Source organism: Astatotilapia calliptera, chromosome 4 (assembly GCF_900246225.1).
Source record: "Astatotilapia calliptera chromosome 4, fAstCal1.2, whole genome shotgun sequence".
NCBI classification, from domain to species: Eukaryota; Metazoa; Chordata; class Actinopteri; order Cichliformes; family Cichlidae; genus Astatotilapia; species Astatotilapia calliptera.
In genome coordinates this window covers 14,849,947-14,917,604 of record NC_039305.1, presented here as the reverse complement: position 1 = coordinate 14,917,604, position 67,658 = coordinate 14,849,947, and the positions used below count along the sequence as shown (strand labels likewise).

Genomic DNA, 67,658 nt, shown 5'->3' with positions numbered 1-67,658 from the left:
TTGCACTGTTTGCCATAAGCAGGGCATTGGCGTGATGCATGCTTAGTTCCACATCGTTTGCAATTAAACGTGCTTGCTTGGTCTTTGTCGTTCGGTTTCATCTTACTTTGTCTTTTTTGCTTGTCTGCTTATGTCTCACTGCATCTACGTCTTTACTTTCATGTGCAGAGACTTGAGCATTGCGATCCTCCTCATGCATTTGCTTGATTTGAGCTTTTGTGGTCTCAGCTGCAATGCAAAGCTGAACTACTTTTTCGAGAGTAATATCATCTTCTCTTAACAGCCTTTCTCTCATTGCATCCGATGTAATTCCACACACTACGCGATCTCTGATGAGGGATTCTTGCAGTTGTCCAAATTCACATGACTTGGCCCTTAGCTTTAGCTCCGTGATGTACTGGCTAATTGGCATATCCCCTTGCACACACGTGAAAAACTTGTACCTTTCATAGGTTATGTTCTTCTTTGGGCTACAGTATTCCTCAAATTTCTCCATTATTTTCGTCAGCTTATGCTCATCACCATTTTCCGCAAACGTGAAGGTATTGTACACTTCAACCGCTTCCTCTCCAGCAACGTGAAGAAATAGTGAAGACTGTACCTCGGGTGGCTTGCTAGCACCTCTTGTAGCCACTAGATACAGCTCGAACCGTTGCCAAAACCGTCTCCAATTTTCCGAGAGGTTCCCTGGCAGCAAATCAAGTCCAGCTGGCGGCTTAAGCCCTTCCATGTGTGCGACACTCTTCTATAGCCTTATCAGTTCACTTCTGACACCATGTTAGGATATTGCTTCAGGGAGCAGACATGACACCGTCTTAGGTTTTAGCCATCACTTTTTTATTGTCTCCACACCACCCTCCGGTGGCTTCCACATGAACTGCACCTTAAACAACAACTGTTTACTCATATCATGACAGGTGTTTACATTGATGGTTCTTTTAAATTGAATAAGCAGGTGAGTGCAGTAGTTCAGTCCTGTTTTTTTCAGTTAAGACAGCTAGCCAAGGTAAAGCCATACCTTCCGGCTAACGTCTTTGAGCGTGTTATTCACCTTTTTCTTACTTGCAGATTGGACTACTGCAATTCATTGTATTATGGTCTAGATCAGGCCACCATCCATCGTCTTCAGATGGTTCAAAATGCTGCTGCTCGCCTGCTAACTGGTACCAAACGGAGAGAGCATATAACCCCAGTTTTAGCTTCTTTACACTGGCTTCCTGTCTCCTACAGGGTCCAATTTAAACTTCTACTTTTTGTTTTTAAGTCACTTAATGCCCGAGCCCCTCCTTACCTGTCTCAATTCAATTCTTTATTTATTTGTCACATGTAGTTATAGCTGGTACAACATACAGTGAAATGTTTTTTCTGGCTAAAAAAGTACTCCCCCCGACTGTGCAAACATGCTAAAAAAGATTTTACATAAAACTAAGAAAAAAAGGGAAAGAAACAAAAGTTAAAAGTAAAAAAAATAAATATATATATATATATATATATATATATATATATATATATATATATATAAAAACAATGTAAAAGTCCATATGTTTGTGCTTATAAGTATATATCCATGACGTGCAAGATATTGCACTGTAATGATTTGAATAAAAAAACTATAAAAATATACATATTTACATAGTACAGATGTATATAATAAGGTACGGATAAGGTTCAGAGAAAAAAGTAAAGTGCAAATTATGTACTGTGTGTGAGATTGTCCATCATGTTGTCCGGTTTGTGTTTTGGTTGAGGAGTCTCACTGTTTGTGGGTAAAAACTCCTCCTGAACCTTTCTGTTCTTGTTTTCAGGCTACAGAGGCGCTTCCCTGACCTCAGTGGCCTGAACAGTTTGTGGGCGGGATGGCTGGAGTCCCTAATGATCCTGATGGCCCTGGATCTGCACCTTTCAGCATAGATGTCCTGCAGTGCTGGTAGAGGTGTTCCCATAGTGCGTTCAGCTGTGCGCACAACCCTCTGCAGGGCTTTCTGTTGCTGTACTGTGCAGTTCCCGTACCACACCATGATGTTGTTGCACAGGATGCTCTCAATGACACCAGTGTAGAATCTCCTCTGTATATTCTTGGAGATCTTAAACCTCTTTAGACGCCTCAGGTGATAGAGGCGCTGTCTGCCTTTACTAATGAGGAAGTCCGTATGTGTACTCCAAGTGAGGTCCTCGTTGATGTGGACACCGAGGTATTTGAAGTTGGAGACTCTCTCCACAGGGGTTCCATTGATCTGAATTGGGGTGTGAGTTTTCTCACCTCTCTGTTTTCTGAAGTCAATCACCATCTCCTTTGTTTTGCTGATGTTCATGGAGAGGTGATTTGCCTCACACCACTTTGCTAGTCCATCCACCTCACTCTGGTAGGCCCTCTCGTCGTTCCCAGAGATGAGTCCCACCACCACTGTGTCGTCAGCAAACTTCACAATGGAGTTAGTGGGGTGTCTGGCCGTGCAGTCCGCGGTGTAGAGGGAGTAGAGAAGGGGGCTCAGTACACATCCCTGGGGGGCCCCTATGTTCAATGAGAGTGTATGGGAGTATACATCCCCTATTCTCACTGACTGTGGTCTCGCGGTCAGGAAGCTATGAATCCACCTGCACAAAGATGTACTGAATCCCAGATCTTGGAGCTTACCCGAGAGGGTGTGGGGCACTATGGTGTTGAATGCTGAGCTGTAATCTATAAACAGCATTCTCACATAGTTCCCACATCCCTCATCTAGATGGCTCAGTGTGGTATGCAGGACCTGTGCTACAGCATCTCCGGTAGATCTGTTTGTCCGGTATGCAAACTGCAGTGAGTCGAAGTCGGGAGGAAGGAGGGAACTGATGAAGGGTTTCATGAGCCTCTCAAAACACTTCATCACTACAGATGTTAGGGCTACTGGGCGATAATCATTTGTCTGAGCTCCTCTCTGCCTATGCTCCAGGAAAAACCACGAGGTCTAGCTCAAAACTAATGTTGTCCATCCCACGGACTAACCTCAAATCCTGTGGTGATAGATCCTTCTCTGTGGCAGGTCCCAGACTTTGGAATAGTCTCCCCTTAAATATTAGATCTGCACAAACACTTGAGCAATTTAAATCTTTACTAAAGACACATTTCTATGCCCTGGCTTTTAACACACTATGACCCAAGCATTTTGGTCTTATTTGAATTAGTTTAGTTATTGTTTTAATTCTTTTACTGTCCGTTTATTGTTTTTTATTGTTATTATTGTATTACATTGTTGCTTTTTAATACCATTTTTATATTGTTAAGCACTTTGTGCAGCATCGGCTGTTTGAAATGTGCTATATAAATAAATTTGACCTTGACCTTGTGTCTCTCTGTATGCGTGAGATTGTGGAAATCTGAGAGATGTGAGAATCTCTGAGTTTATTCAATTCAACTCAATTTTATTTATATAGTGCCAAATCACAACAAAAGTCGCCTCAAGGCGTTTCATAGGTACAGAGAAAAACCCAACAATCATATGACCCCCTATGAGCAAGCACTTTGGCGACAGTGGGAAGGAAAAACTCCCTTTTAACAGGAAGAAACCTCCAGCAGAACCAGGCTCAGGGAGGGGCGGCCATCAAATTGGAGTCTATTAGATAGATATGATACAAACCATTGCAGTGCAGTACCTGTAATACCTACAGCATGTTCTAATCGCTCTAATAGGATATTATGGTGGACAGTATCGAATGCTGCACTGAGGTCTAGCAGGAAAAGCACAGAGATGAGTCCACTGTCAGAGGCCATAAGAAGATCATTTGTAACCTTCACTAAAGCTGTTTCTGTGCTGTGATGAGCTCTGAAACCTGACTGAAACTCTTCAAATAAACCATTCCTCTGCAGATGATCTGTTAGCTGTTTGACAACTACTCTTTAAAGGATTTTCGATATGAAAGGAACGTTGGAGATTGGCCTATAATTAGCTAAGACTGCTGGGTCTAGAGATGGCTTTTTGAGTAAAGGTTTAACTACAGCCAGCTTGAAGGCCTGTGGTACATAGCCGATTATTAGAGATAGGTTGTAGTGATGGGTCGTTCGCGAACGAAATGGCTCTTAGAGCCGGCTCTTTGACGTGAACGACGCGAGCCGGCTCCTTATCGCGAGCCGTCACGTGGTTTTTTTTTTTTCTTTCTCTCACCCTCTCTCTCTCTCGCACTTTTTTTCTGCTTCACTTCGCACCTGAGCCTTGTGCTTTATGCTGGGCAGAGGGGGGAGGGGCGGTAGTTACACTCAGTAGCACAGGAACAGAGCCAGAGGGAGAGAGAGAGAAAGAGAGCCAGGGACAACAACGTCACATTAGAAAGGTATAGTAATCATCCACAACTATTTTCGGTTGCAGATGATAAAGGATTCAGAAAGTTTATTCATGCAGGCCCATATGACAGAGAATATGCATCTTCTTTTTGTTTTCATATTATAATTTATATTTAATTGTGTTGTGGTTTGCAGTGTTTTGTGTTGTTTTCACTTTAAATTTGTAAAAGGAAAAAGCTGAAAATTTAAATAGTTAAAAGTTGAAATGTGAATACTTGATTTTTGTATTATATGATTTATTTATTACATTTTATGTGGAGTGAAAAAATAAAAGTATATTTACAGTGGCCCCTACAGACAAAGCACATACAAACTTCAAATCACGTACGAACTCTGAAGCACGTACAAACTCCAAAACACGTAAAAACACGTACAAACTCCAAAACACGTAAAAACTCCAAAACACATACAAAAGACAACAGAAGTGCTCCAGGATGCTGGGCGCAGTGTTGAGCTTTTGTTACCGAGTGGCTACACAAGCCAGTAAGTACCAACGACCGGATTTGGTGTGTGGTAGTAACAGGTAAATGAACTTTTTTTTTAAATTATTTGAATATATATGAGTGCCTGTGTAGAAATACACAAACAATACACACATGCTTTCAATTGTGTAATTTAAGTGATCTAGTAGCTCTGCTTTGGAAGTTCAGTTCATGCTAGAAATGTGTTTTGGAGTTTGTACGTGTTTTGTCTCTAGGGGCCACTGCATATATTTATATATAAACATATACAAATAAAACCACTTTTTTTACGTTAGTAATTCCTTTTGTGCATAATTTTATATTATTGTTAATAATAAATTAATTAAAGCAACAAAACAACCTGAAGAGCCGGTTCGGAGCCGAAAGAGCCGGCTCTTTTTAGTGAGCCGAACCGAAAGAGCCGGATCTCTAAAAAGAGCCGGAAATCCCATCACTATTCTCTACACCGTTATATTTGTGCCACAAAACCAGCCAATCACAGACTTGGATGCAAAAAAATCTGATTGGCTGTTCTGGTCTCCAATCAGCTCGAAATGACGAAATGCAATATCCCAGAATCCATTTCGTCCAAAACTCAAACGAGGCAGTGGCGGAGGAACACAGAGTGGTGTAATTTGAAATATTACTCTTTCTGGGTCACAAAATAAACTTTTAAGATATTTTCATGCGAGAATGGTGCTGTGTAAACTTCAAATATCTGCTCGATTCATCAAGACATCACATATTTGCATAAGTGCTCTAACGTTTTCTCTCTCTACCGTTCCATGCTCCTCCTGGGTGAAAAATAATAGAGGCAACCGTCTGGACACTTTGTAATGGCGGGCATATACACTGAACTTGTAACTCTAGAAAACTGACGTGGAGTCTCACACAACAATCCCACGTCGAGGAGCGCTCAGCCACACTGTTAAGTAGCTGCTCAACGAGCCTTGATCAGCTCCAGGTGTGTGTGATGATCTTCAGGTGTGCTCAGCAACCTGGCAAGGCCACACCCACCAAGCCTGAAGGTGCCTGTCACAACTGCACCAACACACGCGCACACAGACATACCTCCATATACACAAGCATGAACACGGGAAAGGCAGCACAGTGCAGAAAAATATATAAAATGGACCCCAACTGCTCATGGACCCTGGGTCACTCAGACAATGTTATATTACAGTTTTTTTCTGAATGCTTAAACCCTAACTGTGGTTGTTATAGCACAATTTCTAAAACTATTAATACTTATAGCAAAACCACTCACTGAGTTTGCAAAACTAAAAGCACAAACACTGCACAGCACTCTTTTTGCAGAACTGTTAACACAATTCACTGCTTTACGCTCAATTTCCAAATGATCAACACACTCCTAGCAAAACTATACACATTTACGGCTATTATTGTGTGGATGCTTTAAGCATCCACACTATTGAGTTCCTTCTTGATGTTTCTGTACACTTTTCGCTGTGGATCTACTTCCACAATTTTTGTGCTATTTTCACCGTTCAAATTTTAAACTATTCTGCTATTTCTGCTAATGACGGCTATGTCTTTTTGGTATTTTTCACTATTATACTTTTTAAAATATTAAGCCTTTTTCCTTTAATTTGAAATGAATGGGAAACTTCTGCAATTCTGCTAAAATTTGCTTGTTTTTGAAACTTAACTACTTCCTCATATTTTCACCTAGAACAACCATTCAAACTTTAAAATGTTCTCAAATTATTGGGCTATTCAGGTATAAATCAGCTTTTTCAAATCTTTTACCGTTTTACTTTATGCCTCTTAAAGTTTTCAGTTGCAAAATTGTGATTTTTCACAAAATACATGCGTTGTTATGGTTGCTATGCTGTTGGCTTCCAGTGTGCCACTGAAGGTTTTGCAATCTTTTCTTCATGTCCGAACAACTTCTTGCTACTCGCTCAATTTTCACTCAACTTCCACAAATTATACATCAAAACGTAGGTATTTTTGCTGGCTTTCAGGAAATGTCACCATCATTGTTGTGGGACTTATAGAATTTTTGCAAATCTCCTCAGACCAACACAAAGTCGGAAAACTCTCCATAGAAAGTCAATGGAGAGTTTGTTCAAAATCACCGCTTGATTTCTGTAATGAGAGGCATATTCGAATCGTCATATCTCCTTAACGAAACAAAGTTAAGACATGAGGCTTGTCCCAGTATATCTTCAGACACTCCTGACGCTCACAATTCAAGAATTTCTTTCTCACCTATTACCGTTCTGAAATGAGTTAGACTTGTTTGAGGGTAGGAAATTCGTCCTTCGCTCAGATTTCTTCAGATTTCAAACTCTGGAAATGAACCACTTTTTTCTCTCGTCATAACTTTTTGTTGGATTTCCACAGAGACCTGAAAATTTCCATGACTGTTCACCAAATCCTGCTGTCTCTTATGGTGAAAGAATGATATCGATGCTCCAAATAGATTTAGAGTTACAAAGCGTTGTTTGAGGGCAGGTCAAGGCAGTTTTTGCTTCGCTCTACTCAGTTATGGTGCATTACAAGTCAAATATCTTTAATAAATCACATTTTAATGATAAATTGTCAACACTTTAAGATTCCTCATGTCTTCTGAACAAAATTAGGGTTAGGAAATTATGGTCATTTGTTTGAGGGGAGTCCTCACTATGAGAAATAGACTGCAAAAACCCTGTGTCTCTCTGTGCTGCGTGCACCTGTTTTGGTGGGAAAAAATACACAGCCTCTCTGATTGGTGGATTCAAATTCAGCAACTCCCAGGCTGCTTCACTGAGCTAGAAACTTGCTTCTCTCTCCGTGTGTGTGTGTGTGTGAGTGTGAGTGTGTGTGTGTGTGAGTGTGTGTGACAGAGGGAGAGAGAGAGAGAGAGAGAGAGAGAGAGAGAGAGAGAGAGAGAGAAATTAAATTCAATATATTTAGACTGGTTGACTGAATTGGATCATGTGTGTGTGTTTTTCTGTGCATGTGTGTTTCCTTATGTGTCCATATTTGTGATTGTTATATATATATATTTTTTTTTCATTTAACAAGTATATTTAAGGGACCCTCAGCATGTTCAGCACTTTTTCAGCTGTCCATTTTGCTTTTCCAATTTTTCTGTTTAAGTTATTACTATTGTGCTAAATCATACTATTTCTGCTATTTTATAAGATTTGTGCTAAATATAGTATTTCTGCCAAATATAGTATTTCTGATTAATTATAGTTTTTCTACCAAATCATAGTACAGTATTTCTGCTTTTTATAGGATTTGTGCTTAATACAGTATTTCTGCTTTTTATAGGATTTGTGCTTAATACAGTATTTCTGCTTTTTATAGGATTTGTGCTTAATATAGTATTTCTGCTAAATGTAGTATTTATGCTTAATCATACTATTTCTATATATTTCTGCCAGGCAGCCAATCCTCTGTGAGGACTCAGACATTCAAATGCACATATCAGGGCCTGCACGGCTTCCCAGCCAGCCAATCATATCTGAGGTCTGCCGTTCCTTCTCTCGTCATATCTCAGCGACGGATGTACAGAGAGCAATGAAAATCGCGGTCAAAGTACACCAAAGTCCGCTGATTCACCCAATACAAGAATTATGCTTCTAGTCCACCTAGTTTTTGAGTTACACAAAGTTTTGTAACTCCAAAAAACGGCGTTTTTCGCCTCTCACCGTGATCTAATTCTGACTGCTCATCACCCTGTTTTTCAAGCCGCCCGCTCTATTTCCCAGTGGCGCAGTTGGTAATGACACGGGTCTGCAAACCAACGGTCGTGGGTTCGATTCCACCTTGTCAACATGTTTTTTTCCCTATAAATTAATACACTATCACAGACCAGTAATTCATATTCATCATTTATTACAATTCTGCAAACTTTTATGATTTTACCAGCTTTTCTAATATGGACCTCACATTCTTGTTAACACTCCATGGCACAAATACTCTTCCCTTTAGGCTCTGTGTATGTTTGTGTGTATCAATATTTCTCCCATTTTAAAGTATTACTCCTCCATAATTGTATTTCTGTTAAATCAAAGTACTTTTACTACATCTTAGTACTTCTGCTCAATCATAGTATTTCTGCTAAAGTATTTCTGACAAATCATGATTTTTGTGCCAAATCATAACATTTGTGTTATGTTAAAGTATTACTACTAAGTGGAGGAATTTCTGTCATGTTACAGTATTTCTGCTAAATCATACTATTTCTACTATATTATATTTTTCTTTCTAAATACAGCACTTCTGCTATATAATTGTATTTCTGCTATGTTATAATATTTGTGCTAAACCAGAGTATTTGTGCTGAAACATAGTATTTCTGCCAAATGATAGTATTTCTGTCAAATGATAGTATTTGTGCTAAAACATAGTATTAATTTAAAATGACAATATTCATAGTTCATGACAGTGTCTCTGGTAAATCACAGTATTTCTGCTCTGTTGTACTATTTTTCTAAATCATAGTGTTTCTGTAATGCTTAAGTATTTTTGGCTAAATATATTCTTTCTGTTATCTTATACTATTTCTCCTAAATTCTTGTATTTTTGAGAAGTTATCATGTTTCTGGTAAGTTACAATATTTCTGCTAAGTTCTGCTATGCTATTGTATTTCTGCCAAGTATTATGTTTCCTCTAAGATATTGCAGTTCTGCTAAGTTATTCCATTTTAGCAAAGTTCCTTTGCTTCTGCAAAGTTTTTACAATTTCTGCAACTTTTCAGCTTTTTCAGCTAGTTTTTGCATACAGCTTCAGCTTTAAAGCATCCACACTGCATTTTCGCAGGAAATGCAAATTTTTCTAGTTTACACTACTTTGCCAGCTGTCTGGCACACTGTCACATGTGACAACTGTTTTAGATAATTAGTTCACTTTGCAATCAGCCTAAGCACTATAAATAAGGTACAGGTAAGCTGTGGAGTACAATGGAGGGAGCAGGAAGAGTGAGTAGAGTGAGAATTAGAGGAGGCCAAGGAAGAGGACGTGGAGGTGAAGAAGTAGGACAAAGAGGATGACAAGGAGAAGCAAGCGGAGGATGAGGAGGGGGAAGAGGAGGACGAGGAAGGGGGAGGGGGAAGGGTAAGAAGAGTAAGAAATAGAATTGCTGATGACATCAGAGCCACAATAGTGGACCGTGTAATCAACCATGGAATGACCCTGAGGGAAGCTGGCCAACGGGTTCAGCCTAACTTGAGCCGCTACACTGTAGCAAGCATCATAAGGACATTTTGAAATGAGAATCAATTAGTACAGTCACTTTGCACTAAGATTTGTAGCACTGCCATATGCTAATGAGGAACACAACATTACCATAGATGTAAAATTCCAGAAGATATTTTCCCCGGTGCTTTGGACTAGAGGACATTGCATATGATGTAGACGAAATTCTGTGGCCGGACCCAGAGAGACGACACGATGTAGACTGATTTCTTTTTTTTCCTCATTGAAATTACTATTTTGTTTTGACTTGGAAATAAACACTTGTTTTTGTTTTGATGTGTGTGAATAAACACCAGGGCCCTGTGCTTCGTACGTCGCTTACTACATCCAAGATCAAATGAAACATCCAAGACCAAACCATCGCGCTAACCGTGAGCGCGCTAATCCGGTTCCCCGAACACACCTGCTGTTGACGATTAGTACAGCTGGATGAAGTAATGTGCGATCACTGGGTGCCGTAAAAGGGGATACGCATCGATAGCAGAAACAGTGATCGGCAACCCTCTGATTGGTCGGCGAAAATGTCGAAGGAGTGCGCTCGGCTCGGTATTTTTCGGCAGCAGAGCAACAACTCCTGAGTGAGGGATTTCAGGAGTTTCAGAGTTAAATCAGAACGCAAGGGAACACTGCAAAGGCTGCAAAAGCAAGGAGAGAGGGCTGGCAGAAAGTTGCTGACAAATTAAACTCGTAAGTAATTTAATAATAATAATAATAATATATTGGATTTACATAGCGCTTTTCAAGGCACCCAAAGCGCTTTACAATGCCACTATTCAGTCACTCTCACATTCACACACTGGTGGAGGCAGCTACGGTTGTAGCCACAGCTGCCCTGGGGCAGACTGACAGAAGCGAGGCTGCCATATCGCGCCATCGGCCCCTCTGGCCAACACCAGTAGGCGGTAGGGTAGATTTATTATATTACACTATATTATCCAATATTATATTACATTATATTATATTGTTATATTATATCCTCTTTCACATTAGAGCCACAACAGGACCCACTAGAACATGGGAACAAGTAAAAGTGAAATATAAGAATATTCTATAGAATGGTAATATCTATCACTTATATTGCTTTTCGTCTCTTGGAAAGAGACCCTGAAATAATCTGTTTGTTTGTTCATAACAGCAACCAAGAAAAGGGCAGAGCAAAAAAAGACAGGTGGTGGTCCTGCACCCCCTCGTCAACAAGTTGGTTAAGTAAATAATACCCTCACGGGGAAATCGATATCTCTCAATGAGCACACTGTCGCGCTGAGCTAAAGGATCCTGTCTATCCCGCAATATACGCTGAATTCTGAGGACTCTCCTTATCAATCTTGCACCTTCCGCAATGGGTGGCTCGCGTAAACGGACAGGACATGGCTGCGACAGGCTTCCCAAATCCACCTTGGCTTTTATAGCCGTGGTCTCTCATCTTGATTACACGAAGTAATTTACAATTACTACTCTGAAATATGAATTACATCTGTAATAATCACATACATGTAATAGAATGTTAATAGTACATTTCCCTTTTTTAGGAAATGACCTGTATGTATCTGTGTGACATCAATAAAAGGATCAGGTGCTGCATTATCTTTAGTTACATTGATGTTATTTATTTATGGTGAAACAGTGGTGGAATATCGCTGTTGCTTTCGTATAAATGAAGCGGACATACCTGCGTGGCCGCGATCTAATCCTGTTTACATAAACCTGCTCCCGAGCAGGTTTACGCTTACGGCTCTGTTGCTATGACAGCAAGTCCCGGATGAGCTTCGGGGAACCGAACGATCCAGGATCACGCGAAATCGTCAACAATCTAATCCAGCTAACTTACTTAGCGAGGTACGAAGAACAGGCCCCAGTACTTGAAGTTCGGATCCCACTATGTTTACGGACCTATGACAAAAGTATGACCACAAACTGACATAGCCTACCTTGTGCACAGAGAAAGCAAAAGTCAGATTTTTTTTATTCATACCATCAGTGTGTAGTTGGTGCATTGTGTGCTTATTAATGTGATGGCTTGTGTTAACTGTTTGATACGAAAATACCATTTTTACAAAGGTTTGCAGAGTTAAGCAAGGTTTATTAGCTTTTACAAGTAAACTACAATGTTTTGCTGATTTGGTGAAGGGTTTTCTTATTTGCATGTAGAGTTTAGCAAAAATAGCCAATAGTTTTAAAAAAAGAGCTTAAGTCATCAGAAAAAACTGTAATATCACACAAAAGGTTATAAAAGGTTACTTTGCCTATAAAAGTTAACAGATCCTTGGGCCCTATTTTCCAGACCACTAAACTTTAACCCAGTTAGTTACCAGGTACACAGATTATAGAAGAGAGCTGCTGATAAGACATGTGACTGGAGGATTGTAGATGACCTGTAAGGCCACCCAGACAAGAACACCTTCAGAGGAAGCAGTATCCACAATCATTTGACTTAATGGCTTGTGGTTCAGTCTTCAAATATAATTTTGTTGTATGTTACAAACTACTGTGGTGCTGCAAAATACTTTTTGGCAGGGAGCTTATTTTTAGGCAAAAATAAGATCAGGATTTGAAAAATCATGTTTACATCTTACAGCTATGGAATCAATACAGAATAGAAACAACAGAAAACAATATGATATAATAGCTAAAGCAGAAGCAGAGACTTATTTTTTTGCTGCTGCTTTATTACTCATGTGACAACCAAAGAAACCATTGTATTAGAGTAAATTCATATTTATGTTAGAAATATAAGTAAAGTGGTATACATAAGTCATGTTCTATAGAAGTTTAAGAATAAAACTGACAAATACATCAAGAAAATAAATCTTTAAATTTACTTAAATTGAATCCTTAAAACTGGAAAGAGTCTGAATATCACAGTATTCCTGTAAAGCACTAAAATTAAAATCTGTAACATTGTAGTTCTACCGCTGTATAATTTTCTGTATAACTAGGGTCTACAAATAATGACCAAATACAACAAAATGGAGAAAATAGACATCAAAACATTTTTGGACAGAGTGCTGCCCTTTTGGTTTAGACCCTAACAACTAAAATCTTAAAAACCTTAATACCCCTGAGAGGAATTCATGCTTAAAAATTTTCATCCTTTTGCTTATCCAATTCGGGGTTGCTGGAACTCTTTCCCAGTTGTCATGCAAAAGGCAGAGTACACCCTGAAGAGCTTGCTAAGGTTATTCCACTCAAATAAAACTAAAGTAAAAACTAAGACTAGATATGAATATTTTAGTTAAACAAAATAAAAACAATAATCAACAGAAATGATTAAATGACCTCATTTGAAATACAAATCAGTTTATAGAGGAAATAGCCTTAGTTTCAGTATTTGTTAGTTTGGTAAAAATGTTATTACAATGTGCCTGACATGTTATTGATGGACGTGTTTGAGACACTGGACATGTACAAGACAAGTGGGTCAACTGTTTTCAAAAAGTGAAACATTCCTATTGTTTCTACTGGTTTTCGTAATTTTGCCTCTGACAAAACTGAACTAAAACTAAACATTTTCAAACAATAATAAATTGAAAATAAGAACAGTCTTGAAACTTACTGAAACATGAAATAAAAACAAAAAGTCAAAATGAAATAAAATAAAAATTAATGACAAAATACAAAACTATAATAACTGTGTCACACAGCTAACTATCATTCTTGCTCACATGCACATCTATATCCAAGATCACCAATTAACCTAACCCCCATGCATGTTTTAGCCTGTGTGAAGAAGTTAGAGTACACAGAGAGCACCCACACAGACACAGGAAGAACATGCAAAGTCCACACAGAAAAGCCACAAACTGGATTCAAACCCAGGACCTTCTTGCAGTGAGGACTGAAAAATCAAATTTCATCAAATTCATTAAAAGTCAAACACAACATTACAGAAATATCTGTGGCGATATCCAGAGACCTCATGCTTTTGGTCAGTGTTCCCTCAGAGATGTTGAGTGGGTCATCAGGTTTCTGCTGTTACTGTGTGGAGCAAATCTGAAACATCCAGTAATAATAAGCACAAAGATTTTTAACACTCAGTTGCTCAGGCAAACAGAACAAGTGTCAGTACTTAAGATGTGCTTTAAGATGTCTTGAAAGCTCCTCAGCCTAGAATAGAAAATCTTAATATCTGTTGTTTCTGTTACTGTTTGTGTAGAAACTCATTTTTGGAAACACTTTATTTGAACCTGTTTGAGGTGACTCGGATACAAAAAGGGTAAAATAACACAAATTATAAGTGGTGATATTATTCAAATACTTCATCTGTGCTTAGCAATAACAAATTCAGCATGTTTACCTCAGCTGTCAGTCTGATATGAGTCAATAAGTCACTTCTGTCCAAAGACTGTGGACAATATTCAGGGAAGTTTTTGAGCAAAACCTGAACTTTTATGTTGGTAGTGCTTCTGGTGTCACCACTGTTAGCAGTTGTTTAGCAGCTGCTTCTAAACTTTTTTTGAAGAAGATGTAACGTTGTGGTGTCATACTTTAACACTGCATAACATTACCGGCCACAATGAACCAGTTGGATTTTTTAGCTGAGATGATGAAAATACAAAAGGACAGCTTAAATGGCCATATGTAATTTAAAATGGCTACTTCTAATCTCTAAATTATGAAAAACTTATAATTGACACTAAACACAATTAAACATATTTTATATATTATATTTTATATATTAAACAATTAAAAGTTACTGTATATTTAGGTGCTTAGGATTGTCATCAAATTTCACCCTCTTTCTTTGAGAATTCATAGGAACTTTTAAAGTAACATGAAATAACATTTAAATATTTACCTGGCTACTATGATGTTATGTCTCCCTCTTGACTGCCCTTACCTTCATTGTAATGTTGCTGCACAGTTTCAAGATGCTCTGAAACATCTGAAAAGCAAACAAATATATAAAAACATGGGCTTAGCATTGTTCAACATTTTACTAACGATTTACTTTCATAGCCTATATTTTCTTTACCCGGGAGACTCTCACTCAAAGCTGATGCCTTGAGTGAGAGTTTAATGGAGTGGTCCATGGTCTCCTTTAGTTCCTTACAGATGATCATCTAATTAAACATCAGAGCTTTTATTACTTTTCACAGAGTCAAATATTGAGGTTTAAAACAACTGAAACATCTGAATTAATGGGTAGATGTTTGTTCTTGTGGCCAGTTCATATTTTAAGCTCTTCAGTTCAACTCATCATTGCAGACTAAATCTTTGTAATGCTGAAAAATACAAATATTAACAGCCATTCGCTAATCTTTAGAGAATGTTCAGACTGAGCAAAAGCACTCAAATATAGAAAAAACACAACATGGTCTCAAATTAATTTGTAATGTGACAAACCATCAGTTCATTCATCTTCTCCAACATGGTCTTTTTTGCGTCCTCATACATGTTCCTATTTAAGGATACATGTTTCTCAATAGTCTTCCTCATTTTTTTCAGCGCACCATTCCCTGAAATTTTTCGTGCATCTACAAGAAAAGAATAAACTTTGTCAAAACATTTTTTATGTACAATTGTGATTTATTACAGTGACAAGCTGACAATCTTCTTACCTTCATAGCACTTTTTCATGTTTTTCTCAATTGCCTCTGTTAGACTGTTGTAGATGATTTTCTTCCCCTTTAGGATTATTTTGTTGAGTTTTGTCTTAATTTTATCCTCCTTAAAAACATGAAACATGGATCAGTTAATAAACAGAATTAGTATTTGTAGAGTGAATAGGTAAATTCTGCTATAATGGACTGACAAACTGGATTGTTTCATGTCGTACCTCTGTCTGGAGAAATATCAGCTGCAGTTTGACATCTTGGTATTTTTGAATCAGCGAATTTGTGTCAAGTGAAAATCTACTGATGACTCCACTGAAAGATCCGCCTTTAACATCATTTCTGAAAAAAATGTTTCACGATGGCAGTATTGACAAGTTTGTTTTAATCATTTTAAGTATAGTGTAATATGATAGTAATTTGTTTATTCTCACGGGAAGGTCTTTCTGAATTTTTCATCAATGCTGTCAGTCAAGCATGAAGCTAATACGGTGTTGAGATTTATGTGTTCCCCTTTTTTTGTTTTGTGGATGCCGTCTTTTCTAACCACAGCCTGTAGTGTCTTAAAAAAACTAGGCTGTTTCTGTAACAGATCAGGAAAACAATTCTAAACACATGCTCATATAAAGTGCAAAATCTGTTGCTATGATGTGAATTATAATAATTAAAATTCAGATACATACATCACGGTCCAAAAAGGATTTCAGTTTTTCTTCAGAGGTTTTGGAATTTTTAACGCCTTCTGTAAGACATTGTTCAAAATCCTTGATCGCTTCATCAACTGCTCTTTTGACTTGATCAAGTTGTTCTGTCATGTTTTTCTCGAGAACTTTACATACATCATCTGCTTTTCCAACACCCTGAAATTAAAACAGTATATTTATTTTCTATTAAAGCAGTAATAACATAAATACAACTCTTTTTTAATTAATCATTTTGAAATGTTGTCACTCAGTGCCTGTCAAGAAATCTTGATAACTAAAATTTCGTTAGGTGTCAGATTTATGGAAACATTTGAAGTTTTAAATTTCAGTAAAATATTGTTCCACATAGATAACTTGACCTCACCTCTTTTCTGCACCTGGCACCTTCAATCAAAGATAGAATCCCATAAGCTCCACTCACGTAGTTTACTGTCTCTGAGTAACAGTCATTGAGATCTTGCAAAAATCCTTTAAGTTTGGTTATTTCTGTTGAGAAGAAATTTCAGTGCCACACTTTGACATTACACACTTTAATTCAAATTAAATAATTCTCTTTCAGTCAGAGCAAACTAAAACAACATGTGCATCAAGACTTCACCTACCAGTCTCTTCTGAACTTAGATGCTTCCCTTTTAGGAACTCTTTGGAGCTCACTGTGAACACTTTGAAACTGTCATCAGTGAAGTGTGTCTGAGGAAAAATTGTTTAATTTTAAAGCATCCTTACAACTATGGAGAGTCTGTATTATTTTCTGTCAGCCTATAAACCTCACCTTAATCTTGCTTCTCTTGTTGAATTCTTTTCTTACTCCATCCTTGACTTGAATGTTTCTTTTAACTATTCGATCATGGATATCAGCTGATGAACTGCAAGAAATGTGCAAATATGTACTGTTACCATCATCACTATTATCATCACCATCATTAATCCGGGGCAGGCTGGGTGATTTTTTATTCTTGGACTTTTTGGTGAAATGTGTAAAATCTCCCTTTCTTACCAAGCTGAGCTTTCCCTGACTGCTGCACACTCATTGTTAACATGTAGATTGTATTTAAAGACTGGCTGTGGCAATGTTTTTCTGCCTGATGGTGGTTATCCTCCAATTTGTTGAATTCTAGTTTTAAACGTCTTGTCTGGTTAATATCCTCTCACACTCCTACTTGCTAACCTAGGTTGTCAGAGCCTCACACCAAAATACTTACCTGATCACTACAGACTCCCAATTTCTCCCTGACAGTCATTGAGCACTCTCTCCCAGACCATCACCTTAGGGTGGTGCTCTCCACTAATTCACCAGTTCATTTTATATATTTGTTTCATTATAAATAAACCTATTACGCTTCAGTTGTCTGCCTTGCAGCTCCAGTCATTTATGATGATATGGCTTTATTTGTTCAATGTATTTATTTTGACTCTTTTAAAAAACAAACTCGCAAATATTGAAGGCTGGTACCATTTATACTTTTTGGATCGTGACATCACCACACGCTGACATGCTTACACACAAGTTTTTTTTTGTCACAGCAACTACTTTAACTTTGTTGCGGACGGACAGTGTAATGGTACTTTTGCTTTAAAATGTAAAATTGTTGAATTACTTGACTGTAATGGCCAGGATATGCATGATGTCATATAATCTCATAGATTATGTGCACCATACATAAAATCAGAATCAGAATCAGAAAGGGGTTTATTGCCAAATGTTGAGCAGGTTTACAACATCAGGAAATTGCTGCGGTGCTTCAGTGCAAACATAGTGTCATAAGTTGGGCTTAAATAGACATGAAAAAATAAAAGTAAGAATAAGAATTAAAAGTGCTACGTAGAAAGATATATACATGAGATATACATGAGATATATACATGAGAATAAGAATTAAGAGTGCTACGTAGAAAGATATATACATGAGTGCAGGTGGTGATCAGTGCCAAACATGGAATGATGCAGTGAACACAGCGTAGGGTCATGTGTTAGTGGCGGGTACAGTCATATGGTTATTGTTCATGTGTCCAACAGCAGAGGGGAAGAAACTGTTCTTATGGCGAGAGGTTCTGGTGCGAATGGACCGGAGCCTCCTGCCTGAGGGGAGCAGGTCAAACAGACTGTGTCCAGGGTGAGAAGGGTCAGCTGAGATCCGAGCTGCACGCCGCAATGTCCTGGAGGTGTACAGGTCCTGCAGAGATGGGAGTCTGCAGCCAATCACCTTCTCAGCAGAGCGCACAACACGCTGCAGTCTCAGTTTGTCCTTGATAGTGGCTCCAGCGTACCACACGGTGATGGAGGAGGTGAGGATGGACTCGATGATTGCAGTGTAGAATTGCATCATCGTCCATGTTGGCAGGTTGAATTTCTTCAGCTGCCTCAGGAAGTACATCCTCTGCTGGGCTTTCTTGATGACGGCGGTGATGGTGGGCTCCCACTTCAGGTCCTGGGTGATGGTGGTACCCAGGAAGCGGAATGAGTCCACAGAGGTGATGGGGGTGTCAGTCAGGATGATGGGGGGGAGTGGGGCTGTGTGCTTCCTGAAGTCCACAATAATCTCCACTGTCTTCTGGGCATTCAGCACCAGGTTGTTGTGGCTGCACCAGGACACCAGACGTTCAACCTCCCTCCTGTAGGCAGACTCATCCCCGTCCGAGATGAGCCCAATAACGGTGGTGTCATCTGCAAACTTGATTAGCTTGACAGACTGGTGGGTGGAGGTGCAGCAGTTGGTGTACAGGGAGAAGAGCAGAGGAGAAAGAACACAGCCCTGAGGGGAGCCGGTGCTGATGGTCCGGGAGTCCGAGACAAAAGCTGCCATAATGTCATTTGCATCTCTTTCTCCTCCCGCTCTCCTGTTATTGCTCGCCCTCTTCTCTCTTGCTGTCCCTGTAAAAAAGGGTTAGGTTTGTGTATGGGATTTCCCATACCCCCTGAATGCACCATAGGCGTATTTCCGCAGCTTCAGTTCAGAGTAGTGATGTGCCATACCACTGATTTCCTTTCCGATCCGATACCAAGTAAAAGTGTTGTTGGTTCTCTGCTCTGTGTACCAGTTGATAAACAGTGTAAAGTTGCCTTCAGTGCATAGTTGTATGTGGTGTCTTAATGCATAATGTCTGACTAAGTTTATGTAACCAGTCTGAAGAAATATGTCAGCTTATTTACTTGTATACTGCATTTGAGTACACCTCAGTTGTATCTTTATGTTTAATGTGCAATTTGAGTTATAATTGGTTTGTATCATTATGTTTTGTCTACAGAAACCACACACACACACACACACACACAAACAAACACACACACACACTTTCGCCCACGTCTCCGAAAACGTCGTCACACTTTTGCAAATATGCAATGTCTTGATAAACCAAGCAGATATTTGTAATTTACACAGCTACTTTCTCGCCTTAAAATATGTTAAAAGTTTATTTTGTGACCCAGAAAGATTAATAAGAGTAATTTTAAAACTTAGTAGCGGCCGCCATTGTTGGCAGCTGAAATTTGGCTGGGCCAAGCTATGAATTCTGAGATATGGTGGGCCATGAAGGACACACCCGACCCATCCTTCAAATTTGGGGAAATGATGGATGGATTTGTCGGCCGCATTTGAAGGAGTCAATGAATTGGGACAGCCTTCGTCACCTGGCTGTGACGTAATCGGCCTTCAAATGCAGCCTCCGGAGGATGCAGCCAACGTTTTGGGACAGTGCTGAAATGTTTGTAAAGAGAGGATTCGCTAACGCTTTTGGCTAAACAAGTCATTTGTACTGCTATTGTGTATTTGTCCTTGTCTTTGATTTCTAAGAGCATTTCATGCTGTTTTCTCAGTTTTACCCTTCTTCAACTGGCCTAAGTAAAGGGAGTGAAGTCAATCCCCCTTGTCTGCGTGGTCATTTTGAAGAGGAGTTTAGTCTGAATGTCGACTAGCAATGCGTTAGAGGCAGAGGACATTACAGTAAAACGACAGCCTCTCAAAGACCAGTCTCATGAGGAACTGCACGGCATATAGAGCTATCCTCCAGAAACAGCTCAGCTCTAAGATTCAGCTGCAGATGTTGGCAAAATCCACTCGACAGCAACATGTCACAGAGAACCAGTACATTCATGAAAATCAGATCTAATATATCTGGCTCCTCCAGGCATTCTAGGAGTTCAGCTGCAAGTAAGGCAGGTGCCGCACAAGCACGTGCAGAAGCTGAGGCAGCTAAGGCTGAAGCAGCATTCATGGATAAAAAGAATGATCTGAAGTTGCAGCAAGCAGAACTAGAAGCCTCTATGCAGCTTCGAAAAATGCGTCTTGAAGCGTCGTTGAATAAAGTACGCATGGAAAAAAGGGCTGCAGCTTTGGAGGCTGCAGTGATTCAAGATAATAACGAGACTCTTAGTGAAATAGATGTTCCTGCTGATGACCCAGTAACACGCACAAGGGAATATGTGAAGGGTGCCACACATGGCAGCCAAACCATGCCCATTCTAGAAACCTCCAATGGTAACACAGAGATGAAGCTCCCTCAGCATTCGCTGATCATAGACTCTTACGCCAGGATCTGATGCACATACTTGAGCAAGCCCCAAGCCATTTGCAGTACCACACATCCAAGCACGAACCACACACATAGTAGCAATTCTAAAGGAACATTTCCCAAGCAAAGCAGAGCAAAGTGACACTTACACCCCTAAACAAGAACCAACGGTCAGTTATGCTCAACAGCCTCTAGACAGTGGCTACACTGGCACCGCCTATATTACAACCCCAGACAACTTCAGTCACCCACATGAGACCACATGCCAGGAAAGGGGTCCACTGTACACTCCGCTAGAAATGGAGCAGAACATGTCAGACCTTGTTAGATTTATGGCTCGACGCGAACTGGTGTCTACAGGGCTCCTTCACTTCAACAACCGTCCCGAATGCTACAGAGCCTGGAAAGCATCGTTTATAAATACCATCAGAGGCCTCAACCTCTCACCAAGCGAACAGCTTAACCTTCTTGTGAAATGGCTAGGTAAGGACTCAGCTGAACATGCCAGACGAATACGATCCGTGTCTGCGAAACAACCAGCAAACGGACTCAGAGCTATGTGGGATAGGCTTAATGAATGCTATGGTGCACCAGAGGTCATCAAGGGTGTCTTTTTGAAAAGATTAGACAACTTTCCCAAGATTCCAAACAGAGACGGTCGTAAGCTAAGAGAGCTAGGAGACTTGCTGTCGGAAATACAGGCTGCCAAAGAAGATGGTGACCTGCTTGGGCTTAGTTATCTGGATACTCCTCATGGTGTTACCCCTGTGGTGCAGAAGCTGCCATTTTATCTCCAGGAAAAATGGCTTTCTCTAGGCTTTAAGTACAAAGAAGATCGCAGGGCTCCCTATCCCCCATTCGGCTTCTTTGTGTGTCAGGAAGCACGGATGCGCAACGACCCTGGCCTTACACAGACAGCATTCAGCAGTGAGTTATCAGTCTAAAGCCGAAGGTCACAAAGCTGTGGCAGTTTTTAAAACGAGGGTCTCTCCGGATCCTATACCCCCTACCAACGGTACAAGGACTGCATCGTTTGGCACCCAATGTGGAAGCGAGTCATCCACTAGAGATGATCCAGCAGAGCGCTGCCCGCTACACAATAAACCCCACCCCTTACCCAGGTGTTGTGGGTTTAGAGAGAAGCAAATCCGGTCGTTAAGCGATGACGTGACGAATCCTACTTCCGGGCCTAAAGTAGTCTGGGTTTAATATGGCTTTTGTGTTGTTAACATGTTTAATGCTATGTATTTTCTTCTATTTAATCTCAAAAAGCTCATAAAATAGTCAGTGATCACTGTTGACCTCCCTCAGCTTTTATTACCGCTAATCATTTATTTAAGCTCTGTTTTTTAAAACCTTAGGATGTAACTACAGCCCAGCCCATGCAGCAGTATATGAATGACTAACCTCGTATTGTGGATGGATTATCTCAGTTGTTCTCCCGGCTGAAGTTTGGTCCTTTTACAGCATCCTGCCATGCGATTACATTTGTTCCTGACCACCGATAACACTCACGTTAACTTTTATCGAGTGGAAAAAAAGTTAGCTTGTTTATATTATGCTAACATAGCTGTGTCGCTAGCGGTCACGTAGCACATACCAGCTATATACCAGCTAGCCAAACTTCAGTAACCATACAGGGAGTGCAGAATTATTAGGCAAATGAGTATTTTGTCCACATCATCCTCTTCATGCATGTTGTCTTACTCCAAGCTGTATAGGCTCGAAAGCCTACTACCAATTAAGCATATTAGGTGATGTGCATCTCTGTAATGAGAAGGGGTGTGGTCTAATGACATCAACACCCTATATCAGGTGTGCATAATTATTAGGCAACGTCCTTTCCTTTGGCAAAATGGGTCAAAAGAAGGACTTGACAGGCTCAGAAAAGTCAAAAATAGTGAGATATCTTGCAGAGGGATGCAGCAGTCTCAAAATTGCAAAGCTTCTGAAGCGTGATCATCGAACAATCAAGCGTTTCATTCAAAATAGTCAACAGGGTCGCAAGAAGCGTGTGGAAAAACCAAGGCACAAAATAACTGCCCATGAACTGAGAAAAGTCAAGCGTGCAGCTGCCAAGATGCCACTTGCCACCAGTTTGGCCATATTTCAGAGCTGCAACATCACTGGAGTGCCCAAAAGCACAAGGTGTGCAATACTCAGAGACATGGCCAAGGTAAGAAAGGCTGAAAGACGACCACCACTGAACAAGACACATAAGCTGAAACGTCAAGACTGGGCCAAGAAATATCTCAAGACTGGTTTTTCTAAGGTTTTATGGACTGATGAAATGAGAGTGAGTCTTGATGGGCCAGATGGATGGGCCCGTGGCTGGATTGGTAAAGGGCAGAGAGCTCCAGTCCGACTCAGACGCCAGCAAGGTGGAGGTGGAGTACTGGTTTGGGCTGGTATCATCAAAGATGGGCTTTTGGGGCCTTTTCGGGTTGAGGATGGAGTCAAGCTCAACTCCCAGTCCTACTGCCAGTTTCTGGAAGACACCTTCTTCAAGCAGTGGTACAGGAAGAAGTCTGCATCCTTCAAGAAAAACATGATTTTCATGCAGGACAATGCTCCATCACACGCGTTCAAGTACTCCACAGCGTGGCTGGCAAGAAAGGGTATAAAAGAAGAAAAACTAATGACATGGCCACCTTGTTCACCTGATCTGAAGCCCACTGAGAACCTGTGGTCCATCATCAAATGTGAGATTTACAAGGAGGGAAAACAGTACACCTCTCTGAACAGTGTCTGGGAGGCTGTGGTTGCTGCTGCACGCAATGTTGACGGTGAACAGATCAAAACACTGACAGAATCCATGGATGGCAGGCTTTTGAGTGTCCTTGCAAAGAAAGGTGGCTATATTGGTCGCTGATTTGTTTTTGTTTTGTTTTTGAATGTCAGAAATGTATATTTGTGAATGTGAAGATGTTATTTTGGTTTCACTGGTAAAAATAAATAATTGAAATGGGTATATATTTGTTTTTTTGTTTAGTTGCCTAATAATTATGCACAGTAATAGTCACCTGCACACACAGATATCCCCCTAAAATAGCAAAAACTAAAAACAAACTAAAAACTACTTCCAAAAACATTCAGCTTTGATATTAATGAGATTTTTGGGTTCATTGAGAACATGGTTGTTGTTCAATAATAAAATTATTCCTCAAAAATACAACTTGCCTAATAATTCTGCACTCCCTGCACAAACGTCACTGTTGTTTAGTTTTCTGTCTTCATTTATGTTGGATGTGATAACAGAGCTGTACGTTTTAATTTGTTTCCAAAACCCGCAGTCAGGACATGCTATATTGTATTTAGATAGAAGCTAGCGAGCTAACTTCCTGCTAACTTCTAACTCCGTTAAATGTCATAAATTCCGTTTTCACGGATGCCTGGATGTTAAACTCAATTGTTACATCTGGTAGAGCAGAACACTGATCATTTTATTAAAGATGAAAGACTTTAGACAGTTTTTCAACTCTCAGTAATGCCATAGTGATCGTTTGATATATGGACCTGCAGCGGAGTTTAGGCCCAGACACGGCTAGTGACGTCAGACTTAACGACCGGATAGAAGAAAGGAAAGCGCTCTTAACCCTTTAAGACCTACCATAGAACCAAGTCCGCCAGAGCTTACTTTATATTTTTATATGCTGTAGTGCCATTTTTGGGAACATTTCAAGTTGCTATACATCAATACAACTGTCATAGCCCATATTTTAATAATATGTATGCATTAAGTCCATAGTAACTACATTAATTGCAAAAAAGTGATTTAAAAAGTGAAAAAAGTGCAATAAAGTACAAACAAATTGAAAATCATTTTTGTTTGTTTTTTACATAAATTTCTACTTGGAGAAATTTAAGAGGTTTATCCCTCAAAAATTTAAATACAAAAAAGTTGCAAAAAATAGTTTACAACAACAGGAAATTTATTTTGAGTGTCTTCATAGATTTATTTTTGAGATACACCAATTTTTATCTACTGCAGGAAAAACGAAAAACAATCCTATGATGCAAATTTGCAAAGAAAACAGAATGTGCATCATTCTAAGCATCCCAGCAACTATTCAGAAAAATATAAAGTCAAGCATGACTTATAAAAACACCATTATAGGCTTTTAAGGCCTACAAGTAAAAAACTACATTTTCCGCGAAAATGACGTCACTTCCGGTTTCAGGCAGGAAATGCGGACATGCGATCGTTCGCGCTGACGTCTGTTTCAATGTGGGAAGTGTAACAAACAGCTGATCGTATCGGCAAAGCGTTTTTCGGGAATATTATGTTTTTGTTCCTGTTTTTGTTCCAGACAGGCTCAGCATGGAACCACCTTTTAGCAATGTCGGCATTGACGTGTTTGGGCCCTTGTCTGTATCAGCCCGTCGCACGAGAGGAGGCCACGCTGATAGTAAGAGGTGGGCTGTCCTCTTCACCTGTCTGTGTGTCAGAGCTATACACATTGAGGTAACTGAGTCATTGGTTTCCTCCAGTTTCATAAACGCATTCAGAAGGTTTATGGCGATTCGAGGGCATTTGCAAAACATATGCTCTGACCGGGGCACTAATTTCACCAGAGCTTGCAAAGATATGGGGATTCCCTCAAATCTTGATGGGAAAGCCATGGAGAGGTTTCTGTCAGAACATGGATGTATGTGGACCTTCAACACACCACATTCCTCTCATATGGGAGGAGCATGGGAAAGGATGATCGGCATCACACGTCGTATCCTGGACTTGATGCTTCTTCAAATGGGCTCCTCCAAACTCACACATGAGGTACTCACAACATTCATAGCTGAGGTTTCAGCCATAGTGAACAGTCGACCACTTGTGCCTGTGTCAAACGATCCTACAGATCCTTTCATTCTTACACCTGCTTCATTGCTTACTCAGAAAGTAGGTCCATGCCCAGTACCAGAAGGAGATTTTGGACATAAGAACCTATTGAAGCAACAGTGGTGCAGGGTCCAAAGCTTGTCTAACACATTTTGGGACAGGTGGCGGAAACAGTATCTGTCAACGCTACAGTGTCGAACAAAGTGGACATCTGACCGGCCAAACCTTAAGAAAGGAAGCGTGATGCTTCTTAAGGACAGTCAGTGCAGTAGGAACGAATGGCCCTTAGGAATTATCGTTGATGTGTATCCCAGTAAAGATGGAAGGGTGCGCAAAGTGCAAGTAAAGGTCATCAAGAAAGAGGAACCAAAGCTTTACGTCCGACCTGTGAATGAGATGATCTTGCTCATTCCTCCAGATGACTGAAATGTGTTTGACCTTGTCATATTAGTAGGTGAAATCCGCTGGGTTTCAGACGGGGAGTGTTCTGTCACCATGTAACTGTTTAGTCTGAATGTCGACTCTAGCAAGGCGTTAGAGGCAGAGGACATTACAAGTCCCTCCAGAACAAAGAAATTCAACTGCCTGTCTCACTCTCCGCTATTCCCCTCCCTCTCTGTTTATTACTAAGTCCGCCATCTTCAGTAAACTTCGTAAAATTGTATCTGCATCTGAGACTGCTTTTGACCCAAATGTTCTGTATTAATTTTTTAAAAAGGCTCAACCCAGTGCTTCGCTTTTTGTCTAACCTGGGTTGATCTTACATGGAAACACCCTGTAGTTGATCAGCATGCAAAATGTACTTACAGATCATCTGAATCATCAACAAGATCAGACTTGGTGCAAATAAAATGAATTTGCTGACATTCGCCACCATTTCCAATCAGACTACTGACACTTTCCAGGATCCCCCAGGCTGCTTTCTCTGATGCTGCTCGATTAATTTCAGTCACAATCCACACAGTAGAACAATCTCCAACTATCTGAAAGGAGAATAACATGTCTCAGTGCTTAATAGAAAGATGACTGTTTACAGACAACACAGTATAAGCAAAGAGCAGTAAATGTGAATTACCCCTTTCCACATCTGATCTCTGCTCTTGTTACAGTCACCATTTCCAGGGAGGTCCACAAGTGTCAAATGCTGGAGAAGAGGCCTGTTTGGCACCCTGACAGTCACACACTTCACTAGTGGCCAAAAACACTTTTTTCCTTCATCACCTTCTTCTTGTTTTGAATCACTTCTTGTGTACTTGACAAATTTTGCAGAGAGTTCATTAGCCTGCAATAAATAATAAAAGCAGTGCAGTTTAATTTCAGTCCGCAATGCAAGTGCTTTACAAGTGCACTGACTATTAAAAGTCAGTGACACAAAAAAATCAGGTCATGTGAAATCCTTTTTAGAACAATCAACCATTTGATAGTTTCAATAAAGTGCCTAATTATTATTCAAAACCAAAATTAAAATACTCTTTTTTTTATTTATTTAAAAGTTTTTATTTTCTATTTTAAATCACACTAAGTACACTCTTGGTCTCAACAGTTATTATTACTATTAGCAGAAACTACCTGATCTCAGTTATTTTGTACAGTTGTCCACCACTTTGAGATATTAATAAGCCACTTTAGACCGCTCCCTTATTCACTATAGCGGATAACGTGCCATGTTTTGAATGTCAGGGTTTTACACCACTTTTTGCCATTCCTGACACAACCGACTGTCAGACACCGATTTACTTTTGATTGTTTGTCGTCATTTTGATTCAATCTTTGTTGACTTTGCTCAGCAGTGAATTTCTACAGAGAGATTTAAAAAGGGTAAGAGTAGGTTAAAACAAGGAACTGATCACTGTTGTGTGAAGAGGTAAAGGTTCCTACTGCGATGTAAAAAAAAATAAATCATGCTCTACATCAGTGTTTTCCAACCTTTTGGAGCCACGGCACATATTTCACATCAGATAAATCACACGGCACACCACCAAAGAAAAATGTCAAAAAAGCATATTGATAATTTTTCCGTTCACCTGGTATAGCGGAATTGGTTCGGTTTGTCTCCAATATACCTTTTTAGCTTTCTTCTGAAGGCCTTAGTCTTGCTAAGGCCTTCATCTGGGTTGGAATTTTCTCCAGGACCCAGGTCAGTTTGACTACTTTTTCTTTTCAAATATTTATCTATCGTTATCATGTGCTGCGTTGTCTCACTCACAGCATGACTGTTGTATAATTTCTTCTTCTTCTTCTGTTTTACTAGCAGTTGGTAACCCATTTAATTAGAGCAGGTAGTTCCAGGGCACACCTGATCATTTCTCAGAGTGGTTGGGAAACACTGCTCTACATAATGGACCTGGACCAGTCTTGGGATCTGTTAACCACAGTTATTACAAGAACAGATTTTTTTTCTGGATATGTGATCATCTAAATGTGATTATGGGATCTCAGTAAGAACTATTTCGTTGCGATCACTGCATTTCAGTGTTTTGTGTTTTTTAGACTTTTGAATTTATGCTGCATTCTGTTTTCTGAAGTGAGTTATGTTTCTAGATCTTAGTCTTTTGTTAATTTGGTCAGTTATCTTTTTTGTCCAGGTTGTCCTAGTTTCACCTGTGTGCATTTCTGTCATGTAACGGTGTGTGGCAGGCAGGAAAATAGGACCCAAACGCAAACTCACGGGAAAACAGGACTGAACTCAAAATGCAGCTTTAATGCTGACAAAAAGGTGACAAAAGATAACGGTGATACAAAAGCGATACAAAACTAAACTGGGAGATGCTAATTGCAACACATACCAGAAGACACGGGGAGACTCACACACAGCATGAGGGACGACACGACACTGACTCAGAGAAACACGGGGTTTAAATACACTGGGAAGTAACGAGGAGAATGAGACACAGAAGGAGGGCACAGCTGGGAGAAATCAGGACTGACGGGACAAGCAAAGCAGGACACATTCACATAAGACACGGACCATCAAAGTAAAACAGGAAGTATCACACAGAGACGCGAACTTGACACAGTGGAGACAGCAACTAAGAAACACAGAGACATAAACCATAAGGCAGAGGTCTAAGAACCAAAATACACAGGGAAATACTCAGCTGGGAACACAAGAGACTAGACTAGAGGGAGTAACAAAAGACCAACCATGAGAACATAATGCACAATGCAGAGTGACAGAAAACAAGAAACTCAAACATGCAAGGACACCCAATTACACAGAACAGAGGGGACACAGAGAGACATGAAGGGCAAGGGATCAAAACTAGAAACCATAGAATAAATCACACACAAGTAAAATAATACGAAAATCCCAAAGAACTAAAAACGCTGGGTCAGGAGACCCAGGACCGTGACAATTTCCCAGCATCCCCAGTGTGTAGTCTCTTATGGCTGTCTGTTATAGTAGTAATATGAGTTTGTCTTACTGATTCACATGTCAACATCTTCCGCCTGGATTGGAGAAATTCTGGAATTTCTTTGAAATATTTGCGGTCCATGAGGTTTTCAAAGGACTTTTCTTTCCATTCTTCTCCATACAGTGTTGACAGCTTTTCAACAGCATCATGATAATCATCATCTTCCTTTTCCTGATTTTTATTATTGTCAAGAAACTGATGAAATGACCACAACTCTTCGTTCCACTCCTACAAAATTAGACGACAAGCCATTTATTGAGGTATGTACCCAACCGTTAACCCCAATAACTGAAGTGTAACACCTATAATAGTTTTAAGTAAAAATCTAACTTTCAAAGCTCATTTTACCTCCTTTGTGATGAACTCAATTTCTGCCTCATAGTTTGAGCTGTGTTTGTTAGCTTCCACTTTGATCATGACTGACGTGCATGCATTGATGCTTCCTGAGGGTAAAAGATTCTTCTCTTTGATGATGGCATTTATCAAAGAGCTCTTTCCAGCCCCAGTTTTACCAAAGACACCAACCAGCTCCCTCTTCTTTATCTCCAAATCACTGATCTTTTTCCTGTTGAACAAGATTTTAAATATAGTTAATTCATTCAGTCATGAAATTTTTTTAGGTATGCTTTAAATAAGAGAGTTTAAAAGAGAGTTATAATCATGGTAGTGATTAACCAATCAATTATCACAATATATTTCAGTTCTATACACTTGTTCCACTAACTGTTTACTGTATGTTGTTTTGATCCACACCTTCTTTTTGTGTCAGTTAAAGTGAAAGTTTCCCCCCAAGAATTGGTAAATACCAGGAACAGGAAAAAAAAATACAGGGAGTGCAGAATTATTAGGCAAATGAGTATTTTGTCCACATCATCCTCTTCATGCATGTTGTCTTACTCCAAGCTGTATAGGCTCGAAAACCTACTACCAATTAAGCATATTAGGTGATGTGCATCTCTGTAATGAGAAGGGGTGTGGTCTAATGACATCAACACCCTATATCAGGTGTGCATAATTATTAGGCAACGTCCTTTCCTTTGGCAAAATGGGTCAAAAGAAGGACTTGACAGGCTCAGAAAAGTCAAAAATAGTGAGATATCTTGCAGAGGGATGCAGCAGTCTCAAAATTGCAAAGCTTCTGAAGCGTGATCATCGAACAATCAAGCGTTTCATTCAAAATAGTCAACAGGGTCGCAAGAAGCGTGTGGAAAAACCAAGGTGCAAAATAACTGCCCATGAACTGAGAAAAGTCAAGCGTGCAGCTGCCAAGATGCCACTTGCCACCAGTTTGGCCATATTTCAGAGCTGCAACATCACTGGAGTGCCCAAAAGCACAAGGTGTGCAATACTCAGAGACATGGCCAAGGTAAGAAAGGCTGAAAGACGACCACCACTGAACAAGACACACAAGCTGAAACGTCAAGACTGGGCCAAGAAATATCTCAAGACTGGTTTTTCTAAGGTTTTATGGACTGATGAAATGAGAGTGAGTCTTGATGGGCCAGATGGATGGGCCCGTGGCTGGATTGGTAAAGGGCAGAGAGCTCCAGTCCGACTCAGATGCCAGCAAGGTGGAGGTGGAGTACTGGTTTGGGCTGGTATCATCAAAGATGAGCTTGTGGGGCCTTTTCGGGTTGAGGATGGAGTTAAGCTCAACTCCCAGTCCTACTGCCAGTTTCTGGAAGACACCTTCTTCAAGCAGTGGTACAGGAAGAAGTCTGCATCCTTCAAGAAAAACATGATTTTCATGCAGGACAATGCTCCATCACACGCGTTCAAGTACTCCACAGCGTGGCTGGCAAGAAAGGGTATAAAAGAAGAAAAACTAATGACATGGCCTCCTTGTTCACCTGATCTGAACCCCATTGAGAACCTGTGGTCCATCATCAAATGTGAGATTTACAAGGAGGGAAAACAGTACACCTCTCTGAACAGTGTCTGGGAGGCTGTGGTTGCTGCTGCACGCAATGTTGATGGTGAACAGATCAAAACACTGACAGAATCCATGGATGGCAGGCTTTTGAGTGTCCTTGCAAAGAAAGGTGGCTATATTGGTCGCTGATTTGTTTTTGTTTTGTTTTTGAATGTCAGAAATGTATATTTGTGAATGTGGAGATGTTATATTGGTTTCACTGGTAAAAATAAATAATTGAAATGGGTATATATTTGTTTTTTTGTTTAGTTGCCTAATAATTATGCACAGTAATAGTCACCTGCACACACAGATATCCCCCTAAAATAGCAAAAACTAAAAACTACTTCCAAAAACATTCAGCTTTGATATTAATGTGTTTTTTGGGTTCATTGAGAACATGGTTGTTGTTCAATAATAAAATTATTCCTCAAAAATACAACTTGCCTAATAATTCTGCACTCCCTGTATTGATAAGTCACCAAAACTTCCTAAAAATATCAGTCTTTGTTGGTCTTAACTTGGATAGTTATAGTCTACTATTGAATCATAAATCAATGTATCCTTGTATTTGTCGCTTGCAGTTGCCTGGATTGAAAATTGGAACTTGCTGAACGTACATACAATACACAAACATCACATTGGGGAGACAGGTCAGACTAGGTGGCATAAAGTGAAATGTATAACACAAAAAGGCAATCGAGGAGAAAAAAGAAGAATTGGTAGATACCAGGAACAGGAAAAAAATGTAGCTCAGTCACCAAAACTTTCCAATAAATTTTACTACTGTATTATTTCAGCGTCTATAATTGTACTGTTGTATGTCAGCAAAATATGAAAAAACATAATACTCACTTTAAGAAAGCACTGAGTTTGTCTTGCTCATTTAGTCTGGAATGTACAAATGCCATGATGTTTTTCACATTAGATAGTATGGTTGGTTCTGTGAACAAAAAAGTCAAGAACTATTTAGAAGGAATTATAGACTAGAATAACCAAAAAATGTAAAATTTGATGTTAAAAAAAGCAAACCTGTGTGAATTAGAGTATATCAGGACCATAATGTGACCACTAACCAATCAAACTTACTATACCATGCTGACTGTTAAATTTTGCCAACAGCCCAAAGAAAAAGTAATTTCTAGCATCAAAGATGAAACTGGCATGTTGGACAAATTGTGCTGAACAGAAATTTAACCCTATAGTGGCTTAAACTGTGACATTGTTTAGTAAGAAACGTAAATACCTTCAAATCCTGGCATTGACTGACACTGTCGCTTAGCTGGTGACTGCAACCTGCTAGCATCACTTTCAAGGTCTGATTTTCTTTTTCCTGATTGGATAAAAACAACAACAAAAAATAAGAACAAAAAAACGGTTTTCTCTCAGCATTGAAAGTTCTTCTTAGTAAAGTTATGTAGATTGCAAAAAATATTAGTGCCTTTCAAACACAGAATAATATGAGATGCAATAAATATGATGCATGTGTCTCACCTGTATCACTTGTGGCTGGAAAGACCTGAGGATGAATATCAGTTATACAGGAAATTATCACTATTTGCATTGGCATTGTTCTTTAACAAAAGGACACTAACATACAAGTTTTACAATCAACAAACTTAAATGCAGTTATGTTTTATTAACCAGCAGACTGATGAAAATTGAATTACAATAACCTTCTTCTTACTAAATATCTGTGATCCTACTAGACAATTCTTTTACATAATTAGGTCCCAGTCTCAAAGACCTACAGAGACGGTTGGCAAACCCTCTAGCTAGGGCAAAATGTATTTTCCCACCCCCCTTTGAATTATGTCTTTAGATTAGTCATTTATTCGTTTCTGTAGAGAGTTGTCAGTCTCTGTAGACCAGAGAATGGAGCTTTACTTTGTCTCAGGCAGTTGGCTCATATGTCTGAAATTCAGTGTAATCCTTACCTGAACCACATCAGCTGCTTCTTCATGCTCCTGTTCACACTGCAGATAAAAAGTGCAAAGCCGCATAGAGTATTGAGCTCTTAAACATGCATTAAAAATTGTATTTGTCATATGGACATTAAATCTGAAGGAAAAAACAGTTTTAAACTGACTTGAAAAGACATGACTGTTTCCTGATTTGAATTTTGTTCTTACCACAATCAAAACGATTCAAATCTATATTAGTTAAGAATCAATAAAATGACTCTACAAATAATTACTGCCAGTGAGACACTGTTGAACACCCAGTGGTGTTTGTGTAGCTTATCTGCGTAGCCAATTTAATTAAAAACGTATAACTTACTTCAAGGTGTAATCTTCACACACTCTCTGTGTATTTACTCACTAATTACCTGTCCCTCCTGCACTTTCCTGCTCATTGTGTCAGATGTTTAGTTACTCCTCGGCAGGGATGGGTACTGGTTCTGACATAAACGGTAGTAACCAGAAAAGCAGCACACATTTCGGTGCTTTATTTCAGTACTTTTTTTTCTTGAGCTGTCATACAGCTGTCTTCTTGTTTGATAGAGTGATACCATATATGCCCTATAGCTGCAGAAAAGGCTAACATTGTTATCTTTTTACAAAAGAAAAAAAAACAGCTAAACATGAGAGGTTTTATGACAAAGTTTGTGTTTTCCATTGTTTAAGCACTGGTTCCAACCAAAGGATGTATCTTGTATCAACAGAAAAGGCTAACTTGGTTATCATTTTGCAGAAAAAAAGAGGAGACTGCTAAAAATAAAAACATAAGAGGTTTTTGGGCAAAGTTTATGTTCTCCATTCTTTAAGCACCGGTTTGAGCACCGGTTTGAGCACCGTTTAAGCACCGGCACCGTTTCAAAAGTACCGGTTTGGCACCGGTATCGGATAAAACCTAAATGATACCCATCCCTACTCCTCAGTCTCCTTTAGCAATAATGAGACTTGCATTAAATGTACCCTATTTACAACTCTGGAGGCCAGGATCACATAATTGTAGACTTTGCTTCGCACCCTTAAAAATCCCATAACTAGCCAGGCTCCTTTAGCCAGTGTAGCTCCCTCTGGCATATTGTCCCGAGCAGTTGGGGAAACAAGATGACTGGGTGACGATGAGGAGAAAGCACAGTATTAAATAGAAGCCCCGTGGCACACCACCAACCCATTCATGTGTCTAAGTGTTTTCCCCCATTTGCAGAAACACCCGCAGGGGCTCAAACTCTGGTAATTGGTGATTCTATTCTAACACATGTGAAGCTAGAGACACCAGCAAAGACAACCAGAACAGTCGACACTGAGGGAAATTTAAAACTGCTGGCTAAGTGTAAACATAAATTGAATAAAATTCTAATTTATGTCGGCAATTATGACACCTGGTTACCTTAATGGGAGATCACTAAAATTAATACTGAATCAGTATGTAACTCTATAGGCAAAAGAATTGAGCTTCATTTTGTCTCAGGCAGTTGGCTCATATGTCTGAAATTCAGTATAATCCTTACCTGAACCACATCAGCTACATCTTCATGCTCCTGTTGACACTGCAGATAAAAAGTGCAAAGCCAAATAAACTGAGCACTTAAACATATACTAAAAATTTTATTTCTCATATAGATACTTCATCTCAAGGCAACAAAACAGTTTGTAACTTACTTGAAAAGAAATGACTGTTTCTTGATTTGTGTTTTTTTCTTCCTAACACAATCAAAACATTGCAAATCCATATTAGTAAAGAGTTAACAAAAATTACACTACATAATATTGCTGCCAGCACATTTTTTAATATCCAGGTAACTCTAATAGAAATTCACCTCTGTACACTAAAACAACAATGATTGTTTTAAAAAAAAAAAGGTAATTACCTTTAACAGCTTGAGGTTCTTCTTGAATTTCACTCTTGGTCCAGCTTTTGTGATCAAATTATTAATTTCTTGATCATCAAGCTCACACAGACTTTCAGAATCGATTTGTTCATCTGTAATTTAAAAAGAATTTGCAGAGATAAAGTTTATTCTCAACTTTCTTCAGAAATTCTTCGTAAATGATTGAAAAAGCTATGGGCACAGATCTATGAGCTGTTTTACAGTTAACAGATCACATCAGGATCAATATCTGTACCCATCACAGATTCACATTAATACTTTACCTTTAAATTTTTCCACCCACTCACTTAGCCCCCATTCAACCAGTTTGGTTCTTACGAAATCATCCATGACCAAGAAATGAAACTGTAAGATAAAATGCAATATTTAACCAGACAGTACTGCTTTAAAGATTAGATATTTGTGACCAACTTCTCCTTTAATCCATATATAATCAGAGACACTGATTAAATTCAGATTAAAACTTCAAACTGCTCACCTTTTGTTTGAGTAATGCAGGAAAAGGCTGCTGAGGGAGATGTGAGGGAAGCAGTGAGACACAAACAGGAAACAGAAAAAAGAAATCGAGCACAAAGTCCACAAACGGATACGGTTAAAATCAAACTGTAACTGTGTGGCTTAGACTGCACAACTGTCTGCAACTGCATTTATACATAAAATAGAAAGGTAAATCCAACATGACTAAAGCGGGTGCAGGAAAAATAGAACTGAGAACTGAGAAAAGCAGGAAGAGGTGTTTGTGCAGCGCAGATGGGAGTGGCTGGCAGACAGGTAACAACCTGCCTCAGAGAAAGTGTTTGTTTTTTTAGTTTGTTTAAAATAAATCAAAGGGATTAAATATTATAGTTTAAAAACAAGACAGAAACAGCTTTATGTATACTTAAAGTATACTCAAGTTGCCAAACTACATTAAGGTAGTTAGAGTAAAAATATCACCATAGGTTTTTTTTAATATGCTGCCACGTGTGTACATTATTATTATTATTATTTATCCCCACATGCCTCCTCCATTGCCTGTAAAAGGGATATGCGTTGATGGGGATGACTGTCATAGACCTTCCAGCTCCAGGCAGAGAAGAACTCTTCAATTGGATTCAAGAATGGAGAGTATGGGGGGAGGTTGAGTACAGTGAAGAGTGGGTGATCTGTAAACCAGTTGCGGACCAAAGCAGCCCTATGGAAACTAACATTGTCCCATATAATGACGTATCTGGTCTGTTCTGGTCTCTGAACATTAGTGAACATGTCAAAGGTGTCCAGGAATGTAATAATGTGTGCACTGTTATATGGGCCCAGGGTTGCATTATGGTGAACAACACCATTTTGACTTATAGCTGCACACATAGTTATGTTACCACCACGTTGTCCTGGGACATTGATTATGGCACGGTGTCCAATGATGTTCCTTCCGAGTCTCCTCGTCTTAGTGAAGTGAAAACCAGCCTCATCCACAACAAATTGCTCATGACCCATCTGCCTCTGCAGATGGGTCATGAGCAAGACGTGAGCAAGACAAAACAAACAGCAGGCACATGCACAGCACTACAGTATGCACTTCCAGATTCAGTACCAATGATACTATAGCTTACCTGCACATAGTCATATTGCAGCTGTTTTACATGTTCACTGTTTCTTTCCAAAGGTGTTCTGTAGATTTGTTTCATTCGGATTTTGTTGCGGGCAAGTACACAACCTAATAGAGAAGTGCTCACATTTTGTATGTTCTGGAAGGTGGTGTCATCCTCAATTAGGCACTGCTGAATTTCACGTAGCCTTATGGAATTATTTGCAGTCACCATATTGACTATATGGGTTTATTGGTCTGCAGTGAACATTCTTCCTCTGCCCCTAGCATCTGGTCAGCTAGCAATTCTGTAAAGTAACAGTTTCAGTATTTTTACATCTGTGGTATTGTTGTGTTCCTCATTAGCATATGGCAGTGCTACAAGTCTTAGTGCAAAGTGACTGTACTAACCGATTCTCATTTCGAAATATCCTTATGATGCTTGCTACAGTGTAGCGGCTCAAGTTAGGCTGAACCCGTTGGCCAGCTTCACTCAGGGTCATTCCATGGTTGATTACATGGTCCACTATTGTAGCTCTGATGTTACCAGCAATTCTATTTCTTACTCTTCTTACCCTTCCTCTTCCCCCTCCTCTTGCTCCTCTTGCTCCTTCTTGTCCTCTTGCTCTAACTTCACCTCCTTGTCCTTGTCATCCTCTTTGTCCTACTTCTTCACCTCCACGTCCTCTTCCTCGGCCTCCTCTAATTCTCACTCTTCTCACTCTTCCTGCTCCCTCCATTGTACTCCACAGCTTACCTGTACCTTATTTATAGTGCTTAGGCTGATTGCAAAGTGAACTAATTATCTAAAACTGTTTTCACACGTGACAGTGTGTCAGACAGTTGGCAAAATAGTGTAAATAATAGCCATAAATGTGTATAGTTTTGCTAGGAGTGTGTTGATCATTTGGAAATTGAGTGTAAAGCAGTGAGTTGTGTTTACAGTTCTGCAAAAAGAGTGCTGTGCAGTGGATTGTACCTACAGTTTTGCCAGGTGTGTGTTACAAAATGGCAAACTGAGTGCAAAGCAGTGTTTGTGCTTTTAGTTTTGCAAACTCAGTGAGTGGTTTTGCTATAAGTATTAAGAGTTTTCGAAATTGTGCTATAACAATCGCAGTTAGAGTTTAAGCATTCAGAAAAAACTGTAACCTCTGTCTCTCTTCCACAGCATGTCTTTATCCTGTCTTCCTTCCTTCTCTCACCCCAACCGGTCACAGCAGATGGCCGCCCCTCCCTGAGCTTGGCTCTGCCAGAGGTTTCTTCCTGTTAAAAGAGAGTTTTTCCATCCCACTGTTGCCAAAGTGCTTGCTCATAGGGGGTCATATGATTGATGGGTTTTTCTCTGTATCTATTATTGTACGATCTACTGTACAATATAAAGCGCCATGAGGTGACTGTTGTTGTGATTTGGAGCTATATAAATAAAATTGAATTGAATTGAATTGAACTATACTGAGACTTTTTTGACAAATAAAAAAAAGTTTTACATGTATTTTCCAAAGAAAAGCTGGATATTTAAAAAAAATATTTCAAATTAACCTTTACTTTTTGTGAAATGTGAAAGTTAAAATTCAACTTCTAGAGAAGCTTGAATATATTAGCTTTGCTACTTGTTTTTTAATATTGATGCTAAAACAAGAAACAATTTGGTGAATGCAAATGTTCCTGCACATTTTGGGAAGATTAGCATTATGTAGATTTGTGTATGAAAACATGTAAATAGAAAGGTAGTAAGATTTGATCTTTAGTTCAGTTTCATTTTCTTTTTATCAGAAACTAAAAATCACTCAGTTTTGTTGTTGTGCTCTTTCATTAAGAACATGACACTTTTTGCTTCCAGCAGCCTTTTTGACCTTGCTTTATGTGTGACTGCCCAGAGTAGTTATTTGTCTGTTATCTTGAAAGGGTTAGTTTTGTGGCATATTTTATATGTTTATTCTTCACAGAGTTAAATATAAGCATCATTTGACAGTGCATATCTATCTAAGCAGCTTTGGAAGAAGGATAGTTGTTCTATTTTGCCAACAATGTGTGTTTTTCTTGAAATAAGTACATGAGAATAATCTGAGTATGTTCAAACAGCACCTCTGTTTGTCACAAAAGTCATTGTTACTGTTGTAAGTGGTTTTACTTTTTCTTCTTGATTATTATTATTTCATATAGTCATTTTGCAAAGTTTTTTGTTTCTTTTTCTACTTAACCCCTTTAACTCATTTGAACTTTGCCATACAGACAACAATGATCCAGCCATTCTCGTCAGCCCTCCCTGCTTTTCTCATTCCCTGATCAGTGTATGTACATGTGCAGGTCAGGTTTTACTTGCTTTCTGACAGACAGTCTTTTGCTCCAATAGAACCATTCATGTCTAGCTTCTTTTTTTTAAAAAAAATCTGAATCTGTTTTTCTTTAATCATGCTGGTTGTTGCACTTCTCCTTTTGCCTGCTAATTTCATCCTCCATAACTGACCATTTTCGGCATGACCAAACAGCTGAGTACACTAACAAAATTGAAGTTCTGATCAATCTGTGCATCTATGTAACTGCTCTACTCGTTCAATTTCTGCTGAAAGGCCTAATTTATAAAGTAGGAGTGGTTTATCTGAAATTTCAATTCATCTTTCAGTTTTGAATCTTGGTCATGGATGATTTTGTGCAAAGAAAACTGACTGAATGGAAACTAAGTGAAAGGATAGTGACATTTGAAAGTAAATCATTACATTTGTTTTGTTTAACATATTTCATTTATTGTGGGTACATATATTGATACTTTTATGTAATATTAACCATGAAACAGAGCTTTTCTCTTGCTTTTCTCATTTGGTGTAAAAACTCTTAGCAGTTTGTTTAAAACACAGAGAATTAAAATGCATTCAATTTATACACCAATGCAGAACTCCTTTAAAAAGGTATTTCTGAACTCATTTTATGAATAATCCTTATTCCTACTAAATAGTAGGAATAGTCTTAATAGTCTGTATCATCTTGATGATCAGGAAATCGATAAATTGATCACAAGAGCTGGACCTAGAGTGATATTAATTAATTAAATGCTTTAACATTTGCTACCTTTCTTCTGAAAAATGTCACTTACAGGTGAATTTGTTTTAGAACTATTATGGTGCGCTAATAGTTGAACGAAAACGACACACTCCGCCACAAACGAAAATAGTGATTTTCGTTTGCGGTGGGGTGTGGTTTGTGGTTTAGCACCAGTTGAGGGGTGGAGCAGCGAGTTCAGGTGACAGCGGCAAGGGAGGCTGGGAGAAAGAGCTGATACCTGTCACGCTGATTACATTTCTCCCTATTTTAGGAACTGCTGGGGCCCGGAGAGCTGAGAGCGAAGTGAGAGAGCTGTAGCAGTGAGAGTTGGAGTGTGTGAAACGAGTGGCTTTGAGTTGAGAATTGAATAAAGAGGATTATTGAAACGTGACGCAGAACTGTCTCCTTGTGTGTGCGCGCGTCGTAACGGGGATCAGTAACAGAGTGTTACAGTGGCGCCCAGCTTGCCGCTACGATATGTCAAACCCACAGAACCTCCAGTCAGCTCAGATACTGGTTCAAATGATGGCCGAATTGGCGACCTTGCAGCAGCAGCAGGCGGTAGTGTACCGGCGTCATCTGGAAGACCTGCAGGCCCAGACTGAGCAGCAGACACGGGTGCTACAAAACTTTTTGGCTCAGTTTGGGGCTGCTGCGAATCTGCCCCATCTAGACCGGCTGAAACTCTCCTCACAAGACCAACGTTGCCGGTTCTGTGGTTGCCGCATGGGAGCAAGATCGCCGGCAGGGGAGGTGAGCGTCCGTCAAAGAGTGTTTTTCAATGTTTTTTTTTTATGTTTTTTTTTACGTCTAGTATATTTACTTGAATCAGTAATTACACTTTAGTCAACAGGGTTTATGAAGGGGTTATGTATATCAAATAAAGAAATTATCTGTTTTCTTAGTATCTTTATGACTTTATGCGTATTTTTACCCATATTGTCATCAATCCAGTTCTTTTTTTATATATATATATAGAACTGTGATGTTATAGTTGTTATATTTGCTGCTTTTGGCTAGCTCTCTCCTGGAAAAAACACTTCAATTGTCCTTTACTTTTTATCCAGATAAATAAAGGATATATAACATTTAATTTGCCAAAAATTGACGACAGCAGCTACTTTGTGATAGGAATGATCTCTAAATCACTTGATGTTCTTCGTGAGATATATGATTGACCTGTTTTTGACAGATTTTAATGTCATTTAAAATCTGTCACCGAATTTATAACAGCTTAAATTCCGTGCCAAGGTAGGTTCCCCCTGCGTTGGAAGGACACATTCTTGATATTTAGTTCTGAAACTCTTCTAATAATGACTTATGGCTCCTGAAATTTCGGAGGTTTTAGCTGTCTACAATTACACAAGGATACAAATAATTATCAGTCAAAATGTCCTTGGTTTATTGAAATATAACACCTGAGAACAATAAATGTATCATTTTCTGTTGTAACCGACAAACTGAACGGTAATGTAATGACACTCATTTTTCACTTTTTCACTAAAACTGTTCATCCACGTCTAAGTTGGTTGTAATGGAGGCGGAATCAGTTGGATCCGCTCTCCCTGCCCAGCGAACGCTCCCGATGCAAGGGAAACAAATTCTGTCGGGGATACCTACCTTGGTAAAACAAGTGAAACCTGCAGTCAGCTGAGACTGAAGAAGTCACTTGGATGAGTGACGAAACGTTTCTCCAACTAAAAACAATGAACTTTTCGGGATACCAGTTTCGGTTTCTTTGTTACTCCTGGATTCATCAAAAAGGCAACCTGGCCCTCAGGGTAAATGCCGCTGCTTTAAACAGTCATAACAACATTTACTGTAATCGAAACAAACATCCAGAATATATCATGGCTCAGATTTGATTGAATGTAATTACCCTTTAGTGTTAACTGTGAAAGGGATACTGTACAGTTACTATACTTAAACTACAAGTAGAAGTGATAGCGACTTATCATTTTATTATTTCTGTCCTTGGTTTTAATTAATAATCCAAAGGAAAAAAAATCCCCCCCAAACACTTAAAAGTCATGAAAATTCATTTAGATTTAGCAATTTGATGATTCATCCACCTTAAGCATTATTTAAAGTAATGCAATAGTTACTTTTCCAAGTAATAACTTACTTTTATAATATTGTAACCCAGATACTAATTAAATACTTTTTTTGAAGAAGTAACTATAACTAATTACCTTTTCAAAGCATTTTGCCCAATACTGGTAACAATATTTAGCTTATTTTTTTTAAATTCTGTACTAATATGGATTTGAATTGTTTTGATTGTGGTAGGGAGAACAAAACTCAAACCAGGAAACAGTCATTCCTTTTCAAGTAAGTTAAAAATTGTTTTGTTTCCTTGAGATTTAGTATCTATATGACAAATACAATTTCAATACATGTTTAAGTGCTCAGTGTTGTATTCGGCTTTGCACTTTTTATCTGCAGTGTAAACAGGAACATGAACAAGCAGCTGGTTTGGTTAAGGTAAGGGTTATACTGAATTTCAGACATATGAGCCAATACCTGAGACAAAGTAAAGCTCCATTCTCTGGTCTACAGAGACTGACCACTCTCTACAGAAACCAATAAATGACTGAATCTAAAAACTTAATTCATAGGGGGTTGGTGAATATACATTTTGCCCTAGCTAGGGGGTTCGCCAACCGTCTCTGTAGGTCTTTGGGACCGGGACTTAATTATGCAAAAGAATTGTCTTGTAGAATCACAGATGTTTACTAAGAAAAAGGTAATTTATAATGTATTCTTCACCAATCTTCTGGTTGAAAACATAACTGCATTTAGGTTTGTTGATTGTAAAACTTGTACGTTAATGTCCTTCAAATTTTGTTAAAGAACAATGCCAATGCAAGTGATAATTTCCTGTATAACTCATATTCATCCTCAGGTCTTGCCATCCACAAGTGATACAGGTGAGACACATGCATCGTATTTATTGCATCTCATATTATTCTGTGTTTGCAAAAAATATTGATGCCTTTCAATCTACATAACTTTACTAAGAATAACTTTCAATGCTAAGAGAAATGTGTTTTTTGTTCTTATTTTTTTTGTTGTTTTCATCCAATCAGGAAAGAGAAAATCAGACCTTCAAAGTGACCCCAGCAGGTTGCAGTCACCAGCTAAGCGACAGCGTCTGTCTATGCCAGGATTTGAAGGTATTTATGTTTCTTTCTAAACAGTGTCACAGTTTAAGCCAGCACAATTTGTCCAACATCATCTTTGATGCTAGAAATTACTTTTTCTTTGGGCTGTTGTCAAAATTTAACAGTCACATGATGCATGGTATACTAAGTTTGATTGGTAAGTGGTCACATTATGCTCCTGATATACTTTGATTCACACAGTTTTGTTTGTATTTTTAAAATGAGATTTTACATTTTCTGTTTATTCTAGTCTATAATTCCTTCCAAATAGTTCTTTACTTTTATGTCCACAGAAGCAATCATATTTTCTGATGTGAAAAGCATCATGAAAGTTGTACATTCCAGACTAAATGACCAAGACAAACTCAGTGCTTTCTTAAAGTGAGTATTTTTCTTTTCATATTTTGTAATGAATGGGCCTGGTTCCACTCCTGTTCATGTGACAGTTTCACAAACAGATCAAAGACAGATTGTTTTTAAAGAAAGCAAAAATGTCTATAAAACATCCTCAGAAGCTACTAGTTATGTGTAATTTAATCCAATTAAACTTTATGAATGTCACAATGGTTACACCAAGATACAGTCACAGGAATGAATAACCACATCGATGAGGCTTTAGAGTCACCAATTAACCTAAATGCACTAATTGCACGTATTTGGACTGTTGGAGAAAGCCAGAGTACCTGCAGAGAACCGAGGCAAACATGGAGAGAACACGTAAACTCAAAACAAAAAGGCCCCCGATAGTGGTGTGAGACAACAGTGCCAAACATCAAGTCATCGTGTTGCCTGTACATGAACCCTTTTGATTCAATATTCACCAATTTGTTTCTTGTGTCAGTCTGTTTGACGTGTCGGTTCTTTGTTTAGTTTTTTCACGTTATACTTTTGACTTACAGCTGTACAATTATAGTTGACGGAATGATTCAGTAGTAAAACAAACCATCCAAACTAAGACCAACAAAGACTGATATTTTTAGGAAGTTTTGGTGACTTAACTACATTTTCTGCTGTACCTGGCATCTACCAACTCTTTGGGAAAACATTTTCAGTTTAGGTGACACAAAAAGGAAGGTGTGGATCAAAACAACATACAGTAAACAATTGGTGGCACAAGTGTATAAAACTGAAATATGTAGTGATAATTCATTTGATAATAACTACCATTATTACCATTGTAACTGTCTTTTAAACTGTTTTTTTTAATGCATGCTTAAAATGTTATCATGACTGAACCATTTAACCCATATTTAAAATCTCGTTCAACAGGAAAAAGATCAGTGATTTGGAGACAGACAAGAGGGAGCTGGTTGGTGTCTTTGGTAAAACTGGGGCTGGAAAGAGCTCTTTGATAAATGCCATCATCAAAGAGAAGAATCTTTTACCCTCAGGAAGTGTCAATGCCTGCACCTCAGTCATGATCAAAGTGGAAGCTAACACACGTAGCTCAAAGTATGAAGCAGAAATTGAGTTCATCACAAAAGAGGTAAAATGAATTCCCAAAGTTAGATTTGTACTTTAAGCAAAATCATGTGTTACAGTCCAGTTCTTGGGGCATAGGGTTGGGTACATGCCTCAATAAATGGCATGTCATCTATTTTTGTAGGAGTGGCGTGATGAGTTGTGGTCATTTCGTCAGTTTCTTGACAATAATAAAAATCAGGAAAAGGAAGATGATGATTATCATGATGCTGTTGAAAAGCTGTCAGCACTTTATGGACAAGAATGGAGAAGATCCTTTGAAAATCCCATGGACAGCAAATATTTCAAAGAAATTCCAGAATTTCTCCAATCCAGGCGGAAGATGTTGACATATGAATCAGTAAGACAAAAACTCTCATATTTCTTTATAGGAAGCATTCTTGCAAGTGTTGCACTGTGAGCGTCAGCACTGAACAACTCCGCTGTGTTCCAGACTGACTATAACAGACAGCCATGATAGACTAAATACTGGGGATGCTGTCCTAGTTTCACCTGTGGTCTTCACAGGTGAAACTAGGACAACCTGGACAAAAAAGTGAACTGAAGAAATTAACAAAAAACTAAGAAGTAGAAACATAACTCATTTCTGAAAAAATAATTCAGCATAGATTCAAAAGTCCAAAAAACAAAACACACTAAAAATAAGATCCAGTGATTACAACAAAACAGATCCTACTGAGATCCCACAATGACATTTAGATGATCACATCTAAATGATCACATCTAAATGAAGAAAAAACTTATCTGCTCTTGTAATAACTGTGGTTAACAGGATCCAAGACTGGTCCAGGTATTATGTAGAGCATTATTTTTTATTTTTTATTTTTTTTTAAATCGCAGTATAAACCCTTACCTCTTCACATAACAGATTCCTATTTTAATCAACTCTTACCTGTTTTAATATGCCTGGTTTTAAATTCACTGCTGAGCAAAGTTAGCAAAGACTCATTCAAAGTGGCCATAAACTTTAGTGAATCACTGTCTGATAGTCAATTGCATCAAGAATGGCATAAAGTGGTGTAAAACCCTGACAGTCAAAACATGCCAAGTGATCCACTGTAGTGACCCCTTGTAAATAAGGGAACAGCCTAAAGTAGCTTATTAATGTCTCAAAGTGGTGGACAACTGTGCAAAATGCCCACATGAAGTAGTTTCTGCTAACAGTAATACTAGCTGTTGAAACCAAAACAAAATGTCCACAAAAAACACTGGAGCACAGGGAGCAGTTCAGAATCACCTCAGGGGTCAGCAGCACAAAGGTCCATAAATCAAAGGTTCAGGGGGCCGTCTCAGAAGCCAACATCACAGAACTCCCAAAATCCAGAAGTTCAGGGGGCCGACTGTGTGGAAAGCAGCAGCGGCATGGAAACAGTTCCGGAGCTTGACCGCGCGGAAGGTAGCGGCGGCGACAGAGCAGGTCCCAAGGCCGGCCAAGTGAAAGATGGTGGCAGTGACTGAGTTCAGAAAGCTGTCCATGACAAGGAAGAAATCTAGCCAGTGGCCTGGAATGTGGCCAGCGACAGCAAGGTGGTGCAGGCTGAGTTGTATCAGACGCAACAGCAGGAGCAGGTGGCGGTGCAGCAGGCAACAGAGTAGAAGCTGCTGATGCCAGCACTAATGGCTGGACAGGCTCCTCAGACCCTCCAGCTGATATGACGTGATGCTGGCTGGGTTCTCCTTAACCCCCAGCTAGAACAGATGAAAGGCCAGATGGTACAGAAACCCCTGGCTGAGACGAAGCTATCTGGAGCTGCGTTAGACAGCCAGCCAGCTCGGGTTGCCTGTCAGGCTGCAGCAACACATAGTCCATTGAGGGCAGGATGAGCTTGCCTGTGCCGTCGGTGGGGGCTGCTGTAGAGTGTGTGGACAGCTCGCACAAGCTCTCAGCAGAGACAGGAGGCTGAGACAACCCAGCAGAGCACTCAGTGAAAGCTGCTGTGGACCGTTGGGGAGGCTCGAACAGGCTCTCAGCAAAAACAGAAAACTGAGACGCCTGGCAGAGCTCACAGGGGAAGCAGCAGAGGGAGGCTGAGAGGATTCAGAGCTCTCAGCAGATGAGGGCGGTGGTTGAACAGGTGGCTGAGTAATTGACTTCACTGGTGACTGAGCTAATGAGTTACCTGGAAACAGAGCTAATGTCTGATGCCGAGAACTGAACAGGTAACAGGGCTGGTGACAACACTGGAGCCTGAACTGGTGGCAAAGCAAGTGAATGAGCTAATAACTGAGCTACTGACTGAACTATGGACTGCAGTAGAGGTTGTAGCGGTTGTAGTAATGATGGTGTAGGTTTGCTTACAATAACCAGTCCGTTGTAACTGTATGCCAGGTGTTAATTAGCAGCCAACATGAACGTTCGCACACAGGTAACAGGAAGCACTGCCATAGCCAAGTTAGAACCACAGCAACATCTCCTGGAAACCTCCGTAACTGCAGCAACGGCAGGCAGTATGGACAAACATAACGTAACTGTTATCTACAGATGGTAGTGATGGTGGTTGTAATGGTGGCTGAGCTAAGCCTTCTGAGCCTTAAGAACACAAGGAAAACAGCTGGACGGGCTCAATTGAGCTTCCAGCGGAGACAGGAATGGGTGCAGGCACCTTCTGAACACTAGCCGCTCCCACCCGAGGATTAGGTACAGGTGTGGAGACAGACTGTGCCCTGGCAGTATGGGCTCAAATTGTGGTCATAAATATTTTGCACTTGTAAATCAGTTTTGTATTTGTAAATCAGGATTTGTATGTGTAAAAAGAATTTGTGTGAGTGCAAAAAAGATTTGTGTGAGAAAAAATACGTGTGAAACTCTACACTCAAGTTTCAAGTTACAAGTATGAATTTTGACCCTATTTTTCTTCCTTTCATCTGATTGGCCAATGTCATGTCAATCACAAATTTAACAATCCAATCAGAGAACAGATGGGTTTGGCTATTGGAAGGGTGCTGCCCTCACCCGAGGAACTGGTACAGGTGAAGGAAAGGCCGGGCCCTAGCTGCCCTGGGCACAGAGACTGGAGGCAGAGGAGGTGGCGCAGAAAACACTGACACATTCAATATAAGCTAGACTTTTCTACCACCACAAATCATAATGTTTGAAATTACAGTGTCTGAGTTCACACGACAAGGCTTGGAAAACACTGATTCACCAAAGATGGATTCAAAATTCTTTCTGCCATGAAAAAAATTATTTGAAACAACAGTCTTTGATTTATTGTTGTTAACAGTCTTAAATCTTACAATAAACTATGACCAAATATGGAGTGGGTAACACAGATAACACGACAAAGGGTGACAGAGGACTTAAATACATACATGACGTGATCAGGGGAAGTGGTGACACATGAGGACACAGCTTACCTGAATGAAACATAATGACAACACAGGAGAGGATAACACTGGACACTCTAACATGAGACATGGACCTTCAAAGTAAAACAGGAAACATGACAGGCACAGACTAGACACTGAACTCAAACTAAGAACAAAACTCTTAACCAGAATAACACTGGATAACAGGATTATAATGTTCAAAACAGGACAACTAATGAATCAGAAAATAAACCATAATGTGGAAAAAACACCAAAACACAAGAAACTGAAAATGCTGGGTCAAAATGACCCAGAACCATGACACGATGTAATAATTTAAATTTGAGATTAAAAACGAATGACTCAACTTTTAGTGATCAAATTTCCTTAAGCTTTTTACTTTTGTTTTTTATTGCAGGCTAATGAACTTTCTGCACAATTTGTCAAGTACACAAGAAGTGAGTCAAAACAAGGAGAAGGTGATGAAGGAAAAAAGTGGTTTTGGCCACTAGTGAAGTGTGTGACTGTCAGGGTGCCAAACAATCCTTTTCTCCAGCATGTCACACTTGTGGACCTTCCTGGAAATGGTGACTGTAACAAGAGCAGAGATCAGATGTGGAAAGGGGTAATTCATATCTACTGCTCTTTGCTTATACTGTGTTGTCTGTAAACAGTCATCTTTCAATGAAGCACTGAGACATGTTATTCTCCTTTCAGATTGTTGGAGATTGTTCTACTGTGTGGATTGTGACTGAAATTAACCGAGCAGCATCAGAGAAAGAGGCCTGGGAGATCCTGGAAAGTGTCAGTAGTCTGATTGGAAATGGTGGCAAATGTCAGCAAATTCATTTTATCTGCAACAAGTCTGATCTTCTTGATGATTCTGATGATCTGTAAGTAAATTTTGCATACTGACCAACTACAGGGTGTTTCCATGTAAGATAAACCCAGGCTAGACAAAGAATGAAGCACAGGGTTGAGCCTTTGTTGTAATGAATGCAGAACATTTGGCTCAAAGGGAGTCTCATAGGCAGTTACAGTTTTATAAAGTTGAAGATGGTGGACTGAGTAATGAACAGAGAATTTCCTGGCCAGAGTAGAATAGCGGATAATGGGACAGGCAGTGGAATTTTTTAGTTCTAGAGGGACAGCAAGAGAGAAGAGGGTGAGTAATAACAGGAGAGCAGGAGGAGAAAGTGATGCAAATGACATTATGGCAGCTTTAATGTATGTTGCACATAATGTATGATATTATTGGAAATCATGCATATCCTGGTCCTTACAGTCGAGTAATTCAAGAATTCTACATTGTAAAGAATAAGTAGCATTACACTGTCCTTCAGCAACAAAGTTAAAGTAGTTGCTGTGACAAAAAAAAAACATTTCTATGTAAGCATGTCAGCGTGTTGATGTCACGATCCAAATAAAACATGCTGGCCTTTCTCCGAGTGCTTTACGAATAAATGCTACCAATCTCCCATATTTGGAAGTTGTTTGTTTTTTTAAAGAGAAATGCATTAAACAATTAAAGTCATTTTATCATAAATGACTGGACCTGCAAGGCAGACTCGCACAACTGAAACTTAAGAGGTTTAATTACAATGAAAAAATATATAAAATGAACTGGTGTATTAGCGAGAGTATCCAATAACTCGCAGGGACGAAACAAAATCAAATGTTTTTAGAGAAATTAGGAGTTCTTCTTACTATGTTTACAAACACGGCTAAGAGGGAGTCTGTAGTGAACAGGTAAGTATTTTGGTAAGAGACTCTGACAACCCAGGGTAGTAAGTAGGAGCATGAGAGGATATTAACCAGACTACACATTTAAGACTAGAATGCAACAAACTGGAGTACCAGCACCATCAGGCAGAGAAACATTGCCACAGCCAGTCTTTAAATACAATCTACGTGTTAACAATGAGTGGCAGGTGTGCAGCAGTCAGGGAAAGCTCAGCTTGGTAAGAAAGGGAGATTTTACACATTTCACCAAAAAAGGTCAAGAATAAAACAAAACCACCCAGCCTGCCCCAGATTAATGATGGTGATGATAATAGTGATGATGGTAACAGTACATATTTGCACATTTCTTGTAGTTCATCAGCTGATATCCATGATCGAATAGTTAAAAGAAACCTGCAAGCCAAGGATGGAGTAAGGAAAAAATTCAACAAACGAAGCAAGATTAAGGTGAGTTTTATAGGCTGATAGAAAATAATACAGACTCTCCACAGTTGCAAGGATGCTTTAAAATTAAATCATTTTTCCGCAGAAACATTTCCATGATGACAGTTTCAGAGTGTTCACAGTGAGCTCCAAAGAGTTCCTAAAAGGGAAGCATCTAAGTCCAGAAGAAACTGGTAGGTGAAGTCTCAGTGCACATGTTGTTTTAGTTTGCTCTGACTGAAAGAAGAATTATTTATTTTGAATTATAGTACGTAATGTCAAACTGTGGCACTGAAATTTCTTAACAGAAATAACCAAACTTCAGGGATTGTTGCAAGAGCTCAATGACTGTCACTCTGAGACAATAAACTATGTTAATGGAGCTTATGGGATTCTGTCTTTGATTCAAGGAGCCAACTCCAGAGGAGTGGTAAAGTCAAGTAAAAAGATACACAACAACATTCGCTTACATGTTGGCATTTTTCATTTGTCTTTGTGTTTACAATTCTGTTTTTTGTTTATTTATTAATTTATGAGTTATTAAGTGATCGATTGATTCATGTATTTTTGCTGTTCTATTTTACTTCTCAGGTTCATTATTCAAGGAGAGTGACTTTTAAAACCATGTGAAGTTCATAAATCTATAAGAAACGACAAGTATTTTTTATGGTTTTATCCCTTCAAATATTTTTCAGGGTGATAAAAAAGGCAGGATTTGTGCAAAACTTGAGATAATCATGATCCTCCAACTTGATAATGTCAGAAAAGAAATGGAAAAGACCTTTCTGGCTTTCGAAAAATGTCTTGCTGATGGCGTTGAGAAATCCAAACGTTCATATGGAGAAAAACTCAAGAATTTCTTGTATCAAGTATGTATTTTAACTAGTTGTAACAAAAGACACATTTTACACAAATATATATTTAAATAATTGTTTTGTGTTCCAGGGAAGGAACAGTGGTTTTTGTGGGGTACTGAAGCAGGTTGTTGAGAATGGTGGTGTCTACAAACCAAAAAAAGGGAAGCTAATTAACCTTAACATGAAGTTGGCTTCATGTCTGACTGACAGCATTGATGAAGAATTCAGAAAGACCTTCCTGTAATAAAAAAAAAAAAGTTCTAAACAGTCACATAATATTATCCAAAATATTTAATTTATTACATACCACGTTTTTAACATAATGATTATAAAATTGCCACTTCTTTCATTATTAACCAAATTTTTTACATGTTTTAGAAATGACTCAGAATGTGGAGCATTCAATGGAGTCATCAAGACATTTTCACTTAACACTGATTCTCTGATTGAAAAGTACAAAAATACTGAACTGCAGCTCAGATTTCTCAAGACAGAGGTAAGAGATGAAACTTTCCTATACATCAATTCAAACAGTAAAGTACAGTAAAGTAAAACATGAAAAAGTTAACATTAGTTTTGTGAATTGTGATTTAAAATGATGTTGATCCATATTTCATGTTTTGTCTCTAAGGAAGAAAAAATGAAGGCAAAACTGAACAGAATCATCCGGAAACAGAAGAAAAAAGTCTACAGCAGTCTGACAGAGACAATTGAGAACATTATGGAAGAAGGCTACTGCAGTAAGAGATAAGATCAGAGATTCAATACATGGCACTAAAACGCATATTTATGTTCATCATTATTCGGCATGAGAAATTTGAAGCTTTCTGTCTTATTGTAGAGGCTGCAGAATTTAAAGGAGAAGGCATGCTGTACTGCATGAGGGAGACTATTAAGAACCATGTGCACTCAAAGAAGGACATGTTTGAGCAGGCAAAAAATACCATGTTGGAGAAGTTGCACGATTTGATGGTTTGTCACGTTTTATGAAGAAATATCATGACCGTATTTTGTTTTAGCTCACCCAAAGGCTTTTTCTATGTTCAACTGGATTAGACTTATACAAAAATTTATGTTTCCATTTATATTTTTAATCCAGTCTGAAAAAATTCTAAATGTCATTGTATTTGACTTTAACACATTTTTATCTGTGATAAGTAATTAGTTTTTTAAAAATAGGAAAACATCCTGGACATTCTGGAGAAAACTACGAAGGAATCCATTAAATGTTCATTCAAAACTGATGGGAGCTTACTTCCAGGTAAACAGGCTAGTTTGCTGTAATTATATTCCTTTTCTCTTTATCTGTGCAATCTTCTACCTGATACCACTGCGGTTTTACCTATTTGTCTATCTATTTTTTAAAATTAACTTATAAATTACCGAGTCACACACATAATTATGTGAAACACTCTGGGGGGAAACAATTCAAAAAGTGTTTTGTTTTTCAGATGTTTCAACAGAGCTTGATATGGTGAAGAAACATTATGATCAACTTGCAGGCACTCCAGATGATGAAGTGTCCCTTACTGGGTAACTCCTAATATGTTATCAATGTTATTATAATAAATATTTTTACAATTTTTTGTCCTTAACAGTGTTAACATTTATGTTAAGTAAATATGCTGATCAGCATAGGCTACAATGGGTCCATTTTAGGGGAATCTGCAATTTAACATTTAACCCTTTAAGACCTACCATAGAACCAAGTCCGCCAGAGCTTATAATATATTTTTACATGGTGTGGAGCCATTTTTGGGAGCATTTCAAGTTGCTATACATCAATACAACAATTATAGCCCAGATTTTTATAATATGTATTCATTAAGTGCATAGTAATTACATAAATTGCAAAAAAGTGCAATAAACTACAAAAAAATTGAAAATCGTTTTTGCTTTTTTTAACATATATTTCTAGTTAGAGAAATTTAAGAGGCTTATCCCTCAAAACTGTAAATACAAAAAAGTTGCACAAAATAGTTTCCTACCACAGGAAATTTATTTTGAGTGTCTTCATAGTTTTATTTTTGAAATGCACCAATTTTTATATACTGCAGGAAAAACGAAAATAAATATTATACTGCAAATTTGCAAAAAAGCAGCATATGCATCAAAATAAACTATTTCCAGCAGTGCAATATGAGTCCTAAGCATCCCAGAAATGACACAGAAAGTCATAAAGTCAAACATAACTTTTAAAAACACAAGTATAGGCTCATGAGGCCTTGATGGTAAAAAACTACATTTCCGCGAAAATGACGTCACTTCCGGTTTCAGGCAGGTCATGCGGGCATGCGATAGTTCACGCTGATGGACATAGGAAGTGTTATGAACAGCTGATCGGATCGGCAAAGCGTGTTTCTGGAATATTATGTTTTTGTTGCTGCAAGTGCTTTTTATGCAGTTTTTGCAAAGCTATATGTGGAAGGAAACCGTGACCTAGGGCAAGCTGACGGCATAAGATGTAAGTACAACTCCTACGGTTTCATATGCAAAAAACATTATTGCGCTAGCTTACGTGGTTGCAGTGCTACCGGGATTTAAAAATAGTTACGCAAAACAGAGCGTGCCCGCTCCGACCGGTTTTAAAGGGTTAACTATCGCATGTCCGCCATGACCTGCCCGAAACCGGAAGTGACGTCATTTTCGCGGAAATTTAGTTTTTTACCTAAAGGCCTCATGAGCCTATACTGGTGTTTTTAAAAGTTATGTTTGACTTTATGACTTTCTGGGTCGTTTCTGGGATGCTTAGGACTCAAATTGCAATTTCAAAAATAAAACTATGAAGACACTCAAAATAAATTTCCTGTGGTAGGAAACTATTTTGTGCAACTTTTTTGTATTTACAGTTTTGAGGGATAAGCCTCTTAAATTTCTCTAACTAGAAATATATGTTAAACAAACAAAAACGATTTTCAATTTCTTTGTAGTTTATTGCACTTTTTTGCAATTTATGTAATTACTATGCACTTAATGCATGCATATTATTAAAATTTGGGCTATAATGGTTGTATTGATGTATAGCAACTTGAAAAGCTCCCAAAAATGGCTCCACAGCATGTAAAAATATAATATAAGCTCTGGCGGACTTGGTTCTATGGTCGGTCTTAAAGGGTTAAACTAATTATAGCAATTAGTATTCTTTAGGGTGAGGAGTTTTACAATCAATATTAGGATTTAAAAAAAATGTAGACATTATATTATTTCCATTTCCATTGGTTATTGCTCATTGTCAAACCTTTGTTCTGGGATGTTTCAGATTTGCTGACTGGGTAGAAACAGCAGAAGCCTGGTCACAAACAGGTTTTCCCAGAGGAAGTGCGGATTAAAACAAAAAAAAAACAAAAAACAAACATCTAATTTGGTCTCAGTAATTTTTTATTTGTTTTCATTTGGTCTTTTTAAAAGTTGTTTGGTGATATTTGACTTTGATTTTGAGTATGTCATTACCAGTGATTTTGGATTTTTATTTCTGTAAGACATGTATCTTGTAATGATTCAAATCTTGAGGCTGACAAAGAAGTTTGAGGAAAAACTGCAAGAAATTTACATCACATCACTCTACATATATTTCAAATCTATTTTAATCATTTTATTTTATGTGCTTAGTTATGGTTCATCCAGATGACAATGGCAATTATATAGCACATTTCAGTACATGTAAAATCAGTCTACTTAACACAGAAGATAAAAACATGGTAACACTTTATAATACAGCCCACAACTAAGGCATAGTTCCCCTGTAATTAAATGGAATATTGATGTATTTTATCTAAAACTACAATTAAAATTGTAATTTTATTTACCTACAGATATTTAACGGTAGGGATTTCTAAAATGTTTAGAACTATAATGTAATGACTCCTGCAATTTATCTTGTAAACGTTGATTGGTCAGTTAGGGTAAGTAGCTCCATCTCCATGCAGCTGCAGGACTAGTTTTATCTCTTTACATTGTGTCCATCCTCAATTGTTTAATTTCAGTAGTTCTTTTCACTATGGAATTAATTGTCTGATTGTGAGGTGAAAAGTAGTTTTTCATCTCAACCTTTCACACACAAATATGTGTTTTTTGAAAGGTTTTCATACATTAGAGCCACAGCAGAGGGTGTTTGTTTTGAAATTATTGATTTATTTGTAAGGTTAGAGTTTCTGTTTTTTTTTTTAAGGACACATTCACACTTCTTGTCATGCTCTTTATTTGTTGCTTCCTTGCTCCCAACAACCTTTCTAAACTGTCATCTGTGTTTATTCTTCACAAAAAATATTGAAATGCTATTTTATTAAAATGGCTTATATTATGTCCTGGTCTCATCAGTTTTGTTTTCTTCAGTAATTACAAAGTCCACACTGAATCTCTGCTGTACATCTGTGGTCGTGTGAAGCTATATTAATGTAACAGCATGTCAGTGTGTAAACAAAGATCTTTGTTAAATGTCAAAAACAGGTTGTGTCTGAAGGCTGCTACTTTTGTGAATATGTGACAAATTATGTTAGAATTATAATCAATTATAAAAACATGTTTAAATCTTGGTGAACAATGCTCTGAGAAAGAATCATTATCTATGAAATGACTTCAGGAAATAGCTGTGTTATAAAAGGCGTTTTACAATATGTACCAGTACAGACTTGCCCCTGACGGTTAAGTTGTCCTGGGGCAGGAACCATTTTTCCTTGGCTTGGCTTCAAGACTCTAGGATAGGAATACTGGATGTATGTAAATAACTTCTGGCCACTATAATCCAGAAATTACATAAAGGGAAACAGAAAATGAAAAAAAAAAAAGGAATAAAAAAAAACACACCTGTGTTTCACATCTGTTGGTAGTTGGGTTTTTTACTTCTGCTGCATCTTGATGCATGCTCAGTCATCCGACAGAGACTTACAATGCTTCTAGGTGAAAATACTCTTAAAAAGGTGTTTGACTTTACTGAGAAGGCTCATCTAGCACAGCACAAGAAGTCTAAGACCAGGCAACAAGGGAAGTTTGACTTACTTGGTATACGTCGGAAACCACCACAAAATACAGAGAGTGGCCAGAAGAGAGAAGGATGCGACATCGAGGATGTGGACAAGTGGGTGAAGAATTAGTCTGACAAGCAGCTCACCCAAACAGAGAAAAACATCCTTGCTAAAGGGTTGAATTTTGCTGTCACACCGAGACAAATCCCGCTAGTGAAACTGATCAAAGCCACAGAAACAGCAATTTGAAACAACAATATTGCAGAAGTGGAAGCAGAGCAACTACGGACGAAAGTTTGGGTCTGTCTCAGTGTGTTTGCTTTTGGAACTGTGTCTTCATTCCACCGACTTCACATACAAGGGTCAGTACTACAGGGAGAAACATGGGTGTGCCATGGGCTCCCCAGTTTCACCCATTGTGGCCAATTTGTATATGGAAGAAGTGGAAAAGAGGGCTTTGTTATTCTACCCTGGAACACCACCAAGCCATTGGTTCAGATATGTGGATGACACCTGGGTGAAAATCAAATCTCAGCACGTACCACATTTCACAGATCACATCAACTCGGTGGACCAACACATCAAATTCACCAGGGAGGATATGAAAAGTGCCAGGTTAGCCTTCTTAGACTGTGAGAGCTGATGCGTACCGTAAACCTACGCATACAGATCAGTATTTAAGGTTTGACTCTCATCATCCACTGGAGCATAAACTGGGTGTCATTTTACAATATGTACCAGTACAGACTTGCCCCTGACGGTTAAGTTGTCCTGGGGCAGGAACCATTTTTCCTTGGCTTGGCTTCAAGACTCTAGGATGGGAATACTGGATGTATGTAAATAACTTCTGGCCACTATATTCCGGAAATTACATAAAGGGAAACAGAAAATGAAAAAAAAAAGTGATAAAATCCCACACCTGTGTTTCACATCTGTTGGTAGTTGGGTTTTTTACTTCTGCTGCATCTTGATGCATGCTCAGTCATCCGACAGAGACTTACAATGCTTCTAGGTGAAAATACTCTTAAAAAGGTGTTTGACTTTACTGAGAAGGCTCATCTAGCACAGCACAAGAAGTCTAAGACCAAGCAACAAGGGAAGTTTGACTTACTTGGTATACGTCGGAAACCACCACAAAATGCAGAGAGTGGCCAGAAGAGAGAAGGATGCGACATCGATGATGTGGACAAGTGGGTGAAGAATTAGTCTGACAAGCAGCTCACCCAAACAGAGAAAAACATCCTTGTTAAAGGGTTGAATTTTGCTGTCACACCGAGACAAATCCCGCTAGTGAAACTGATCAAAGCCACAGAAACAGCAATTTGAAACAACAATATTGCAGAAGTGGAAGCAGAGCAACTACGGACGAAAGTTTGGGTCTGTCTCAGTGTGTTTGCTTTTGGAACTGTGTCTTCATTCCACCGACTTCACATACAAGGGTCAGTACTACAGGGAGAAACATGGGTGTGCCATGGGCTCCCCAGTTTCACCCATTGTGGCCAATTTGTATATGGAAGAAGTGGAAAAGAGGGCTTTGTTATTCTACCCTGGAACACCACCAAGCCATTGGTTCAGATATGTGGATGACACCTGGGTGAAAATCAAATCTCAGCACGTACCACATTTCACAGATCACATCAACTCGGTGGACCAACACATCAAATTCACCAGGGAGGATATGAAAAGTGCCAGGTTAGCCTTCTTAGACTGTGAGAGCTGATGCGTACCGTAAACCTACGCATACAGATCAGTATTTAAGGTTTGACTCTCATCATCCACTGGAGCATAAACTGGGTGTCATTAGGACGCTACAACACAGAGCGAACACCATCCCCACAGACACAGCGGCCAGGGAAGAAGAAGAACACCACATCAAGAAAGCCCTGAGTAAATGTGGTTATTCCAGCTGGACTTTTGTCAAAGCTGGGAAGGCGCCAAAAGAAAGCTCCAGCCGATCCAGGAGAGAAGGACAACCGCTGCCTAAGCAAAAACCTGTAGTGATCCCGTATGTGTCAGGAGTATTGGAGCAGTTGAGACGCCATCCATCTTCCATCCATCTTCATCCGCTTTTTCCGGGGCCGGGTCGCGGGGGCAGCAGCCTAAGCAGAGAAGCCCAGACCTCCCTCTCCCCAGCCACCTCCTCCAGCTTATCCGGGGGAACACCAAGGCGTTCCCAGGCCAGCCGAGAGATATAATCTCTCCAGCGTGTCCTGGGACTGCCCCGGGGCCTCCTCCCGGTGGGACATGCCTGGAACACCTCACCCCGGAGGCGCCCAGGAGGCATCCTTGTCAGATGCCCGAACCACCTCAGCTGGCTCCTTTCGATGTGGAGGAGCAGCGGCTCTACTCTGAGCCCCTCCCGGATGGCCGAACTTCTCACCCTATCTCTAAGGGAGAGGCCAGCCACCCTTCGGAGGAAGCTCATTTCTGCCGCTTGTATCCGTGATCTCGTTCTTTCGGTCACTACCCACAGCTCGTGGCTATAGGTGAGGGTAGGGACGTAGATCGACCGGTAAATTGAGAGCTTCGCTTTTACACTCAGCTCCCTCTTCACCACGACAGACCGGTGCAGCGTCTGCATTACTGCAGCTGCAGCCCCAATCCGTCTGTCAGTCTCCGGCTCCCTTCTCCCATCACTCGCGAACAAGACCCCGAGATACTTGAACTCCTCCACTTGGGGCAGGAACTCATCCCCGACCCGGAGTGGGCACTCCAGCCTTTTCCGGCTGAGAACCATGGCCTCAGATTTGGAGGTGCTGATCTTCATTCCCGCTGCTTCACACTCGGCTGCGAACCGTTCCAGTGCGAGCTGGAGGCCTTCACCCGATGAAGCCAACAGAACCACATCATCCGCGAAAAGCAGAGGTGAGATTCTGAGGCTGAGATTCTGAGGCCACCGAAGTGAAAGCCCCCTGCCACTTGGCTACGCCTAGAAATCCTGTCCATAAAAATTATCAACAGAATCGGTGACAAAGGGCAGCCCTGGCGGAGCACATCACCCACTGGGAACGAGTCCAACTTATTGCCGGCAATGCGAACCAAGCTCTTGCAACGGTTGTATAGGGATCAAATGGCCCGTAGCAATGGGCCAGACACCCCATACTCCTGGAGCACCCCCCACTCCGAGGGACACGGTCGAATGACTTCTCCAAGTCCACAAAACACATGTAGACTGGTTGGACAAACTCCCATGCACCCTCAAGTATCCTTGAGAGGATAAAGAGCTGGTCCAGTGTTCCGCGACCAGGACAAAAACCGCATTGTTCCTCCTGTCTCTGAGGTTCGACTAGCGGACGAACTCTCCTTTCCAGCACCCTGGCATAGACTTTCCAAGAGAGGCTGAGGAGTGTGATCCCCCTGTAGTTGGAACACACCCTCCGGTCTCCAAGCCGCATTCCGCTTGGCCTGTCGATACCTGTCAGCTGTCTCTGGAGTCCCACAGGCTAACCAAGCCCGATAGGACTCCTTCTTCAGCCTGGTGGCTCCCCTCACCTCTGGTGTCCACCATTTGGTTCGGGGATTACCACCACGGCAAGCACCAACCACCTTGCGGCCCCAGCTCAATGCAGCAGCTTCGGCAATGGAGACGCTAAACATGGTCCATTCGGACTCAATGTCCCCAGTCTCCCTCAGAATGCTGTTGAAGCTCTGCCGGAGGTGTGTGTTGAAGATCTCGCGGACTGGGGCCTCTGCTAGACGTTCCCAGCACACCCTCACTACGCGTTTAGGTGCACCAGGTCTGTCCAGCATCCTCCCCCGCCACCTGATCCAACTCACCGCCAGGTGGTGATCAGTTGACAGCTCAGCCCCTCTCTTTACCCGAGTGTCCAGAACATATGGTCGCAGGTCTGGTGATTCGATTACAAAATCGATCATCGACCTGCGGCCTAGAGCGTCCTGGTGCCACGTGCACTTATGGACACTCTTATATTCGAACAGGGTGTTCGTTATGGCCAAACTGTGATTTGCATAGAAGTCCAATAACAAAACACCGCTCGGGTTCAGATCAGGGAGGCCGTTCCTCCCAATCACGCCCCTCCAGGACTCGCTGTTGTTACCCACATGAGCATTGAAGTCTCCCAGCAGGACAACAGAGTCTCCACCTCCCAGCCCATTGTTCTTTCAGTCGGCTGGTTTCAGTCATTATGCAAATGTACTGTTTATAAGATTGGGTGAACCTGCAGTCAGCTGAGACTGCAGAAGTCACTTGGATGAGTGAAGAAACGTTTCTTCCACAAAACGTTATGTCCAGATGAACAGAATCAACTTTTGGAGCTTCTGCTGCATCTTCATAGTTGTGCGGGAGATTCACCAACCCTAAAGAAGTCCAAAAGAAGTCCAAATACACCACTGATCACTGGTTCTCAACAGCATTAATCTAAAACACATACTTCCATGGTTGTCTTAATACTTTTTCCTGTCCAGAGGCCTCTGTGTCATGTGAATTTCCAAAGCTAACTCAAGGACCATCATATGATTAGCAGCGCTGCCTAAAGTTTTAGTGGTGAAAGATTTGCATTAAAGAGTAAAAACTCCAGTTAACAGGTCAGGGCATGTTGTGTCACGCTGTTGCTACTTCAGTTTCTCAGAGAGCCTCACCCTCTTCTCTGCGGTGTTTCTGTACCAGCTCGTAGAAGGAAGAAAAAAAAAACAAACACGCTATGAGGACTTTAAATACATTAAAATCAGGGTGTGTCTGAAGACTACTACTTTTATGAACATGTGACTAAAATTATGTTAGAATTGTGATTAATTATCTGTTTTTAAAAAAGCGTTTAAAGCTTTGCAGACACTGAGTTGAGAAAGAATGACTACAATGTATACTGGTACCGTACTGGTACAGTAATTACTGGACCCTGACAGTTAACAGCATGCCAGTTTGTAAACAAACATCTTTATACGTCGAAAGCAGGTTATACTGGAAGACTGCTACTTTTATTAATATGTGACAGATGATGTTAGAATTATAAATAATTATAATAAAAATGTTTAAACCTTGGTGGACAATGCACTGAGAAAGAATGATTATCAACAAAATGACTTCACGCAAAGGATGTGTTATAAAAGATGTTTTACAATCTGTACCAGTACAGACTTGCCCCTGACGGTTAAGTTTTTTCACCTCGTGTTCCTCCCATCTTCTGTCTCAAATTCCATAGAAGATGCAAAGGCATTACGAAGAAGCTTTAGCATATGGCATGTATCCAGGATCACATGCACTTTTTAGGTCCATGAGGAGCAAGGCCTGGATGGCGAGAGCGTCAATTTCACCAGTGCATATATCTACTGGTTCCCTGTCATCTTGTGGATGTAAATTTCATCCATCATTAGAGCACACACCTTTTCCTTTCCTTGTTCTCTGTTTGCCTATACATGACTTTGTAGTTCTTTAAAAGATGCTACAGTAAAGCTAGGATCAAATGAGACACTACTGTACCAATTGCAGATGGTGTGACTGGGTGGGAGCGCTTTATTAAAATTCTCATTCCCATACTCATATGCCTTTGGGGTATGGTGGCAAAAGTGCAGTGTGGTGGAAAACTGCTCCTCAGAGTACTTAGCTGACTTTTTACCCTCTTGTATTTAACGCAATATGTGTTTTGGCACTTCATTGATTGACTCAGGCAAAGATGCACACTGATTTGATATCAACAGCTTTTAGTTCTTTGATGACACTTTTTAACTTTTGTCTTTAAACGCATAGACCAGGTAGGCAACTCCAGGCCTCAAGTGCGAGTGTCCTGCAGGTTTTAGATATCACTCTGTGTCAACAGACCTGAATCAAATGATTAGTTCATTACCAGGCCTCTGGAGAACTTCAAGTCATGTTGAGGAGGTCATTTAGCCATTTAAATCAGCTGTGATGGATCAAAGACAAATCTAAATGCCTGCAGGACACCAGCACTTGAGGCCTCGAGTTGCCCAGACCTGGCATAGACCTTTGGCATTGCAATCTCAGCTATTTCATGTATGTTGTGTTTACAAGGTTCTATAATAAAGGAAGCAAATTAGTACTTTGCTGTTACCCTGTCAGACCAGGGGTGCCACTAATGAGGCTGGGCAAGAGAGGGGAGAGAAGAAGAAAGTAGAGAGAGAGGTAAAAAGATGGAGTGCCGCTGTAAAGCCTGAAATAAAGTGTTGAACTCAGACGTCGTCTACCTGATTACAAACTCAACAAATTGGCGACGAGGATGAACGCTTCAGTACCGAGCCCACCGCCCTTTTTGCAACGTGCAGGTGAGCCGCCGATACCGTTTATGACGTGGTGCAAATTCTTTGAGAACTACATGCTAGCGATAGATGCCACGGGAGAAACATGGCCGGAGAAACATGGGATCAGAGGGACAACGACTGTTCTACACACTGCTGAATCAAGGTACAACGTTTGCTGAAGCCATGACGGCGCTTGAAAACCATTTTGTCCCTAAAGTGAATGTAGTGGCATGCAGGCACACATTCAGACAGCGAGTTCAGCGGGCTGATGAAACTGTAACCCAGTATGTTGCCGCCCTCAGAGCGCTAGCTGTGCCATTGTGGTTTTGGAGTAATGGAGGGTGAAATGATTCGGGATCAACTTGTTGCTAATGCTAATCTCAGTGTTGTTAACCCTCTCAGGCTCAAATTAAGTTTTTTGTTGCTAATGCACAACCAAGTCCTGCAGTGGTACTTCTGAGTAAAAAAAACTGATAAAATATGTATGTGGGGTAATCAGGTTGTTAGTTTTTAACTGTCTCAAATCGGCAACGTCTGCCTTGAGAGGGTTAAAGATAAATTGCTGCTGGAGGAGGACCTTACATTGGACAAGGCAGTTACTATTACGTGTCAGGTGGAGGCTGCGGTAAGGAATGCTACACTCCTCTCTACTGCGCCCACAGCCCAGACTGCTGCAGTACAAGCTGTGGAGGTGAAGGACGCACGTCTTCAGGGAAAAAGAGGAGCGCGACCAGCTCAAGCCCGTAGACCTACATCTAAAGAATGGCACAAAAAGGCAAATGATAAAGAGTAACAGCGTCATTGTTTCAGATGTGGATCTGAGAAACACCTGGCTAATGATAAAAACTGTCCAGCAGCAAAAGTAAAATGTGATGAATGCAACAAAAAAGGGCACTTCGCCAGAGTTTGTAAATCAGCTGTAGTAGTGGTCAGGGAAGTAGTTGTTCCCGAGTTTACAGTCTTATGTGTTGATGATCACAAACTGATGACTGCAGCATGTGATAAGATTACATGCAAAATGAACATTGAAACACCACAGGGAAACTCTCAGGTTCTGGAGTTAATTGTGGATACAGGAGCTTCAGTATCTATCCTTCCAGAAGCCATCTACTAATAACATTTTCCACCCTGTGCTTTGACTGAACTGAAAGTTAAGCTTGTCACTTATGCAAAAGGTGACGTGCCTGTCATTGGCTGCCTACAGGCTTCAGTGAGGGTTGCAAACAATAACAGAACAGTGCCAGGATCATTCTTCATAGTTAATGATGGATCACCTTTGCTGGGGTTGAACTTAATTAAAGCACTTAACATTGATATCATTGCTGGAAAAGTCATCAACAAAGGAGAGGATCCTGCAAGAGGATCACCAGCCAGTAAACAAACATGCATGGTGAATAACATTGATTGTTCTTCTTCCCATCACCTCGGAGCTGTTAAAGGGTTCATCCACAAAGTTCAAGTGAACAAGACAGTACAGCCGGTTTGTCAAAAACTGCGGCATCTACCACTCAGCATACGTGAGGAGGTGTCAGCTGAATTTAAACGTCTACTCCAAGCAGACATCATCGAACCAGTGGATGCAGCTGAATGGGTGAGTCCTCTAGTGGTTGCAAGAAAAAGTAAGGGAGGCTTAAGACTTTGTGTGGATCTGCGTGAACCTAACAAGAGTGTGATCATGGACTGTTACCCTCTTCCTCACATGGAGGATTTGTTCACACAGCTGGCTGGGGCTACACATTATAGCCAGATTGATTTAAGTTCAGCTTATCATCAACTGCCTCTTCACCCTGATAGCCAAAGCCTCACAGCATTCATAACCCATGAAGGACTCTTCCAATTTACCCGAGTCCCATTTGGACTTGCTTCAGCCCCTTCTGCCTTCCAAAAGATGATGCAAACAGTCCTAAGAGACCAGACAGGAGTACAGAACTACTTGGATGACATAATAGTGTATGGACATTCCAGAGAAGAGCATGATGAATGATTACAGGCTGTCATCCCCCAGATAGCAAGGAGACATTGAACAGATGTTGATTTTCCATCTGAACCATCAGAATCGTCAGGATTGAAATGTCAACACAAAACCAATGTTGAAACAACATTGAAATACTGATGAAACCTTACACTGACATTGAAATAACATTGATTCACTGTTGTTCTGTCATCGTTGATTGTTGATCTATTTATAGTTGACAAGGTGACAACAATCACGTTGAAAAACCATCGATTTATGGTTGAGCGGGAAATTAAAGCTGCTACCACTTGGACTATTCCGCAGCACCCCTATCACATTGGTACATCCCTCCAGGTAACCATTGTCTTGGTTGTAGAGCTTGTAGAGCGGGACATTAGATTTACTCTCAGCGGAATTGACCGGAGAAGGCATCAGTTCATGCACTGCACTGGCCTGCACCACGATTAGTATAAGGTAAGAATGAATGACTTTTGTTCTATTAGTTATTTCCACGGTTGCATTTGAATAACAGTAAAACAAAAAAAAAAAAACTTGTTAATGTAAAGTTTCGGATAAAATGTGGGAGCCCGAAATTGTGTCTACTTTCATCTTACAATCCGGCAACAAATAAATTGCACTGCAAACAAAGTCTATCAACAAAGAAAACATTTTCGTTTCATACTTTTCCGTTATATTCCCTTACAAAGCTAGCTTTAACGCTTCGAGGGTTCCTTTGTTCTTGCCGTCGCCTCGGCGCTTGACCCAGACTTTCGCTCTGTAGTTGCTTTTTAGCATAGTACTACAAACAATTGTAAATCTGTGATATATGATTGATAAATGTAAAGGTAACTGTATAAATGTGTTCAATGACTTTGTTACTTTTAATGATTGGTGAGCACCCGCTTTGATTCGCACTCAATTCAAACTTTATGTTGCACGCTCACCTAACTTTACGCTGCACGCTCACCTAACTTGCGTTTGCACCTTTTGTCCACACGTAAACTGCGTTTAGCATTTACGTGTGGACGAGGAAGACGGAGAAAACGCAGTGTCAAAGGTGTGCGCCTATTTTGACGCCACACTGTGCGCCATGTTTTTGTCTCGGTGCCATGAATTCCTACAATGGCAGACTTAGACAAAATACTGTTAATTTTATTATCTTCAGTGTTTAAATGCTTACATATACGGGTTTGCTTGTAATTGTTGCCTATATACATTTTAAGCTATTATTTATTATTTAGTTCAATCAATAGATCAAGTTTTGTAGTGACTATGAAATATATTGTAATTATCTGTTTCCTGTTTATCCTAGACAGGGCAAAAAAGGACTCCAAATTAAAAAAAAGATAAAAATGAAAGACTGGTGCATTGTGCAGTTTAGCACTGGTGGTACAGAAATAGTCCCTAGATCATGGATAAATGGGGAGAAATTGTCATGGCCTCCATATCCTCCGTGAGACACATTCAGGATCCACGACACAGTAAAGAGGAGAGTTCATCCTGGTGCAACATGGCTCACCTATGCACCAGTCCGACTTCTGATAAGCCATGGTGGGTATCATCTGGATTGGTGTTGTATAAATGTAACAATAACAAGTTTTTCGTGTCCTAATTTATGTCTGGCCATACATTGTGTTTGTACTTCCAGACACATTTCACGAAGCAGAACGCAGTCTTCAGAAATATCTAAGTGAACACTGTGATATGTCTGACCTTCAGTCCGAAGCTGAAACTCAGACCAGTCATAAAAGAAAGCACAAGTAAAACTTTTTTTTATTTCACAAACATATCTTTGATTGCTAAGAATTTATGATCTTGTCTTTTATACATATCTGTGGTGCTTGCATACTGCAATATCACCACATAATATAGTCCAAAAAGTGGAAGCTTGTAAACTTTTTATAAATGCAAAGCCGTGTACACTTGTGCACTTCAAAAATTCCTTGTATACTGTACCTTCTTGCACATCTGTTTCCTGTGTGTGTTGTTATAAATCAAACTGTAACTTTAGGAAAAAATATTCCAAAAGCACATTTGTAATTACTTATGACCGCTTTCAACTTTTTTTCTTTAGACCAAATCCCCTGTACACATATAGTGACTCAGAGGATGAGCAGCCCACCAAAAAATGGTTTCCCCAGGCCCCTCGAGTGAAAATACCAGGTAATAAAATACTGTCTGGTGTCTTTGTACATATCTGTGTGTGACACAAGGAAACTTTTGACAAGTTGTCTGTATTCTTAAATACTTAAAAAAAAAAATTCTTTTTCTGTCAGACCTGACGAGAGCTGTTAATGAACTCCGTGAGGAGGTCAGAGCCATCCGCAATGAATCGGTAGATGCTGGGGTACTGCCTCTGGATTTGCCCTTGCACAACATTGAGGAGCTAAACAATGCAGAGCCAGCTCTTCAATCACAAGAGGCAAATAAGGCAATGGTAAGTATATAAAGGTTATGTACACTTTGTAACTATAAATTGTAATAGCTGTCAGATGTGATTTAAATACATAACAACGGCCTGTTGATTAAACACACAAGCACTTGCCTACACATTTAAGACATGAGACACGCTAATTCCATCTCTTAAAATGTGTCTATAGGTGAGACGCTTTGCCTTGATTGGAGCCTGACGCAGCAGTTAGGGGCAAACTCTATGTCCGAGTTTGTCTTTGCACAAGCAGTGCAGAAATGGCTCCGATACGCCCCAGATCGTTTGGGTGGGTGCAGGACGCACATCATGCAAAAAAATTACAAACTTCTGTGAATCATATAAACGTAAATAGGAAACTGTCTTTTAATAAAGTATTTAGCAAACGAAACATGCCTATTGACCTTTTTTTGTTTATTTTTTTTCTCTCTTACATCACATGCAATGCTTTCTTATTTTAGGATATTAATATTGACATGATACATTGTGAGACATTTGGGTTTTTTTTATAAAGGGTGTCCAATTTAAGGAATAAGTACAATTATGTGTTTAGGTGGTTGAAGTATTGATGGAAACATGCAGTAGTTTAGTATTGGTTAAAATACCTATAAAGAAAGGTAGATTTCCAGTCATGATTTAACTGTTGTTTTAATAAAAAGCAACTGTGCGAAAGACGTGGAAAATCAACACCATAGCTCAACAGTGTTTCAATATCAGAATCTGACATTGTTTCAATGTCAGCAGTATTAGAAAATATAACGTTGAATCAACGTCAGGTTTCAACATTGATTCAACATCAAAACCTGACGTTGTTTCAACGTTAAAAAAGGGTGCAAGAGTGACGTTAGGTCAACGTCACACTTCAACGTTGATTCAATGACACAGCCTGATATTGACTCAACATTGTTTCAATGTTTCCTTGCTATCTGGGCCAACGCCTGAAGGATGTCGGTCTGCAGATCAACTTCAACAAAAGTTCATTTGGAAAGACATCTATTCTGTTCTTGGGACACGTCATTTCCAAGGATGGCCTAAGCCCCAGCCCAGACCACCTGACGGCCATCGCCAAAGCTCCTGCACCAAAAGACATGGCTGCTCTTTGTTCCTTCTTAGGCTTGACTTTGTGGTTCAGCAAATTCCTACCAAACTATACAACTGTGGTTGAACCACTCCATAAGCTACTTCGGACAAGTCAGACGGCTGAACTTCAATGGACTGATACAGCAAATGAAAGCTTCAACAAACTGAAGGAAATGCTACTAAAAAGCCCAGCACTGGCAATCTTCAACCCAAATCTGCCAACGTTCATCACTGCTGATGCGTCAGATTATGGTCTTGGAGCTGTTCTGACCCAGATGAACTCAAACAATGAGCAACGGGTTGTTGCTTTTGGTTCCCGCACCCTGTCCCCAGCCGAGAGGAATTATTCAACAATTGAAAAAGAAGCCCTCGCCTGCGTATGGGCCATCGAAAGATAGAGGAAGTACATATGGGGACGCAGATTTACTCTGAGAACTGATCACCAGGCCCTCACCACCCTGTTAAGTACTAAGGGGATGAACAGAGCTGGCATGAGGATAGCACGTTGGTCAGCCAGACTGATGTGTTTCCAGTATGACTTAGAGTACCGTCCAGAAAGCCAAAATGTTATCGCTGACTGTATGTCCCGTGTTCCCCTGCATACCACAAACACAAGTGAAGACTCTGAACAGGACTTAATCACAGAGATTGCTGAAATTTCTCCTCAGCTAACAATGCAT

At 39.7% G+C, this 67,658-nt stretch overlaps 2 protein-coding genes across 2 annotated transcripts; one reads left to right on the top strand and one right to left on the bottom strand.

Annotated features, from left to right (window-relative positions):
• Positions 1-12,639: 12,639 nt before the first annotated feature.
• LOC113020765 (nuclear GTPase SLIP-GC-like) lies at positions 12,640-35,470 on the bottom strand. The gene is made up of 24 exons (XM_026164990.1): positions 35,240-35,470; positions 35,025-35,106; positions 34,741-34,853; positions 34,532-34,573; positions 34,381-34,419; positions 32,858-32,896; positions 32,415-32,439; positions 32,167-32,253; positions 31,776-31,863; positions 29,357-29,573; positions 29,018-29,236; positions 26,668-26,874; positions 26,400-26,575; positions 17,020-17,113; positions 16,850-16,937; positions 16,612-16,733; positions 16,227-16,403; positions 15,978-16,126; positions 15,768-15,885; positions 15,550-15,658; positions 15,335-15,465; positions 14,964-15,051; positions 14,787-14,873; positions 12,640-13,981 (listed from the first exon to the last, which is right to left on the bottom strand). Exons 2-23 carry the CDS (start codon positions 35,089-35,091, stop codon positions 14,794-14,796), a joined length of 2,475 nt encoding a protein of 824 aa, XP_026020775.1. The 5' UTR covers positions 35,092-35,106; positions 35,240-35,470; the 3' UTR covers positions 12,640-13,981; positions 14,787-14,793.
• A 4,106-nt stretch (positions 35,471-39,576) lies between these two features.
• On the top strand, positions 39,577-53,710 carry LOC113020761 (nuclear GTPase SLIP-GC-like). Its single transcript, XM_026164981.1, has 21 exons — positions 39,577-40,117; positions 41,654-41,695; positions 41,810-41,848; positions 42,270-42,294; positions 42,454-42,540; positions 42,822-42,909; positions 43,798-44,014; positions 44,135-44,350; positions 47,738-47,944; positions 48,037-48,212; positions 49,416-49,509; positions 49,592-49,679; positions 49,794-49,915; positions 50,181-50,354; positions 50,431-50,582; positions 50,721-50,838; positions 50,974-51,082; positions 51,184-51,314; positions 51,522-51,603; positions 51,794-51,875; positions 53,602-53,710. Exons 1-21 carry the CDS (start codon positions 39,842-39,844, stop codon positions 53,669-53,671), a joined length of 2,595 nt encoding a protein of 864 aa, XP_026020766.1. The 5' UTR covers positions 39,577-39,841; the 3' UTR covers positions 53,672-53,710.
• Positions 53,711-67,658: the final 13,948 nt, after the last annotated feature.

Coding starts and splice junctions, on each gene's coding strand:
- LOC113020765 (XM_026164990.1), bottom strand. CDS start 35,091: ATGGATGATTTCGTAAGAACCAAACTGGTTGAATGGGGGCTAAGTGAG. Junction 32,440..32,857: donor AAGCAGCTGATGTGGTTCAG/GTAAGGATTACA, acceptor ATTCATCCTCAG/GTCTTTCCAGCCACAAGTGA. Junction 32,254..32,414: donor TCCAGCCACAAGTGATACAG/GTGAGACACATG, acceptor TTATCCAATCAG/GAAAAAGAAAATCAGACCTT.
- LOC113020761 (XM_026164981.1), top strand. CDS start 39,842: ATGTCAAACCCACAGAACCTCCAGTCAGCTCAGATACTGGTTCAAATG. Junction 44,351..47,737: donor AGATGTTGACATATGAATCA/GTAAGACAAAAA, acceptor TTTTTATTGCAG/GCTAATGAACTTTCTGCACA. Junction 48,213..49,415: donor CTTGATGATTCTGATGATCT/GTAAGTAAATTT, acceptor CATTTCTTGTAG/TTCATCAGCTGATATCCATG.